Raw genomic sequence first — 57,149 nt, forward strand, 5'->3', positions numbered from 1 at the left:
CAACTCATCCGCCTCTCTCTTAGCTCTCCACCATCCCCGCATTCTCATGCAACAGCATCAAGATATGATCAACCGTCACAGCCTCTGCCTCTCGCGCTTCCGCGAAGCTGCAAAAGAAGCCGAATCACTCCGCCAAGAGAATACTTCTCTACGATCAGTCAACCGCGACCTCAACAAGCAACTCAACGCACTGATCCAAGCCTCTGTTCAGGATCACTTTGCATCCTCTGATTACAACACCGCGCCGTTTGATTTGGTGAACGCGTTGGAAGGACTTTGTTTCGGCGGCGGCGTAGGGGAGGAAGAAGTTTCTGATATGGAAGGTGAAGTGGATGTCGAGAGGGTTAAGTTGCCTAAGAGCATATCGATTAGATCTAACGAATATCAGAAGATGATGAGTAAAGCTGGAGCAGCGAGTCATCGTGGTAAAACTCGGGGACTAGCTCAGACTTCTAATGATTCTCAACAGATCAGAAGAGCTGTGAGTATAATTTTGACTTACTTCTAATTCTTTCCCTTATTCTGTTCGGATAGCAAATTCGTAATTGCCAGTCTATTGTTCTACATTATGTACATATCGCCAGTTTATTTTCATTTTTAGAGTTATATTTATTTGCTTATTTCTAAAGCTATATGTCAGGCAAAGCTGGCATCAGAACAATATTCTCGCAGCCAAACGACGGAACGAGCACCATTAAGCATTAATTACATTTTTTATTACGGTTTTATTTAATGAATACCTTCTCTGACTTGGTAATGAAGCAATACAATAAACTTCATTATTTTAGACGCGACTGAGATGATGATATATATTTAGTTCAAATTTATTCTTGTTAGTGCCTTTTTAGCCTTTTGGGGGAGAAGTGAGGAGCCAGTTCAAGGGACTCTGAAATCATCCTTGTGTTTTATCTGTATAACATGAAAATTTGTTAGTTTAGAGTTAAGACTTTTGAAAGTTAAAACGATGGCGTTAGTAAGATTGTTAACAACCAGAGGTTTGCTTAGACGTGTAAGGTTTTGTTTGTATGGTGAACTGCCTTGTTACCACCAAAAGAATGTGAAATGAGAATATTAGTAATAGATTATTCATTTGTTTCTTGTTCTTAATTAAATTTTATAATAGATAGGGTGAATAATGTCTTTAGGCGAATGTAAAGCAGAAGGTGTACGTGCAAGGAGGGAAGGAGGAGGAAGAGCTACTTGAACTGGAAGTATACAACCAGGGCATGTTAAAGACTGAGCTCTGCAACAAATGGCAAGAGACTGGTGCCTGTCCATATGGTGACCACTGCCAGTTTGCTCACAGTGTCGAAGAGCTCCGCCCTGTAATACGCCACCCTCGATACAAGACTGAGGTCTGCAGGATGGTCCTTACTGGTGATGTCTGTTCCTATGGCCATCGATGCCACTTTCGTCACGCACTTACTGAACAGGAGAAGTCCGTTGGCCACCTAAAGCCCCAAACCAGGTAAACCTATTCGTTCAGGCGATTATCATATTGGTTGGTAGCTGTAGAGATGTTCATATAATTCTGAACCCCAGTTTTTTTTTATATAAATAATGTGCTTAATCCAGTCAGTTTATAGGTATGATGAACATGTATTAAATTTCGAAATTGGAATCATAAAATCAAAGAAAAAGTTACTAAAGATGGAGATTAGTAGAGGCTTTGTGTTCCCCGATGGTGGGAGATTTGTTGAGGTGATATCAGATATGCACTTTTTTCTTTTTACTTCTCTTTAATATGTTTGTTTCGTCAAGTAGCATGAGTACTTACGGGAATGTTTGGTGCGCTTAAGCCAAGCAACAATCCGACAACAACTAAAAAACATAACCATTAATGGTAATTATGTTCTTAGATTCTGGCAAGGTAAGCAACTTCCGTGAAGTCAATATTGATGTCATTAGCCATTTGAAACTCCTCCTGGATGAGCTTTTTGTTGTATACTTAAACTTATGGCATACTCATTGTCGTTTTTAAGTTGTATCTTATTAGTATTATTATAAGTACGGAGTAATGAAAATTTTGAATTAAAAACCTCATCTTATTTTGGTAAATGCTGACTGCTAGCTATATGAAGATAGAAACAGGTTCCTATGTTTTAACACTATACTCTTTAACAAGGAAATATTAAAGATTTTAGGTTTTACATCTGAATATTCTGAACATATAGCAAATTTTAAGTATATCTATGGAACAAAACTGATTACGATTGAAGAAACTAGTTAATATGGTACGAGGGAATCTAATTCTGCTCTTATAAAATTTTACAGCAGAGTGTTAGCTGTTGGCTCCTTCTAAATCCCACACTGAATGAGAGCAAATGTTTGCCGCCTCATCTCCAATATATAGAAAGGCATACATGAATATAAGATTACATTTGATGATATAAGATTTTATTATTTGATTAATAGAATATAAAATTATGTAAAAGTATAACCTATTAAATTGTTTTTTAATATTATTTAATCATGATAACTATTGTTTTTATTATACTTTATATATTAATAAATAATTTTATACATGTACGAACAATTATAATTTATAAATTCTAATTATAATGATAATTAATAAATAAATACTTAGAGTGAATATGATAATTATAATTTTAAAGTTGACATCTACTATTTCACTGTTTAAGAAAAAAGAGATATTTTGTTTTCACTTGGACTTAAATTTTATTAGGAAAAAAAAGAGACGAAATTGATTAAAATTATAAAAATAAATGGTGAATTGATTCAAAATTTAATATTACGCGCATAAGTTAAGATAATCTAAGGAATGAGTGTATTGAGATTGAACCAAATATTTCAAAATCTTGATATTATTTGAGAATGTGAAGTTATAAGGTGATCAAAATATGAAGAATTCAAACAATGTAATCTTATTCCACAATGTGAGATTACGTGTTGTGCTATATTCGGCCAACCAAACACACCATTAATTTAAAATCTAATTTAATTTTATTTTAAAAAAAGTTTTAATTACTAAAAACCCCTTCAAAGATAATTTAACAAAAATTGAATTGAGCCCTTGGATTGTGGTTTTTTGGCGAAGTCCTGTCGAATTGTTAAGTTCTAATGTGGCATGATGGTTGATGTAGAAAAATGATAATGTGGTGATTGACATGACATTTGACGTGAAAAAATGTTGACATGAAAAGTTTAATTGATCTTTTATTATTTATACGGACTTAATTAATTTTTAATTATTTAATTCAAAAATATCAAAATATTATAAATTTTGGAAAAAATAAAAATATTAGGAAAACTATAAATATTATAAAATATAGAATATTATTAATATGTTATGAAAAATATAATAATATATAAATTTAGAAATTATAGAAAACAATTTAAAAATGTAAAAAAATTATAGAAATATATATAAATTTATAAAAATTCTTATGAAAAGTTATAAAAACTTATTAAAAGTACTTAAAAGTTATATAAATTATAAATATATATATAAGAAATATATAGAAAAATTTTGTTATTTGAAATGCTTGGATTTGGTTTTGACGAGTGGTTGAAATATAATGATGTGATTAGACTTGTACGGGGTGTTAAGTAAGGAGTTGATAGACAATAAATTTAATGTTTAATGAGTAATGGTTTTGATTAGCGAGAGATGATACAAGAAAAGATGATAATGATGAATTGAGATATGATGCAAAGTAGTGTGAGAGAGAAACAAAAAATGAATAATATTTTTTATTAATTTTTTAAAAATTATTAAAAATTATTAAAATATTATAAAAGTTATATAAGTTATTAAAATGATTATTCATTTTTAGTATTTTTTTTATCCTTTTTTTAGAATTCTTTTTAGAATTTTTTATAATATCTCAAAACTAATTAAGCACTATTAAAATAATTTAAAAAATCAATCAAACCATAGTGAAATAATTTAAAATGAATTAAACCATTGTACTTTTTCTAAAGTTCTGTGGAGAGTTTCCATCCCTCAACTACAACCCGTCGATGGCTGGTTCTTTCTAGTTTTTTTTTTTTTTTTGGTGGCTCAAGATTAACACCTTTCCCAGGTTCGCTCTTTTGCATCTTCTAATTTGGCAGCATGGATACGCAATTTTTTTATGGAAAATATATGGGGAATAAAAGTCTCTCCAATCTAGGTATAGAATGATGCTTGGAACGATTATATATTCGAAGTTTCTGGAAATCTGCAAAACAATGGATAGTTCAGGGAATTTGACTTGAAATGGCCCCAAATGGAATCCTCCACTCCTTGGATCAATCAAGATAAATATGGATGCAGCTTGTGACAAACAAAGCCAAATAGCAAGATTTGTAGCTATGGCTCATGACTGCAATGAAAGTTGCCTCACCAGTTTTAGAGGAGGCGCTGTTGAGGGTGGTATGAGCAATGGCCACTACAATAATCATTGCAGGTTGGCAATTTTTTTGGAACAAAATTGTTGAGCTGTAATGGCTGTTGATATCTTGATAATTCATTTTTCAACATCATTCCATTTAAAACACCATATTTTGAAGATTAGATCATATCAGATTAAGAAATCTAATCTCCGTAAATAAGAAGATTGGACCGAGATATTTTGAACACTTATCTCTTACATTTCCACATTATCCCGGACTCTATTATTATATTTTATATGTTATTTTAATTGCATTTTTATAGGGGAGATTAGTTATAATTTACCTAGTATGTTAGCAAGATGAAATCATTATATCTTGAAGAGATTTGTATAAGTTTCGACACTTATCTGTTTATTAAAGAACTACTAATTACGAGTGAAAATAAGTGTATTCCTTATTTTTTAGCCTTAAGTTTTCAAGAGAAAAACTTATAGATCTTTAAGTATAAAGGTAAAATTACTAAAACGAGGTGTGTTAAGATATAAATTACTTATTGTATGAATTTGGTAGATGAACTACCTCTTTAAGAAAGACCTTACAGGCATAAAAAAATTAAATTGGGTCAGCTATTTCATTTTTATTTATCGTAGTTACACTCTCGACGTTCACTAGCTGTGCCACTGCTTATATCATTGCTCCCTTGTTCTTGCAATTATCGTTTTATCTCTTTAAAGGCAATGGTAGTTTGATTGGCAACAAGGTTGGAGTGACATTATCACTGAATATGTTAAGTACTCTATCATTATCAATTGTTTCCTGGGAAAGGAAATTGCAGGAGGGGAGTTTGCTATTGTTTCTAAAGAGTCCCTTTCGTTTTTTTAATGAGATTTTTTGGGTGTCTTTTTCATATGTTCTGCGAGCTTGTAAATGGACAGTCGACTGGGTTGCAAGAAAAACAAAGATGTGGGATTATGCCCATGTGATTGGTTTTACATTTTGCCTAGGGATGTAATGTTTCTGTTTTTTCGATGAAATGAAGAACTTTTAACCCAAAAACAAAAATAATTCATCTCAAAACATATAATAATAAATAGGAATAAATATTAAAATTATATATAAATTTTGATCTAATGTGTAATTTAATATATAAATTTTGATTAAATTATGATTTTAATTCAATTATACGTGTTTAAATAAATGAATACATCAATTATTTATGTATGTAATATGTAAATACAAAATAGTATTATATCAATAAAGATATAAATAGTTTATGAAAATTAAATAAAATTAAAATATCATTTAAAAAATTATACAAAATTAAATTTAATGTATAACAATACACACTAAATCAAGATTCATAAATAATTTTGAAATTTAACCCTAACAAATACTACAAATTTTAAAATTTAAAAATATTGAAAATTGTAACTTTAGCCAAATTACTTAAAAACAAAACTCATGCCGCTTTTTTTTTATTATTGAATTGATTTTGAGTGTCAGAAGCTGACTTGGCAAAAAGTGTGTTTCGTGAAGGTGTTTTTAACAATTTAGCTTTTTTTATTTGTTGGTTAAATGCTTGCACTTTTTACTCTTGGGTTCTAAGTTTGAATCTCCTCCCATGTTTGTTTTTTTCTTCTTCTTTTTTTTTAAAATAAATGATTCAAGCTTTTGTTCTTAATGTTAATCAATGTTTTTAATTTATAAATATGTTATTTTTAAATTTTTAATTAAAAATCATGTTTTTAAGTTTTTAATTAAAAACTTCTTTATTTATATAGACAAAATAATAAATGCGTAAGTAAATAATGAAAATAAATTATATAACATTATATTAAATATATTTTATGTTTTAAAAACTTAAAGACATGTTTATTAATTAATAATTTGAGAATAGCATGCTTAATAATTAAAAACATTAATTAAATTTTTTTTTAAATTGTCATTAGAAAAAAAATATGGGAGGAGATTCGAACCTAAAATTTTTTTATGTACGGTTTTTTATCACGTGAGCTTCTAACTCTAAAAACAGTTTATTTTCTTAAATAATGTAAAAGATCCCTAAATCTTTAAATTTTTTAAAAAAGTAGCATTTTTCTCTAATTTTGCCACGCCCATCTGTTACCAATTACAGCCGGTCCCGCACTCGATAGTTTTATGTTTTGAGGGTTATACATAAGAACTAGGGCTTTCGTCAGCGTACAAAGGAAAAGCATAGGCGATTGGTATGAGCACCTATTTATAAGGTAGCTTAAAATGCCTAGGAGGCTCCCTGAAGAAAGGGAAAACAAAGGCTTAGGCCGGTGAAGGTGGAAACGGAGAGAGAGTTTCTGGAAATTTTTGGAAGTGGGGTGCGAGGAAAGATCATTTCTCTTCTCTTTTTTATATGTACACACACACACACACACACACAAAGAGATCAAACCAGATCTTTCCTATGCCCCCCATTCCACTGATTTCTAGTTCTTCTTCTCCATTTTCTTTCTTCTTTCTTTCATTTCATGCCTGCACCTTCGCCTGGTAAGTTCAATCGGCAAATCTTATCTATTCTTCTCGTTCTTCGTTTCTATATGTAAACAGATCTGTTTGTTGCTCTTTCAGCACACACTTGTTATATTTTGTTTTTTTTTTCCTTTCTCTGATCTTTAATGTAAATGTAAGTCATCTTCCATGGATTTCCTGTGAGTCCAGTTGAGAAATCGTTATTGTGACACGGAGATGATATGCAGATGTATTTTATCCTTGATTTCAGATTCACTCTCCCCTTTTGAAGGTCGATTAATTCATGATTTTTGTTAGAAGACGAAATTTTGTCAAGATAGTTGAGTATGGTTTAAGAATCTTTTTGATATCTGAAATTTTAAGCTAATTATAGTAACAAATTTGTCTGGGAACGGTGGAAGCTTTGGATCTGTCGTTGCTACAAAGTATTCCTTTGTTTCACTATTTGACAGAGTGTGCTCTTATATAACTATACCACAAGCTATAATCAAAATTAACAGCTTTCCCTTGTCCCCAAACGAGAAATGGCAGGAGTTGCAACCATAGTTCTTGATAACGAAAGTTACTAGTAAGAATTGAATCTATTGTAGTGGCTGAAGCCTTAGCCAAGGATTTTCTGTTCTGGGCGACCTCTGCTAAAAGGGTTATCTTTTGTTTTATGTGTTGATGCTTCTTTTGTCCACTGATAAAACGAGTGTTGCTGTTGATTGGGTCACTGGATGCACTAGGATAAGATGGATGATGGTTACTTCTAAATCAATGGATTTTTTTTTTTAAAATTTTGATCGGGAAAAACACAGTTTCTGGTAATGTAAATAAACTACTATGGTTTCACTACCTTCGTTTCTTTACTCCACTCCAATATTTTTTTCAATTTAGGGCTACTTGAGACTGCTGACGGGGTTGAGAATGCTTATTGCCGATGGGTTCAAAATACTGAGAAAGCTGTCAAAAGTTAAAATGTTGATTTTAAAAATAAATTTAGAGAATAATTAATTATTCTAATATAATTATATGTAAAATATATTTTTTAAATACTTTTTTTAATAATTAATAAGTTACTTGTAAGTTTAATTGCACATGAAATATTTTAAAATTTAAATACAATAATAAATAATATTTAAATAATTTAATATAATATTACATGAGATATAATTTAATCTAAAATTTTAAATATAATTTAAATAGTTAATACAAATAAAGATATTTTGATAATTTGTACTCCAAACCCAAAAATCAAAAATATTTACGGCACTGTTGGTTCATTGGAATTGAATAGTAATGAAATAGAGTTATAATTAGTAATTTAATTATTTGGTTAAATGGAATGATATAGAAGTATTAAGATTATTCTTGTATTTAGTTGAATGAAATAGATGTTGTAACAGCATAAGGAAAAAAATTGAAATGACCAAAGTACCCTTAATAGAAGATTTTTAAAATAGATGATTATTGTTATTAAATTTTAATAGGATTATTATTGAACATATTTTAATATAATTTAATATAAAAATGGTTATATTAAAATATTTCATATATTTTATTTTTATATATTCTGAGTCTAAGTTTTATAGGATTAATTTGAAAATTAATTTTATTTTGTTATTCAATGTTACATGAAATAGTCATTCTTTAATGATATCAAAGAATAACTATTATGAGAAGATAAATAATTGAGAAATAATGATAATTTTATTGAATAAGTATTATATTTAATTAAATAAAAGAATAATTTACCATTGAATGAAAAGTTGTTAAACTCTAACTTTTGCGTTTAGTTGAAATGTTTTTTTTTTAGCACTTTTAACCTCAAAAAATCACTTTTCCACTACCAAACATATTGCCAAACTGGGCCCTAATAAATGAGTTCAAAATGAATTCTACACATACTTTATATTAATAAATGAGAAAGTAGGTAGACTAAATCTTTATTCAAATTAAATATTAAAATACTTTATACTCTTAATTTATTTTAAATTTAATTTTAATATTATGCATTAAAAGTCTTTATAACAAGTCAATACTTGAATTTAACAAGAATTTTACTAATATTGGTAATTTTTAAAATTTATGTCAACCTTTTATTAGAATAGAATAATGAATTAACTAATCATGTTAGTTTATGACAAATTTAAAGTATGGAGAATAAATTTTAATATAGTGATTAAAATTGAAAATTGATCATTAGTATATAATCTCATAAAAAAGAGAGTAAAAAACTATATATTTAAATGTGTGTGTCAATATTTTAATCAGAATGAAATATTTAAGGTCCTGCATAAAATTTAAAATATTAAATTACGCTAAAAATTAAAATTTAGAGATTAAATTTTAAATTTAAACATAATATAGTAAACCAAACAATCGATTTAAAACCTTTCAAAACTTGAAAAACCAAGAGAAAAATGGAAGAAACATATCTGAAAGGTTCAGAGAAAAGAAACCCCAGGAGCATAAGCATAAATCGGTCTCACATCTCTGCCAAGCAAGACAATGAGATTATCAAGTTTCCATCATGGAATTTTGATGATTGAGATGAGCCATGTCTAAAGCCAAGTGTTGGAGCAAGCATGCAAGCATTACTTCTATTCAATATTTCATCATTTACTGTTTACTTTATTTTATTCGTGCTCATAAATTAATTTTAAATGACAACTTATTTAAAAGAGAAATCTAATTTTACGTTAATGATGTAGTTAGTCTTGAGAAAAACAACCAAATAAGAATCACATTGCACTAAGTAAAAGTTGGACAAACTATTAAACTACTTAGGGCGTTGGGGAAAGTAATAACAATGTCACTGGAACTATTAAATCTAGAGATGTATTCAGAGTCATTAATCCAAGATTATGTTGGTCATAAATTAAAGGACATCCTTACCACTACCATAGTGATTTGGTGTATTTTGTTCAATTGTTATTTGGATATTTACTTGCGTTGATATCTTTATTATTTTATTGTCTTTTTATTTATATTAATAACTTAGTTAATTAGTAAGTTGAGTAAATAGATGAAATCATTTGCATACATTTTTCTATGGGTTTGACCAGTAGAATACTTGTAGTTATCAAGAGGAACTCATCCATTGGATATGTCTTTTTAATGTGGCCTAGCGAGTTGGGTCAATTCGAGACATAAAGAAGTGGTTTTTTAAAGGCAAAACCATGATGATGATTTTCATCTCCAAAAGTGTTTGTTAAAAAATGTTTATTTTTTTTTTAAATCGAGTTGGTTTGTGATATTTAAAGTAATAAATTTTTATTAAAAAGTATTTGTGCTTTATGAGAGATGAATTTGAATTGTTCTTGGATTTCAATCAAAGAGCTTTTTCCATTGTCCTCGTACCTTGAATTGGATCAACTTTGGGCTCGAGCAATATGAATCAAACATAAAACAAGAAGTGAGAAAACAACTTCTCTATAAAACGAAAAAGTTTATTATTCTGAAAAAGTAGAATTTATGTTTAGGAATAAATTCTTCATATTTTTCAACAGAATAACAATATATGAATGAAGTATATTTTCCTTTACCAAATGTATCTATTTAGAGATAAAGATAAGAGAATCTTGGTTAAATAAGAATAACACAAATAATATTCATTTAATAGAAAACACTACCCTAGTTCAACTAAGGAGAGGGGGTGGCACACTCTAGATAGTAACATTAGGGTTGCCGCCCTTCGCATGTAATTGGAGGGGATTTGGGCCTCTCTTTTATTAAATTCAATTATATATGCTTCCTAAGCTATATTTGATTTTTATATTCAATGAATTCATAATGATTGATTAATTTAATTTAATTTTTGAATTCCAATTATGTGATTATAATTAATTAAATAATAATTCAAAAATCTTAAATTAATTCTCAAGTCATTTTCACCAAGTAAGAAAACATAGTCTTTTATTGAATACGAAGAAAACATAGTCTTTTATTAAATACGACTTATTTCTCTAACTTCATTATTTTCATTCATTTGATTCTTCACGCAATTCATTTATGATTTCAATGAGCTAGTGAAGGGACCAACTGAACATATATAATTAAGACACAAATAATTTATAATTAAGTTCATTTTATAATCCATGTTCTAAATTCATAATTGTGGTTTCTAATAATATCATCTCAAAAATTAAAACTCACCTTTATATATTCTCTTTTATCTATAGTATTAGATAATTTGTGATTTAAACCAAATGATTATATAATTATATTTTATTTTTAAGATTACTTTTTTTTTTTTTTAATTTTGTTATTTGTTTGCCTTCAAACGATTTAGAAATACGAGAAAAGGAATCACTTTAATTGCAAGGCGGACCAGTTTGTCTGTTCTAAAACCTCGGGAGTTGTGTAATTTACGTATCTTATTAATATCTTTATTCTAAAAACATTTACGCCATTAATTTGTTGGGTAAACTATAGAATTGATTATCCAATTTTCATAAATTTTTATTTCAACACAAAAATTTTAAAAAATTGTAAAAAGAACATTTCCATTATAAATCATTTTTATTTTGATCGCCTACAATTAATTTGGGGTTAAACAGTATTATTGTATATTCATTTTAATCACTCAATTTTAATAAGTTTTCATAACTTTTATATGAAGTTGAGTTATTCAATTGCAGAGATAAAATCCAAATTTTTCCATATAATTTAATTTCTTGTACAAACATCAATTTCTCATATAAAAACACAAGTTTTTTTTACTGAAAAAACTAAATTATTTTGGAAAAATATAGGAAATTAAAAGATAAAATGTTTTTTTTAAAGGATCAAAAGTTTTTCGTATAAAAACTCAGACAATTTTCTTTTAAACCCCAAAATTAAAAACTTAAAATTAATTTTTAAAAAGGAAAAAGAAAGGAAAATAAACAGATAAAATGAATTTTTTTATATAAAAACTCAAGTTTTTCTTTATAAAAGCGAGGTTATTAAAAGAAATTAAAGAGATAAAATGAATAATAAAAAAATTAAAATTTATTAAAATTGAGTGAGTAAAATAAGTGTATAATAGTATTATCTAACCCCAAATTAACTACGAAAAACCAAAATGAAAATGATTTATAACGGTGGTGCCCTTTTTGCAATTTTTGTTACTTTCAATGTCAAAAATAAAAAAAACTGTGAAAATTAAATGATAATGATTCACTCTAATTTAATATTGTTAAATAAAGGCGAAAAAGAAAAGCAAAGTGGGGTGGTGGGTGAGTTAATGGTCTTTTACGTTGAAAGCTTTTCTCGCATTCAAAACTTAAGCTGCAAACAACCCTGCAGTACCCTTCTTTTTCACTTTCATTTGCTTTTTCCACGTGACTTCAACCCAACGTGGTTTCTACGCAAAAAGAAAGACAACCAATGTCTTTGCTTTTCTCCTCTTCTCGCTCGTTTTCGTCTCTCCCTTTATATATTCAGTGCCAAAGCCCTTGCTCACCAATCCGATGTGAGAGAGAGGGGTAGAGACGTGTGATGGAAGTTTTTGGAGATGGGTGGGTTGGCAAAACGCTCCGTTCCTCTTTCCCATATATTGTATTTGTAATAATATATGCAATGAAGTTGATTTTGCCAGCTCCGCCCATTCCAAACATTTGCGCTGCTTCTCTCTGTCCCTTGTGTCTCTCATCCAATAAATACTTGGGGTTGAGTGAATAAAAAGCAGGAAGAGGGAAAGGGAGACAGTGGTGTTGGGAGTAATAGGTATGGGGGGTATGGGCAGGTTTGTGTTTTTTCAAGGCACAATTCTTCCCAACACCTCCCATACCCTTCATTTCCAACCGTTGCTCCCCTTCCCTACCCTTTTTCAGGTTTGCTTTTCCTTTTACTCTCAATATTTACATCTTTAGTTATTTTGATATATATTTTTTTATCTTTTAAGCTAAATTTGTCCAAAATATTTTCAAAAAAAAAATAAATTGTTTTTCTTATAAAAACTGTTGACTAAACAATTAATTTAATTAATTTTTTATAACGATACTACATAATAATTCATGTATATTTTTATATTGACATAACATATTAACAAATAATCTTAAAAAATATAATAAATTATAAATTATAAAAAAAAAGAGTTTATAAAAATTCAAAAAAATTAGCAAGAATAATTACATGTTGGATTGTCATTTAAGATGCATGTTTAGAAATTTAATATTTTAGTTAATATTTTTATTAAATAAAATAATAATTTAATTCTTTTCTTAAGGTTAATGGTTAAATTTTTTTTAAAAAAATAAGGGTTAAATTTACCCAAAAAATAAACCATATTATTTGCTGAAAGCTTTTTATTTTTGCTCTTTTTTTATATGTAATTTATTTGAGGTGTATTAATTCTTGGACAGAGATGTCTCCATCAATCGCAAGGTATGTAATATTGGGTGTTTATTATTTTGTCACTGTGTTCTCAAAGACCGCTATAGATGCTTTCCATAAATAAATAAAAATAGCTACTGATGCCATATGCGATATGCCGTATGTGATATCTTTGACGATAGGATAGATCATAGAACTAGGATGCTTGTTAGTCAAATAATATCAATGGACATAAATTAGTATTGAGGATGAGTTTTTAAAACTCGAATCGAGTTAAAAATTTTTAAGTTAGTTGAGTTGACAAATTTTATTTTAGTAATTGAACTAATTTAAATTTTTTCGAATCAAGTCAAAAAATTTTTGAGTTGAGTCGAGTTGAATCAACGAATTTTATTATTTATATTTAATGTTCTGTTTACATGGACTGATTATTTTATTAGTAGACAAAATACAAGTTTTTAAATTAAATTTGAGTAAAGGAAAAAATGAGAGTGGGGCAATTTGAAAAAAAAAAAATAAGACTAATGTGTAAACATTTATTAAAATAACGTAGTTTTACCTTTTAACTTTAGAAAAGGTAAACATTTATTAAAACGATGTAGTTTTACATTTTCTTATTTAGGTTTTCGGATAACTTGAATTAGGAGTGAGCGTTCGATCGATTTGAGTGAAACTGTTCGAGTTAAATTAGATAAATTAATAATGTTAAATTAAAATCTTGTACAATATAACTATTTCCATGTTAGAACATATAAATTTGAAACAATATATATTTGAAAAAAAATTTAAAGCAAAATAATAAAAAAATAAGATATTTTAGTATGATAAACTTAAATCATTAATCACTTATTTAAATTTCAAAATTATTATTTTATAAAATTTTTATATATTTTTTAGATTTTTTTAAATACAAATTTTAGAATTTTTATAAATATTTTGAATTTTAAAATTTATTTTTAAAATTTGAAAATTACTTTAATTTTCTTTTTAAATTTTTGTTAAGAGAGACCAATTTACTCATTTTCAAAATTAGTAGGGACCAAAATGGTATTTATACTAATTTGTTATTTGAATTATTCGAGTTATGCGACTTGTAAAAATTCAACTCGACTCGAACTCGAAATCTAAAATTTCTTATTCGAGTTGACTCGAATAATTCGAATAACTATATTCGATTGACTCAAAATTTAATTTTTTTTATTTTTTCTAATCGAATTGAATTTTGCTCACCACTAAATTAGTACTGTTGTAAAATTAATTTTAACAAATTGTGGTAGAAAATGGAAGTGGATTTTTTTTCCATGAATATAAGATTAAATTCAAATTTTAGGGCATTTTTAGATGGAAGAGCGTCTATCTACAGTTAGTGTAAAAATAACGAGTGGTGAGATTAGATATTGTAGTAATAATGTAATGTAAACGCACCGCACTAAAGGTAAACACCTATCTGAAGGGGCCTATCCAAACAGCTCTAAATGATACTATTGTGAGATTGAAAAAATTTAAAGGAAAATAATTGAAATGCAGTCTGATTATTGATAAGAGTGTTTTATTTGAATATCTTCTTCTATTCAAATAAAATTGATTTCAAAATGTAAAATGAATGAGAATATATTTGGTTATAAAAGAAGTTGTTAGATTAATATTTTATTTTGAAAAATTAAGTTTCATTTGGTTTTAAGAAATAAAAGTCATTTTCATTTTTTTTTACAAAATGAAAAATATCGAAAGAAATGTATTTGGTTGAAAAATTTAAAAATAATTTTTGAAATATGAGAATATGTGAAAATTTTAGAAATGTGAAAAATTTGTTTTCACTAAATTACTTGGTTTTGTATTTTAAATACATTGATACTATATCAGACTTTTATAAGTGCAAAAATAAAATTTTCAAACTGTTTTCAAATATTAAATTTGATATTTAGTTTATTTAAAACTTTTTTTTATTTATATTTAACAAATGTGTTTTTCATTTTTTTAAAGGATAAAGTACAAGAATAGTCATTATCTAACTAGTTCGTTCTATTTTGAACCTTCAACTATAATTTTTTTATTTAATTACTTAATTTTTTGAAATTTAATATTTTAGTCACTCTTATTGTTAATTTAGTTGTTCAATATTTACACAATTTATCAATTTGATCTCAAATTTAAAAAATCAAACAAATTTAACTTTCAATGCTTACAAAATTTTATAAAATATATTAAAATAATTTTATATTTGCTTTTAAAAATTTTAAAATTTATATTTGCTTTTTTTTTATAACTTATATTTACTTTTTCTCATAAACAATGCTTATTTTCTCATCAACCAAACATATGAAAAACCTAAAAATTAAAGTTATTTTTTATTTAATCTCTTTTGATTTACTCCCCTTTTTATTTTGTTGTATTATTTGTCTCAAATGTCTAATTAAAACCCAAAAAGATGCTTAAGATTAACAAATTTATAAACCCAAAAAAATGGTTAGGTTGACGACATCAACACTAATGGCCTTACTCTTTGCTACAGATATAGTACCGGTTTAAGACTTTAGTGCTCTCGTGCCTTTATCATTTCTAGCTCAAACATTGGAGAGAGATTGCCAGTCAAGGTTATAGCATTTGATATTTCTAACTTCTTCAATTAAATGAAAGAAAGAACAAAGTGAAAGATAATCTGGAAAGTCATTTTGGGTACAAATCTTAAAAATATTTTTAGATTTACTTTTTAAAAATTTTAAAAATTACATTTATTTTTTTTAAAAAAATTTAAGATTCTTTAAATTTTTTATAATTTTATAATTAGGACTAAAGTGACAAATCTTGTAAACATTAAGAGCTAAATTTGTTGAATTTTTTAGATTTAAGATTAAATTGATTGTATATGAAAATATTAGAGGAAAAATTTATTATTAGGCTAATAAAACAAAGCTCACGTTGGAATTATGTTAGATAACTAATGGAAGAATGACTAAAATATTTAAATTTGAAAAGTTGCGTGACTAAAACAAAATAATAATAATAATAATAATAATAATAATTGAGTGGCCAAAATAGAATGAATTAAATAATTGGATGACTATTCTTATACTTCATCATATGGAGGCGATGGTTGAACTGTCATTTTTGTCACTTCTTATGTCATGGGTGAAGAGGTTGAGACCTTTTATCTTTTCCCTTAGAAGACATCTCCCCATCCCAAACAAGGGCGATGAAAACAATCTTGATTTATTCCCTCACGACCTTATCACCCCTCACAACTATGTAGGTGACCTCAACTTGCACGATAGGATCCTCCACCTTATTTTTACTTGGATAGTGTCTCCTACCAACAAGCACTTCAGATTTCGTAATTCAAATGATTGGATGTGGCATTGATTTCGTACAAACCATCACCTTAACTTTGTCTCAATCATTTTTCTTAACATTGTCGAGATTGTCTGTCTTCCGGTGTTTAGCAACAAAACTCTCCTCTCTCATATTTTCGAGCCCTTAAGTTAAACATTAATGTTAACCTCAGTCGAGCCATTTCTTCCTATCTCGATATGTTAGTAGCTCATAGTTGTGGTTGGATCAATTGTGATGACGAATGAATTTGCAATCCTGAGTGGACTCATCAAGCTCAACAAGTAGTCGCTGGTCATCAGGGGAAAGACATGTAAGAAGAAGATGCTCCTCAACAAATGAATATTCTTGCTTTGGCACCTCTTTCATCCCCTCATATCCTCGTTCTTCTTGATGCGGTACATGAGTTGTCATTGTGTGTTAATGCTTATTTTGATGCATTAACAACCTATGTTAGTAATTGGTACAATATTTTGGATGAGCGCATCTCGATCTTGCCTCTTGATGCCCTTTGCCTCCGGACGCCTAATTTATTTTATTGGCTTAAAACTTTCCTAGTTGTTTGATTGGGATATTTGCTACTTAACTTGCTTTTGTCTTCTTTTATTTCTACTTTGGATGATATTTTCTATGTTTTTATTGTTTGACGCATGATCTTTTGGGTGCCTCTTATTTGCTAATATGCTTTGGTTGTATCATGTGTTTTTACTTCATTTCTTTCTCATTTCCATGTGCTTATTTGCATTATTTTATTATATTTTATATCCTTTTCTCATGGTCTATCTACTCTTTTAAATCTCCCTTACTTTTTCAAATGTATAATTCTTTTTTGTATTACAAAATGGGGAGAAGAAAAAGTAAAATTTACAAGTGAAAATATCTTTATACAAGCTATATGGATTAAAACATAAAATAATAGTTTTTCAACTAATTCTAAAAAATGCTTTCACTATTAGAGTTAAAAATCAATTCATAACTTTTGTAAAATGTCTTCATCAAATATTTTTGAGGAAGCTTAACTTGAAAATAATGTTTGAGTAAGGAGGAGTTAGCAAATTTTTTCAATGATTTTGTTATATTTAAAAATGGAGGATTGTTAGCCGTAGTTTTTCAAAAGTTTTGATATAATAAAGTTATGATAAATTCTCCTTAATCAAATTTGCAATCAATTGTAATAAGCTTTTGTAAAATTATTTTTAAGTTTTTACAAACTCATCAAATGATAAATTTTATAAGATGTTTTTGAAAAATACTGATTCAAGTCAAAATTTACAACTTTGGGACACTTCTACCAATAGAAGTGTATAGAAGTATCAGTAGAACCAAGACAGAGAGCACATCAAGAAATCATTTAGACTTCTATCGATACTTGGGGGCCCTTCTATTGATAAATCCCTAGTTGTATCGATACTTGGGAGGAGTTCTATCGGTAGAAGTAAGTTATAGAGCATTCCAAGCAAAGTCTTAGATTTCTACTGATACTTAGGAGGACTTTTACGGATACAAATAAGTCAGTAAGCAATTTTGAGATTTCCTGACACCTTCTACCAATACAACTATTGATGCAAGTCTAAACGGTTGAAGCCCTCAGACTTTTACTGATACATCAGGCTCCAACAGTCATAATTTTGAAGATTACTACCGGCACAAGTCCACTTGTATCGATACAAGTGGTCTACAATCTGTAATTAATGCTCGAATTAATTGTAACAATAGCTCTAATTGACTCTTAACGTCTCCAAACGTCCCCAAAGTAACAACCCATTTTCAGTAAAATCGGAATAGTGGTTTCAGGACCACAAATCCGAGTTCGTAAGGGAAATTAATTTAATATTATTGCATGGTCTGCATTATGATAGGAATATTGTATAAAAATTTTGTTTAGATAATTTTACCGATTACATGTCTAATTTGATAAAAGGACCAAATTGCATGAAATGCAAAAGTTGAGTTCTAGTAGCTATAAGTATCAAATAGCCATGGAGTCAGAATTGGAGGCCCTTATATAGCAAATAGACCATTAAGAGGAGTTAGTAGATAAGTATGCTTAATCATCCATGGAAAATTAAATAAAGAAAATAACTAAATTGGAAAGTAAAAATAATAATAAATGATAAATGATTAAATAAAGGAGGATCAAATATTTTTACATGGAAACCCTAATCAGAAGAGCTTGAAGGTAGCAAGCTTATTTGGCTCAATTAGGTGAGTATTCAAGTCCCATTTTTAGTAATTTTTATGATTCCGATGTCGTAATAGCTTAATCTAGCTATCTCAGGGATTAATTTGTAAAGTTATCAAAGTACTAGGGTTTTTCCATGGATGAGTATGCATGAGTTATGAAGTTTGATGGTAGAAAATGAAAGGTTGTTGATAGATAAACAACTTTTGTAAAGTGACTTTTAATGAAATTATAATTTAGGGATTAAATTGTAAAGATGCAAAATTCATGGAAAAATTCTAAATTTTATGAAAAACACGGCCTGTTATTGTGACATATGAAATTCAGCTAGGCTTGGAATAATGATTAAATTGCATGAATTTTATTTTCCGAGCCTAAGGATGAAATTGTAATTAATCAAAAATATAGGAAAAATAGTGATTTTGCCTAAGATGCGAATTGGATTGAATTGAATATGAATTTTATTAAATTGAGCTAAATTTACTTGTATAGATCCGGATAGACCAAATACGGAGCTAAATCGAGGTAAATAAAAAATAGCGGATTAGTATGATACAAGTTTACGAACATTGTTGAAGTAAGTTCGTGTAACTAAATTGTGTATATTTATATGCTTGAATTCAATGTTGTGTATGTAACTGTATTGTTGCTATGAATATGAAATTAATATTATATCCCACAATGCTTAACAAATATCAAGTCTTGATTAAATAAATGAAATTCGATGGATACAAGATTTCCCGTATTGGTTGTGGTCCTACATATGTTGTGAACACACCACAGCTCCAAAGAGTGTCCCATTATTAGCCCTCTTAAGCTTCCCGTTATATGGTTCTTACGAGCTTCTCGTTAATAGCTCTTCGGAGCATCCCGATCAGTTGTGATCCTGCATGTGTTATGGACATGTTGCAGCTCTTATGAGCGTCCCGTTATATGGCTCTTCGTGAGCTTCCCAATTAAAGACTATTCGTGAGCTTCTCGATTAAAGGCTTTTTGTGAGCTTCTTGATTAATGGCTCTCCAGAGCTTCCCGATATGGCTCGCTTGAACTTCCCGATACATGGCTATCTGGAGCTTCATGTTTAATGACTCTTCGAAGCTACCCGTTATTGGCTCGCATGAGCTTCCCAATTATGACTCTTATGAGCTTCTTGTTATATAGCCTGGATAAGCTTCCCGTTATATGGCTCACATGAGCTTCTTGTTATATGGCTCGAGAGAGGGCTTCCTGATTATGTGTTTTAATGAGCACTCTCGAATATGAATTGATGGATTATAGATTTATACACTTCTTGTGTATTACTGTGTATTCATTGATATTTTAAATAGTTTAACGAACAAAGTTCTGAAATAAGTTAAGGTAAATTTTGAATGAGATATTACCTGTATACACCTAAAATCATATGGAAATTTGATATTTGATGAGCTTATCCTTGATTCTTGATATTCACATGAAATACATGACTAACATGTTGATGAAGTTTGTGTTTAGGCTATTATCCAAATTGCTTGGATGTATTTTGTATGCTTACCTTAAATGTAAATGAATGGTAAGTTTATTTCCTATTATACGAACTTACTAAGCATTAAATGCTTATTTTGTTTTATTTCCTCTGTTTTATAGTAGATCGAAAGCTCATTAAGGTTGGAAGCTGGTCGGAGACACATCACACTATCCATCGACTCATTTCAGTATAAATAGTAAATTAATTTTTGGTTACAATGGCATGCATAGGATTAAATAGCCAATGTTGGCATATAAATGTTTTAGTTGTAATTGGCCATTGTTATGGCCTATAATGAATGTGTTTTGATCTATATATATATATGAGATAATGTCATGTTTGATATGAGTGTTAAATATGGACAATTGATAGTAAATTTCATAAGTATGTCTAAATGTATTTTTGGTCAAATAGGTAAGTTTGGATATATGGATTTATGAAGTAATATGTCATACTTAAGACTTGATTTTTTTTTTGACTTGGTTTAAAAGATTTTTTTTTGGCTTGGTTTAAATGTCCTAGATTGGCTTGTGTATGTGTTAAAGTGTTTATGTAGGTGGAAAACTAATTGGGCGAGAAAAGTGGCCTTGAAAATGGTCTATTTTCGTCCACACGGGCAGAGACACAGGTGTGTGTCTCAGCGGTGTGTGACACACGGCCTAGCACATAGGCATGTGGTTTGGCCGTGTGTCCACTGTATCTTTAAAATTTAAAATAGAATGCTCAGGATTTTTCACACGGCCTGGCACACGGGTGAGTGGCTTGGACGTGTGACCCCTACACCTACACACAGCCTAGCACACGGGCGTGTGACTTGGCTGTGTAACCCAAGTCAGAGAGTTACACGAGTACAAACGCGGGCTAGGACACAGTTGTGTGCCCCATTTCAAATGCCCACATGGCCTAAGACATGGACATGTCTCTTGGTCGTGTGAGCCACACGGCTTGACCACATGGGCGTGTGTATCCTGTACCTAAGAAAAATTTTGATATTTCGCTACAAATTCTCTGAGTACTCGGTTTAGTCCCGACTTGTTTCTAATGTATGTTTTGGGTCTCGAGGGCTCAAATAAGGGACTTTATGAATAATATCTAACATGGATGTTAAATAATTTGAAATGTCTATTTTTGATTTGTTTATTCTGGTAATGCTCCGTAACCCTGTTCCGGCGGCGGATACGGCTTAGGGGTGTTACACCCAAGGTTGTTAGAAGGCATAAATACAAGTCAATAGCTTCATATGAAGTTAAGAAACAAGCTTGTAATGTCAATTGCACAAAAAATCCAATCCTTTTAATGATGTTCTCCTTGTTCTTCATACACACACTTGAGTGAGCTTAATCATTGTAATATCTTCCTTTGAGAAGAGTCTTTAATTCTTATTATTATTTCTCATTTTCGTAAGGGATTGGTTAAGGTTTTTTGGTAGAAAGTCTTAAGGGAAGTGACTCTATCTCGCCTAGAAGGATAGCGTTTTGTAAAGGTTAAACATTGTCCTTAAAAGGTTTCAAATATAGTGAATTTGGGAAATCCTTAGTTACGCTAAGTTAACGTAGTGAAGGTAGCAATCAGGGTCAAACCATTATAAACTCTTGAGTCTCCTTTGCTTGCCATATTTTTTTAAAAGTTTTTTAAATACCGATTCACCCCTTCTTAGTGATTATCAAACTTAACATTTTCCTTAACCCATACAAAAATAGATTTGTCTTATTGAATCCTTAATCAATTTGTGATTAAAAACATCAACATTTGAATGAGCTCCTTGCGAAACTCTTAGAAGTATTTCTAAAAACATCAATGATGGGGCTTTAAACTTGAAGACTTATAATTCCTTGAAAGACTTACAAGTAACAAACTCTAAAAATAAATAAGAGAGGAATCACTCAACACCTCAAATTAAACTTACTTCACGCAAAGCGAAAATAACACTTCAACTTTATTCAACCTATAAAATATGACTAGTCAAGCTTCCTTTATATAGGTTGTTACATAATAATGTTTTTAAAATATATATATAAATTCTTAATAAAATAATATAAAATGTGACATTAACAATTTAATCTATAATCTAACTCTATTTAATAAATAAACAAAAAATTAAAAATTCTTAAAACTATTTAAATATTTGATTTTACAAATCTTGTGTAATTGAAACCAGATCTTGGGACTAAGTAGAATATCCTCGTAAGTATATACAAAAAGAATCCTCTTATACCCCCGTTCAAGTGGGAGTATGACGCACTGAAATGCCCAACTTTTTTAACAATTCATGAAACCAATCATGCCAAGATTGCATATTGGTTTTGTGAGGAAATGGAGCAAGTAATAAGTTGAATGTGTTGCCAAATAAAATGATAATCTATTTCAATGTGCCACAATCTGAATGGCTATCTGATTGTCACAAAAGAAGGGAACCAAAGAAGTGCATCTTACTTTAAGATCATGTAAGAGCCTTAGGTGCCATATGATCTCACTAGCAGTAGTTGCCATGGCTCGGTATTCAGCTCCACCAAAAGAATGAGAATGTAAAGTTTGGTTCTTGCATTGCCCAGAAATGGGTGAATCACCAAGAAAAATAATATAGCAAATTGTAGATTTCAGTGTTATTGGTCATCCTGCCCAACCTAGATCACCATATGCACACAAAAATGCTGAACCATTTGAGAGAAGCAAGATTCATTGTCCTATGGAAAACTGTGTAGTTAAAACGTAGCTTTGGAGGCTGGAGCTTTGAAGGTTTTTTTGCTTGGATTATAGCTATGGATAGGAAGACCAACTGAGCAATCGAAACAGCTAATGGTTTTTGTCATTCTTAGAATTTCCTACTGTACAGATAGAGACTGATGAGACAAAGAATCAATGTAATGACTGATTTGACTGCCTTCAGTTTGAAATTGGAAGTTTTCATGTTTATACATACAGCAAAAACCAATGGAGCTTTCAGCTTTGGTTGCGCTCATAATTCTTACATTTTAAGTTTTTTAGAGACAGGGCATCTTCCGAGTCCAACCAAGACTGCCGTTATCCAGTCGGTCTTACGAGCAATCGCTTTTAATACCATATATGTTTTCACTGACATTGTATCAAAATAAATACATTCTAATGTCTTGCATGAGGGCTATCAAACTCCTTAAACTAAGGAAGAATTCTTACGCGCTTCTTTCTATTGACGTAGCTATTAGCACTTGTTTTGGAGAATCCGATGGAAGGTTACTTGTATGACCTTGTGGAGAACATGGAACAGGCTCAGGAAGCATTTGTATGTCACCAACATGTTCTGCATTACCAACCGTCTTTCGCGTAGTTAAGCATTTGTGGAGAAGGAAAACAAACACAACCAAGGGAGCTAAGATGAGTCTGACGAGCAATGCCATATCTGCAAAGCCAGAATATTGAACAGAATTTTAGACCATATGCCAAAACAATTGAGATTTCAGCAAGGAACGAGTGGAATTTATACCAATCAGAGAGCGTGAAACAAGATATGCAATGAAAGCCGGTAGTAGGGTTTTGTAATCTGCAAAAAGTACTTAAGGCAATATTAGGATCCGAAAGATAAATAAGCCAATTGAGAGATAGGCATACAATTACAATTACAAACCTTCTTCAAAAACCGTTTCGCACTGAAAGATTCTTGGATCGTTGTTAGACTTGTAGACACAGAAAAGACCAGATGTATGGCAATTCCTACACTCAACTGACCATCTAAGATCAAACCCTGTTGCAAGCAACTTCAAGGTGGTTTCATTGTAAGGGTAATTCAACTCGTTTTCCCAGCTTGTAGGAATCCTTGAAATGACCTTGCAACTCCTTGGAATCTCATAACCAAACAAGTTCCTGTTACTGAAATTGACATAAACATGAGAAGTATCTCCACTCAAACAAGGTACTTTGCTATCTCTCAGCTCAGGAATTGTGTTGGAACAGTTCACAAAATTGGCTTGCCAGAACGTAATTAATGAAGGGAATCGACCATCTTCGGTGGCTTCACTCATTGAAAGAGACTTGTAAGGAAGACCGCAGGTTCCATGGGCTAAGTTAACATCAACAACACGGACGGTACGCTTATCGTAAGAGATTCCTTTAACGTAGTACTTTCCTCCTCGAAAATTCAGGATGGCGGTGTTGTTCTGGCAAGATAGTTGAAATCAACATCACCACAACCAGCGGGATCTCCCTGGAGACGAAAAGGGGAGCTGATATTTGTCAAATCTCCGCATGAAGAAGAGCATTGTTGCAGATTTCTTGAGTGGAAACCTGGAATAAAGAAGAGGAAGATGAATAGAGGAAACAGAGGTCTTGAACTTGTGAAAGCTGCTGAAGCTTCTATTCTCATATCTTGTTCTAGTACGAGAGAATTGTGTGGATAAGATAAGACGAATTGAGCTTGTATTTTAAAGATAAAATGGTAATGGACGAAAGCCTATGATTATATAGGTCATAACTCAATAAGCCGCGTGCTGAAAAATTCAACGTAGAAGGGGCCAAGGCAAGGGGGAGACGCCTCGTCCGTTTCATAAAAAGTGAGTCCAGGAAGGTACGTGGGAGTGGAGTAGTGGGAGTTCCAAAGTTGATTATACTATTTATTATTTAAGCCACTTGTACTGCCATGGGCAAACCCAGCTTTCTCGGTAGTCATTCTCTTTTGTATTTGTAAAGACCAAAATATGGTCAGAGTTTTTGGCTACTAATAAATTTTTGGTCGAATTTGACTTCTAAGAGTTACTTTAGTGGGTAAGGAAATATTAGTGATACGTTTGCATCATGCTTGTTGGCACCGATATATCCCCGACTACATGTTAAATTGATATATACTGGTTGGAAAATTTTAGGGAAAGTTCACATTAGGCTTCTCATAAGTTACTTTGTAATTACAAGTGGGTTATGTTTATTTCTAGTTCAAATCAACTTAATTATGAATTGAGTTATTTGTTTAAGTTTAAAGGTGTATTCGAAAAGTGAGAGAATTTGGATAAAAATATAGATCATTTTTCTAAATGAGCCAAGCCTCGCCTCGATAGATTTTTTGCTAGGGTCTAGCTTGGCCCGAATGAATTGTTTTACTGTTGTTTTGATGTCATTTTGCTATTAAATTATTATTATTTTGTTATTATTATTTAGATACTATATAGCTCTTGTTTTATTGTTAATTTTGCTTCTATTTTAGAAACATTTGCTTGCTAAGTTATAATTATCTTAGTTTTATTTAAGTATAAAGACTTTTTTAATTTATTTTCAATTTATTGAGAAACATTTATTTTAATTTTTTAGTGTATTTGAGGTATTATATTTTTAAATTAACTTCTTATATAAAAAAATCTAAAAAAATAATGTGAGTAGGCTGGTTCAAGCCCGAATTTAGTATTTTTAATCTGAGCTAAGCTTGGGGCAGAATTTTATGCCCATTTTAGGATCGAGCTGAGTCTGGACTTGGAAAACAGGCCTAAAACTTTACACTGACTCAGTCCAACTCATGGTCAAATTTACCCCTAGGCCAACTAAAATAAAACAATCCCTTCATTTAATTTTCACATATTTTAATCTTTGGATTTACATTATTTATCAAATTAGTTTAAAACAATAACAAATTCTATTAAGTTCATTGATATTACATCATATGGTTATATATCATTAGCAATAAATTGCTTTTTTTTAAAATATAAAAAATAATCCACTCTAAGTTATTAAAATGTTTATGTAATCAAAATAATGCTTTACCCAATCAAAGTTAAATGAAATTAAAAAGAAAAATAATAAATTAAACTGCAAAGGGAAAATTACACCAGCAATCACTAAATTTTGATTAAAATGATATTTCAGTTATTAAATTTACGAAAAGTGATAAATTGGTCACTAACGTTTATGAAAAATAACAAATCAGTCATCCGAGCCCATTTTCTATAACAGACCTATCGGATAGCTGACATGGCTTGTTAAGGTGTCATATTCGACATGACCGAACGTCCGTTTAATGGATAATCAATTTCCACCGTGTGATCTAAAAAAAGATAACTTAATGTACTAAAAAAAACACAATTAAAACATGAGAAGAAACTCAAGAGAGGAAAACAAGTTGGATTATGCTTATATTTGGAAACAACTTGACCCTCTTAGCATATACTACAAGTCATATAGGATGATATTGTTTTTTGTAAACAGTTTGACCTTAATTAATAAATGAATTACAGTGTTTTATGCTTATATTTCATCTTTATAAAGTATCTTTGCTATTTTTAATCCATCCCACAAAGTAAAATTAAAGATTCCATAAATTAAACTTTCTAACATCTATTACATAAAACAAATTATAGATAACATACTTTTAACTCATATCATAATTAAACCCTTCTTACATTTAACATTGCCTCCACCAATGTCCCTCATACCATTGATTAAAAAAAAACCATAAGTTGGTTTTTCATTTCAACAACCACCACAAAATTACAAATAACAGTACCATCAACTATATTTTTCTCTCCCTCTTTCTTGGATCCTCCATTGTCCTTACTTCTTTCAAAGCACCCAACAGCACTATTCGTGAATGGGGTTGTCATTGGACACAACAACATCAATGGTGGATCAAATCAGGTGAAAATATAATATGCATTTTGAAAGCTAATCCCATACTTCTTAGACTAAAAAACCACCTAACTGGATTATCATTGAACCAAAAAATCCTTAAATTAGCTGAGTTCCAAAGTAGCACAACGAAATCACAATGGGTGTAACGCCCCGTACCCGAGACCGTTTCCGGATTCGAACACAAGGTGTTAACGGACTTAATTCATTACTTAAACAGCTCATACAATTCATTTTAAAATTTCCAGTCAAGCTAGCAATCTGCGTCACAGTCGCTTAAAAATTCATATCTCGAGTTCTGAAATGCAAAATCCAATTCCGTAAATTTTTCCTAAAACTAGACTCATATATCTATTTACTAATTTTTTTCTAGAATTTTTTGGTTGGGCCAATTAGTACAGTTTTTTAGTTAAAGTCTCCCCTATTTCAGGGTTCGACTACTCTGACCTCTATGTGTTACGAATCAGATATCTTCCTGTACATAGCTTCAATGACTATGCCGTTTGTCTCTAATAAAACTAGACTAATAAGGAATCTGTACATATAAAGCATGACTTCTAATTATCTTTGTAAAATTTATGGTGAATTTCCAAATTCAGAACAGGGGATCCAGAAATTGCTCTGGCCCTGTTTCACAAAAATTTAAACATCTCATAAAATATAGCTCATATACCTGTTTCTCTTCTTCCATATGAAAATAGACTCATCAAGCTTCGATTCCATAACTTATTCATTATTTAATTCCATTTATACTATTTTTAGTGATTTTTCAAATTCACGTCACTACTGCTGTCTGAATCTATTTTATGGTAAATTTTACCTATTTCATGGTTTCCATGGATTAGCTAGCAATTTGACATACATAACACCAAATATGATCATGATTAGCCATTCCAATGGCTAATCATTACCAAGCATTTCCATACCACTCAATAACCATATCATAAGACCATATATACAAAATTATTATAATGCTATACATGCCATACTCAAAATATACAAGCCATTATGCCAAGATGGTATACAGATAGTGTGAGCGAGCCTCCGACCATTCCCGATTTCTGAGCTGGCTTGTCAAAACTACAAGGAATGAAAAGGAGGGAGTAAGCATAAATGATTAATAAGTTCACATGCAAATAGCAAGTAACATAACCATATAAGCAAACATAAAACATCATTTGCATAATCATCACCAAGACATTCATATCACATTTTCATTTATCATCTTACCATATTGTTGTTATATCGATTTTTCAACCCGAGGGTTAAGTACATACCTGCTCAAAGTACCCATTTCACAACACTTACCAATACGTCCCTTTCATCTTGAGTATTCCTCCATTTCAGTAGAACTTTACCCGTTGAACACATCAGAATATAATTCGGATACATGGAAAGTTTGCACATAAGTGCCACATATGTAGCCAAGCTACCATGTAACCCGCCCATAAGTGAACTTGGACTCAACTCAAAGAGCTCGGACGTTCGCATCCATAAGTGAACTCGGACTCAACTCAACGAGCTCGGATGCCTAGTTACATCTCACGAACTCGGACTCAACTCAACGAGTTCGGACATTCGCATCCATAAGTGAACTCGGACTCAACTCAAAGAGTTCGGATGCCCAAATATCCCAGTGACATGTCACTTGTATCCTAATCCATTCTTAAGGTTCAACGGGACCTTTTTCCCAATCATGTGTCTCAACCATCTTCTACGGAATGCCGATACCGATACTCTGTAGTATTTCACATTTTCCAAGTATATCACATAATTTGACATATTATCAAACAATTATCACAAGTATAATATTTCATAATAATTATCATATCATTTAAATAACATTAAAACATTTAAAATAATAACTATGTTACCAACATTAACATATGAAATTACCTCGTATGCGAAAATGGCTATTTTTACCATTTCGTCCACAACTTGGTATTTTCTCCATTTTAGCCCGAATTTCAGTTTTCCTTGCTCTATCATTTAAAATATAGTCTAATTAGGACTCACATTATTCAAATTGACCCAAAATCATATTTTGGAAAAATTACAATTTTGCCCCTAAACTTTTGCATATTTACACTTTTGCCCCAAAGCTCGTAAATTAAACTTCAGCCTATTTTCTTATGTTTTATGACATGCTGATTATTTTTCCCTTCTATGTAACAACATCAAATTCTCACTCTAACATGTACTTATGACTATTAGGTATTTTTACCGATTAAGCCCTTTTGCTCGTTTTCACTTAAAACCGAGTAGCACAAGTTGTCTAACATAATTTAAAACCTCATATTCTATCATAAAACACCAAAATACACAAATTTAACCTATGGGTATTTTTCCAAGTATAAACCCTAGGTTAAATTATTGCTAGCATAAGCTTAATCGAGCTACCGGGACTCCAAAAACGTAAAAATCATTAAAAACGAGGCTAGAACGGACTTACAATCGAGCTTGGAAGCTTGAAAAACCCTAGCCATGGTTTCTCCTTGCTATATTCGGCCATGGGGTTGAAGATGAGCAAAATTGGCTTTTAATTTTGTATTTTAATTCATTTTACCCCTAAATGACCAAAATGCCATTACTACTAAACTTTCCAAAAATTCCATCCATGTCCAATTTTTGTCCATTAGACTTAGAAATTGGTAAAATTGCTATTTAAGACCTCCTAATTAATATTTCAAAACAATTTCATACTATAAACTTCTAGAATGCAAGTTTTACAAATTATTCGATTTAGTCCCTAATTTCAATTTAAGCACTTTATGCATAAAATTTCTTCACGAAATTTTCACACAATCATGCAATCATATCATAGACCTCAAAATAATCATAAAATAATTATTTCTATCTCGAATTTTGTAGTTATGAAACCGCTATTCCGACTAGGCCCAAAATCAGGATATTACAATGGGTATCTCTATTTTTTTTATCTTTTTTTCTTCTTTCTTTTTTTAGGGCTCTTCTATTTAGCCAATAATCTTTATAAATTGATAGAATGATCTGATATGGACATTCGATCATATCCAATGTGGCACCCTAATAAGCAAAAATTTATTCAGATGATTAATTTGTTACTTTTTAGTATATTTTTAAAAATTTATTTATTTAAATATTATTTTAATCAAAATTTAGTCACAGCGGGGAAATTGTCTTCACTTGTCTTGGTGTGAGATTCACTCAGGGGAGAAGTATTAGGCAAGATGGAAAGTACCCTTTCGGAGATCTCAAGGGTCTGACCCTTCGATGTTTCCGAAGCTGTCTTAACCTCTCTGTTTCTTTTCTTCCTCAAGCACCCTACTCCTCCCCTTTCTCCTTTTACATAAATTCTCATTCTTTCGCTGTCGTTTTGGTTTTCCTTGATTCAACAGAGGAAAGAGCTTTTAACTTTTTAATAGAGAGATGGCAGCCTTTTCCGCAACGCATTGCCGTTCATATTCATACTCTCATTCTTCATCGATAAATGGAGGACAAAATCAACGCTTTTCTTTCTATTCTTTTTCGAGATTGTCTGTTCCAGCTAAAGCTATAAGAAATTCCCATCAAACTGTTGTTCTCATGCAAGATGGTTAGTTTTTATTTGTTTATTTATTATTTCTAATTTCTCAGTTCTTTTAGTTTCAGTACATTTTCAGTTTGTTGTTTTTTTCTTGTTGCAAGGGAATACAAGCAAAGATATTGGAGAAAAGATTTTTCAGTCTGGGAAATCTTTATTCTGTTTGGAATTGGGAAAAATCCTTGACTATCAATTTGCTTAATACAAATACATAGTTGATATATAAACATATTTATAATTTATGAATGGTTTTTGATGCATAGGTGTAGTGGCCACAAAAGTGACCCCTGTGGAAAAAGAAACACCTAAGGAGAAATTGAAAGATGAGTTGTTATCAGTTACATCTACAAACGAATGGGATGAGAAAGCAGGCTCTGATAGCAGCGAAAATGAGTCAACTGTCAGTATCACAGTGGTCGGAGCTTCTGGGGACCTTGCCAAAAAGAAGATATTTCCTGCACTTTTTGCACTTTATTATGAAGATTGTCTTCCTAAGGTTTAGATTTTTCTTTGAAAGTTTCACTTTATGTCTTCCTAAGGTTTAGATTTTTCTTTGAAAGTTTCACTTTACCATTGCCTTCTAAACTGCTTGCAACCCTAATTTGGTTAATCATTAATGTCTGAGTGTGCGTTTATATTTGTTTTAGCACTTTTCTATCTATGGTTATGCGAGGAGTAAGATGACTGATGCAGAACTAAGGAATATGGTAAGCAAGACCCTTACCTGCAGAATTGATAAAAGGTGAACTATTTTTTTTATCTTCTGTTTGTCATTTGAAGCTTGAATGCAACCACAAGTGGATTGGATTGTGGCTTTTAATTGCTTCAACTTAAGGGTGTGTGATATGTAAATCCAGGGAGAACTGCAGTGAAAAAATGGACCAATTTCTTAAAAGATGTTTCTACCACTCTGGCCAGTATGATTCCGAGGAAAATTTTGCTCAGATAGACAAGAAGCTTAAGAAGCATGAGGTAATGAGTTTGTGATTTGTGATCCATTGTATTAGAATTTCCTACCATTTTTTGGGGTGGCTAGGGTGGGGCTGGTTAGTGATTTGTGGCTGCTTGTTTATGATCTTTGCTCAGCTGAATGTGTTGCTGAGATATTGCAAGTTTTGACCAAAATTTTTTATGCATTGGAGATTGGACACAATCTTCACCTATTTCTCCATATTTATACAGACGAGTTGGATTTGTGGCAAAGCAATCAACACTTTCTCAAATTTAAGTTTATTTTGTGAATTGAATGATTTAAGAATTGTATGTTTACATAAGTCGGTATCCATATTTGATTAATAACTATTCATGACCTATCACTAATCTTTATCTGGGAATCAATAACCGGAGAATCATTATCTTATCTAGGCTTGTGAAAATGGTGTCATTGTAAGATTATCACCGAGACTATTTAGTTAACGCACTCCAAGCATGGAGTCACTTAAACCCTTTTACATGTTTCATTTATTTATTTTTGTCTTCTTTAAGATCTTGTAGTGTGGAAGGATCTTCTTGTACCTTAGTGTATTTTTACTTTTGGTGGATAGAATTCCCTTAACTGTTCTCATAAATTGAGAATTCATTTGTGTTTGATGGTGGATAGAATTCCCTTAACTTTTCTCATAAATTGAGAATTCACTTGTGTTTGATGATATGAAATTGCTCATGCAGGGTGGGAGGGTTTCTAATCGCCTCTTTTATCTGTCTATCCCTCCAAATATTTTTATCGAGGCTGTCAAATGTGCCAGCTCATCAGCTTCATCTGGTAATGGCTGGACCAGGGTCATTGTTGAGAAACCTTTTGGTCGAGATTCAGAATCTTCGGCTGTGCTGACAAAATCTCTGAAGCAGTACCTAACTGAGGATCAAATATTCAGGTGGAGTTTTGCCGCTTATGTTGGTACTTGTGTTTGTGAACTGCAATCTGATTAGATGATATTCTTTCTACAGGATAGATCACTATCTAGGAAAGGAACTTGTGGAAAATCTTTCTGTTCTTCGGTTTGCCAATCTTATTTTTGAACCCTTGTGGTCAAGACGGTATATTAGAAATGTACAGATAATATTCTCTGAAGATTTTGGAACTGAAGGACGTGGAGGGTAATATTCCTTCTTTTATGGTTTGTACTATTTAGCTAAAACTCTGTGTAACACTTACAACTTTTTGCTTCTGTTTTTTGATTATCTAGGTATTTTGACAATTATGGAATAATTAGAGATATAATGCAGAATCATCTACTTCAAATACTTGCTCTCTTTGCTATGGAAACACCTGTAAGTTTGGATGCCGAGGATATAAGAAATGAGAAGGTAAAGTGGTAAACTGATGTTGGCTATTTTAGGATGATTTAGTATGATCTTGTATATGTGCTTGTATAGATTAAACTGCTTTCTGTGTGCCAGGTTAAAGTATTGCGGTCAATGAGGCCATTGCGACTTGAAGATGTAGTTATAGGACAGTACAAGAGCCACAGTAAAGGAGGGGTTACTTACCCCTCCTACACTGATGACAAGACTGTGCCCAAAGATAGCTTGACCCCAACTTTTGCAGCTGCTGCTTTGTTCATAGACAATGCAAGATGGGATGGGGTGCCTTTTCTAATGAAAGCAGGAAAAGCATTACATAATAAGGGGTAAATGAAATCCATAAAGAAATTTGAATTCATATAGCAGATTTATATAGCGTTGGCTATAATCTCTTTCACTTTTCCAGGGCAGAGATAAGGGTGCAGTTCAGGCACGTGCCTGGCAATTTATATAACCGAAATTTTGGGACTGATCTTGATCGTGCTACAAATGAGCTTGTCATTCGAGTGCAGCCAGATGAAGCTATTTTTTTGAAGATCAATAACAAGGTTCCTGGATTGGGTATGAGGTTGGACCGCAGCAATCTAAACCTTCATTATGCCGCTAGGTAAACTTTAAAATTAACCATGTTTTCACTGTTTCTGAAGTTGCTCTTTACTGTTTAAAGATGTTTGTACATTTCTTATTATTTAATTTGACAACACAATTTTAGCAAAACCAGACTGTCCTTACATCAATAAATTTAGTGATTAATAGATTTAGTTCCAAACTGAACTTAATGGGATGTTGGTTGTAGATATTCAAAAGAGATCCCAGATGCATATGAGAGGCTACTGCTGGATGCGATCGAGGGTGAGAGGAGACTGTTTATCCGAAGTGACGAGCTGGATGCGGCGTGGGCACTCTTCACTCCAGTATTGAAGGAGCTGGAAGAGAAAAAAATAATACCCGAAAGCTACCCTTATGGAAGCCGTGGCCCTGTCGGTGCTCATTATCTTGCAGCGAGATACAATGTTCGGTGGGGTGACCTTGATATAGAGCAGTAAAGGTTTTACAACTCTAACGTTGCTATTTCCATGCAAGAGTGCTGACCAATTTTGGATCTTTACGAGGCATATTTATTGTATCAAATAGGGTGGCTGAATTAGCATTGCTGTTTGTATGGAAATCAAATGTAATCAAGAGATGGATTTTGGGTGTGAAGAGCTGTGAGAAGCATTCGAGTTAAGCCATAGGTTTACTAAATAATTACTTTTGAAGTTCAAAATAGCTTTATGTTTATAGTTACCTATTTCTTGTCTTCTCCTTATAGGTAGAATGTGAAATAAGAATAAGAATGTTTCGTTTTATACATTTTATTTTTAGTTTTGATTATAAATTAACAAAATGCCCTATATTATGAGTGTCTCCAAATTTAATTTGATTACAATTTTTATTAAGAATTATTTTTAGAAAAATAAAGATCAAATCATGTCAATAGGTGTATATTTTGGTATAGTATTTACTATAATTATTTTTTGGAAATAACAAATTATAAATTAACCTTCATAACTTTATATAATATGTACCATTCTGTAATTGTTAGTATATATATCCTTTTCACTCATCAGACTTGAAATTCAATAATCCTCTGATAAAGTCCATCACACAAGAGAAAAAAAAATATGAATCACAATTCTATTTTGATACCTTTTATTTTTTAATTTTAAAATTTTTTATAGCACAATAAAATGTAAATATTTTAAAGCATGTATATAAATAACATTTAAAATGCATTTGTAGCAAGTAATTTATAGAGAAAAGAATTATTGTAAATTTAATTTTTTATAGTTAACAAAAATAATTATCTTAATTTTTTATTATAAGAGACTATCTTAGTGTTAGTATTAATATTATTACACCTCAAAATAATAAAAATTTAGAATTTAAAGGAATTTAATTTTAAATTATTTTTTATTTTATATAAAATTAAAAAAAAGTTAAAACCTGCCATAAGGGGCTGTAATTTTCATATATTTAAAATTTAGTGATTCTACTTTTATTTTTAAAAATTTAATTTGTCTACTTTTCATATTTAAATTTAACTGTTATCAATGTAAAGATATATTATTAAATTTAGATTTATTACAACATTATTTTTTAACTACAAGTAAAATTTTCTTTTATTTTAAAATTTCAGAAAAAGAATAATATTAATAATTATGCCTAAATTTTAAATTTTAAAAATAAAAACTAACTTTCTAAAAATAAAAATATAAAAATTAAATTCCAAGATTACAAGTAAATATCACATATTTTTTGGTGGGCTTTATTCTGGTTATTTAGAGTAGTCAACCCATTATCTTTTAATTTAGTGATGGCATTGCCAGTGAGGTCAGTAATATCAGGTTCCATCTTCTTAGGTGATTGCTGCCACGCTCGACTATACTCCTTCGCTGCCCCCTCTGTCCTATACAGGAGAACACAATACAAAGCTACTGCAACAAAAATGGCGTCAGCTAATGCCCAAGGCAGACCCAAGACTATCGATTCACATTTGCACATATGGGCATCCCCGCAAGAGGTAAAATCCCCTCTTCCTTGCACCAATGTTTCTTGCAAAACCAAGTTTAGAGGATGGGATTGGACAAACGGTAACACAAATCACGCCTTTTCCTTTTTGTGTTTGGGTGTACAGGCTGCTGATAAATATCCTTACTTTCCTGGCCAAGAACCTACTTTGCCTGGACACTTGGATTTCTTGCTCCAGGTAAGATGTAGCCTCAGAGAGAGATGGAGAGAGACTATGCTTTTGCTTGTTTATTCTCTGATAAACTATTCTTGATTTTTTTTTCTCCCCGCAGTGTATGGAAGAAGCAAGTGTAGAAGGTGCACTCATTGTCCAGCCCATCAATCACAAGTTTGATCATTCATTGGTGACCAGGTCTGCTTCGAGTTTGAGGATAAATTACAAACATTTGCCAATTTCTTATCATTTCTTTAACTATCATTTTGTGAATTAAGCTATAAAGCCATATGAAAGTATTGGTGTGAAATGGATAAATCATTCAGGGAGTTGACTAGTATTATGGTTAAGAAGTTACCATTTTGGTTATATATACATAAAACTATAAATTCTCTCAGATAGAGGGTTGAAGCCGATGATTGAGAAATTTTAGCATTTAATTACACTTTTTAGCTGAGTTCCTTCTAAGAACTGGCCCTCATATCATGGTAGAAATGAATGGATGATCCAATTGCTATCGATGGTTCATGTACTTGCAATGTTTCTGTACTACCTAATTTCTTGAACAAATCAGGAAAGCATTGCATGCTGAATACTAATATTTTGAATGATTGATAGTGTCCTAAAGAAACACCCCACCAAATTTGTTGGTTGCTGTCTTGCAAATCCTGCAGAAAATGGAACTGGAGTTAAGCAGCTTGAAGATCTCATTTTGAAGGTTTTTGATTTATTTTCTTTTATTAGATAACTCTATTTTTGTTCTATTTATTGTGAGAACCATGCTTACGATATGATTTTTCATGCTAGGATGGTTATCGAGCTGTTCGCTTTAATCCTTATCTATGGCCTTCTGGCCAACAGGTATCAATCTCAAAATCTTTTTCAGCTATTAGGCCACATGATGTCTCTTCTATTTGAATTATTAAAATCTAAGCTGTGTTCATTACAAATTCAATCCATATATGTGGTTTAAATTGGAGTAACTGTTCTGTCCGTAAAATAAAGCCAGGTAAACAAATGATTGAAGAAATAGAGCTTTCACCGAATTAGCTGAGAAAATTCTTTACATCAAACCTTTCTTAAAGTATTTATTGAAAATGTTAGGAAAGGTTTGTTAAGATATGTAAATAGAATAATATAGTTGATTATTAGGGATTTGATTTTATTTACTTTCCTTAGAGAGTAGACTCATACTTGTATATATATATATATGTATTGTTTGATGATGAATGATATATAGAATTTCATTCTCTCTCTTCTTTTGCCTCGTTAATTATTCTTTAAGTATTTGTTCATAAATGGTAGCGACACTTCAAGGGGAATTATCTTAGGTGGACTGTCCATATGAACTAAATATCTTATCATAAATAGACATGTAAACTTCAGACATGAATCATATATTCCTATAAAGCGGTGGGTTTTTACTTCATTTTTTCTTTGATGTGAATCAAATATTCCTAATATTTACCCTTCTTATGTTGACACTTCTATTATTCTTAATGATACCCAGATGACAAATGAAGTTGGAAAGGCAATGTTTTCTAGGGCAGGAGAGCTTGGAGTACCAGTGGGTTTCATGTGCATGAAGGTATTGCAGTTCCCCTAGGCTCTCAAACAGAAATGAAGAAGCTCTTTTAGTTTTTATTTTATCTGAATAGGGGTATATGGTCTTTCTTTCTAAAGGAAGGATTGTTCTTCTCTGGAACTGAAAATTATACTAGATAATTTCCATAATCTATTTTGTTCCAGTGGCGAAGTGCTATTCTGAAGTCTTTGAGTCTATATTTGGTTGATAAGGATGACATCATCTTCATGAAATTGGACTTTTTCAGGGTCTCAATCTTCATATTTCAGAGATTACGGAACTATGCACAGAATTTCCTTCAACAGCAGTTTTGCTTGATCATTTGGCTTTCTGCAAACCACCATTGTAGCCTTTGTGACTAGCTTCTCTAGGGAGAAATATTTCAATCATTAGCTGGGTAATACCATGTTTATTATTTAATATTATTTTCAATTTAACTTGCAGAAATGATGAGGAAAAGCTTGCCTTCTCTGAGCTCTTAAAGCTTTCCAGATTCCCTCAGGTATAAAGAGCTATGCATAACATAACCATCAATCTTTACTCAATTCATAATGATATTCCTTTTCCTTTTTAGCAATTCTGGCATCATGAAGATGCAATGGCTATTGCAAAGATTTTTGAGTCTAAACAATGGTGGAGAGAGCATCAGATTTCCTCAATTTCCAAAAATATGACCTTGCTGTTTTTCAGCTCCTTTACCCTTGTTTCAAAAGTTTTTTTAATCATCTGCACTTGTATGGTGGATGATTGTTCCTTTTGGTATTTGAGATTTCTAGGAATTGAACAATGGTCACTACAACTAAAAGCCCTACATTCTTCAATAGATCACAAGGTTGTTAGCCACCCCAATTTAAAGTATGATTTACTATGATTTATTCAGATGTAATTTTAAATGTACAGGTATATGTCAAATTCAGTGCATTGTTCAGGGTTTCAAGAATGTCATCCCCGTACCTGGATTTAGTTCCACTTCTAGCTGAAGTTGTCTCAAACTTTGGAGCAAATCGTGTCATGTGGGGAAGGTAACTGTCAATCTATCACTGTTTTTATTTCATACTTCCAAGTTTCAGCCTAAAATTTAAACATTCAAAGGGTTCATCTTTGACACATTCTCACTAGAAGTGGAGTTTTGTAACTCTGCAAGAATGGTTAAAAGAGTGGCAGAGGATGGTTTGTTGATTGGAATGGGGTATAGATAAAGGAGATTTTGAATGTATGATTGCAGCGATTTCCCATATGTTGTTCCCGAAAGCGGTTATAAAGGAGCAAAAGAAGCCGCATGTCTTATTGCCAGTCGGGCATCTTTGTCATCTTCTGAGGTAGAATGGATCATGGGGAAGACAGTAATGCAACTCTTTCAAGGTCAATGGCTTCCTTAGGCAGGTTATGCTCATCTCTAGTAATGAGTCTTTTTATCTTGCTACATTACCACTTCTTCTTTTTCCTTTTTTTTTTTTTTTTTGGTACTATTAATCTATTATATGTTTAGGATCTGAACTTAAGCCACTGAAGTGAGAGAACACAGTACAATCCACTATATATTAGCCTACTTTCAAAAGCGTACATGCTGTTGTAAAATAAGAGCTTAATAGCAAATAAGAGCTTTTGTGAATACAATTATCCTACAATAGATTTAAATTCTTTCCTCAAGTGTTATGATCTTTTAGGCAAAATTGTAATAAAATACAGTTTATGATTTCACAAGGCTTATTTGTCATCGCACAACTTCATTTTCAATACAAATGCAAACTATATGATTTCGAACCTTTGTACTGTATACAAACTATATCATTCAAAACCCTTCTAAAAATTCTCTGGTACTGTATACAACACCTTCCCCAGGGCTTGATGCCTTCCAGTCGTCTCTCAGTTTTGCATGTATTCAATATATACCATATCAGTGCTCCTGACATGTTAAACGTTCAAATTCCCAAATCCCATGATCACATTGCCACAAAAATCAAACATCTAGGATATAGGATAGCAAATCCAAGTGTTATGCCTTTTTACTTGATTATTTTCCTTAATGGCAGCATGTGCAGGTATTATTTTCTGGTTGTTTTCACTTATGTTCAAAGAGGATCTGCTTGTTCAATCCGTTGTGCTTGTCAAATACATGTTACTAAGAGGAATATGGCAATGTAGAAAGCGTTTTCCTCCATCTGGTCCTTCCTCGAACTATCTCTTCATTTTTACTATCCCCTTTGATTTGGAGGAGATGAGTATATCCGTATGACTTCACATCCAGGGGGCCTAGGTATCCATTTCCTTCCATGATTCTAGGAGTCAAAACCATATTTTTAAGTAGACTTTGTTCCACTCCATTTGTTAAAGTTTCATCTTCATCTGGTTGGCAAAGCGATTGAACTCTATCTGAACTCCCACATTCCCTTCTATATTCTAGTACAATACCAGATAGCTGATGAGACTCCAAAAATTTGTCAGGGATTGTCTGCAGGAAAAAAGAAGTGGTGATGATTTTAAGGTTGATATGGAATTTGAGAGAGTTAATATAGATTGATGGCAGAGCTTTGTCTATCACCTCGAGCATCCATCTTACATACTTGACATTGTTCACATGGTGGTTCATATCCAAATCACTCCTCTTTGGCTACAAGGTAAATCGGAGATTAGTTAGTCTGTGCTGTTTCAGCCATTAATTCCATTATCTAGCTGTTATAACATAGTACCTTCAAGTCAGAGTTGACATATCTTGCGTTATCGTCCAACTTGACGATCTTTTCGGGAACATCTTCATTGATTGCTCGTTTGTCTATAAACCAAGGAGAAATCTCATCTCTCACTTCCTCCGGCATCTTTGACAGTCGCCTTGTTTTTTCATTCATCATTACCCAAGTGCTGTTTCATGCATGATTCATTAACTGAGAAATATATGATACAAACTTAAACAGAAGGGATGGTATTCATAATACCATACCTAGTTGCACGCGCGTAAGTGATGCCTGTGGCTTGGCTCCGGATTAGCCAGTCTCGTCTCATCCCATTCTTCCCTGATGCTCCAACCCATGTGTCGATTTCCAGTACCTCGCCCCTGCAATCAGCTGCAACTCATGTCATGTATGTGTAGACTGTAGACTGAGGAGTGTAGGCTAAGGGCCTAAGACGTAATGACACTTGGATTCTCCAATATGTTTATCAGATCATTAAGATGCTTAGAGATACTATGCAATTGAAAAAACCTTGAAGCGGATGGCTATTTGATTGTTAAAATTGTCTGATGATAAACTAATAGGCTTTATATTTGAAGAGATCGAGACTGACCATATGGGGTAGTGATCCACTTGGACTTGCATTCTTGAGACGACCCATATGAGATTGTTCCTCACCATTCCATGTGTGGCTCCAAATCCATTGCTTAAAAGTCCTGACATCCATACATGATTTAATGCTGTTTCCTACATAGTCATGAGTAGTTCAACATTACAAACTTATCTGCATATATATGACAAACTAATTATTCCCAAGAATTACACTGAAAGAGGCTAAGCTTTATAACCTGGAAAAGATTAAGGAGGCTTTCCAGGGTTGCTGTTTTATAAGGGCCAACTTCATAGGAGCGGACCACAACCGTCTGTCTATAGCCAACTCCCCTCTCGATGATGAGACCTTGACGGTAAGGATCAACTAGCTGCTTTTTCGTGGGGATCCTCTGACGAATCTGCTCTTGGCTTAAGTGGTTGATTTCAGTGGAAGTAGCAAGTGAAGAGGAACCTTTTCCAGCTCCAGCAATTTCATTCAACGTCTTTACCTTAGTAGAACTAGTGGCATTGATTTTGATCTTGATTCTGCCATGATATCGATTTCCATTATAAGAAAATGTAGAGGGAAAAAAGACTGGACAGGAGAAAGCAGCTGCCATTGCTCTCTCTAGTCTAGTCTAGTCTAGTCTAGTCTAGTCTAGTCTAGTCTATTCTAGTCTAGTGTGGGTCTGGAAATTTTGGAACAGAGTAAGTATCATTGGTATTTTTTATAGCGATTTCATGGCGGACCTGTCCAAGACAGTTAATTCCTTGCAGTGGACAATATCGAGGAAGCTTTGTTATAGTGACTTTCATTACAAACCAACCTTTGTCTCTCTCTGTTGATCACATGGGGCGGTTTAGGTACAACAAAATTATATAACCAATGCATCCTAGAATGGCTCGATAGGAGAAAATGTTGGGAGTTGTTTTTTGGAGTGATACACACTATACTTGGCATGCCATTCTATGCTCTTATGCTACTAATTAAAAAAAAAAAGAGGCTGTACCGGTGTTTTCGAGTACGCCTAGTATTGTGGTTCTGGTTTGTGACGAGGGAGCAAATAATGCCAAGCAACACTCTGATGCCATTATTGCTAAGTAGACAATAAACAACAAATGAGGGGAACTTTCGACTATGAGACCAATGATACTCGTTCTCAGCAATTATCAACAGCACCAAATGTTTGACATTTTCTATGCAACTTGTGAGGGACTTGTTACTTATTGGTATAACTATTTGGCTTTCATTAATAGGTGGGTATTCCAAAATTATTTCTATCAATTCTAGGAATATAATCGGAGAATATTTTGATTATCCATTGATTTGGTTATACAGTTTAAAAATAACAAATTTAATTGAATTCCTCAATATTCCTAATTATATTTTTCAATCAGTAATTCAATTACTCCATATATAACTAGAAATGGAATACTGATACCATAAGTAGGTGAAAATAAAAAAAAAATATATATTTATTAAAAACACTTAGAAAAGGAAAAAGCTATAGCTAGTGGTTAACAAGGTAAGTGGTTAAGGTATAGGTAGTTTTTATTTAAAGAATTATTTTCAATTTTCTTTCTAAAATGTAACTTCTTTGAGTCTCTTTTCAACTGATTGATCCCTCTTCACTTGTAACATCAAACTTAATTAATATTTAAATAAGATTATTAAAAATTATACATTATGATATATACTCACTTATATTAGACATTTGAATATCTAATTTGTTAAATAATTATACTTTATTTGAATTATAAAAAAATTAAGAAAAAAAATCTTAATTTACTCATAAGAAAACAACTGAACTTTGGGCAATCAATCCAAATATTTTTATCCTTTAAGATTTTCTTATAACAGCTAAGGCCGGTTAATGGGGGAAAAATAGAACAATTGAGCGAGGATAAATTGAAAATCCAAAACACATTCAATTTACATTGTACAAAGGCTTCGTTGAGAGTTACTGATCTCCCTCAATGATACACTTGGGTGAGGAAGAGCGAAACGTGAGCAACCTTGCAAGCAATTTACGGTGCATGTGGCTCCAACGAAAAAAAGTTTGTTCTAACGGAGTGGCAAATCCCTTTGCTACGGTCCTTCAAAGAGGATAAACTAGAACTGAACGCAGCAACAATCCACAAATTGTACGGTGCGGGTGAAAGGGGATAGCAGATATGGATTGGCTTCCTGTATAAACAACGGTGACAATGAATGCTTGTGCTCCTACACTAACTCGGAAACTGATGACAGCGACCTAGCTTTGCTGCCTCCACTTGCTGATAAGGGAAAATGATAACTAGGTTCTAAAATGATTCAGTTAAAAAGAAGGGGAGGAGAGAAGGGATGGTTAGTAGATCTTCTAAGTTCCACTACAAGCAACTTGTAAAAGCAAAGGGCAATGCCAAGACTCCACGTTGTTCTTTAAAGAAAGAAAGGTAGACTTTTTTCTGGAATTAATAATTTCTCTAATCACATATAGCAACAGCTTTTACAGAACTGCATAAAGGGGGAAACTTAGCAACTATCCTGCCATTTTTCCAGTTAATCTGTATATGGATCCTATATCCATGACTCCTCCCTTCACCAGCATAAACATCACCACAAAGCCTAGTATAGATGTATATCTTTCATAATCTCAAACTTCAACGCTGCATGAATCTAGTAGATGGATTTGGCAGTCCATTCTACTGCAAGAATGGAATCTGCGTCAAATCCAAATATCAAAACTATCATAACATTGGTGAATGGGGACAGATTTTCTGCTGCCGTCACCATTCAGAAGGTGGTCCCATTATTGACAATGCTAGTATATTAGATACATACAATTGAAGCTACTGTAACTGTGCTCTGCTCTTGTAAAGATTAGGAAATGGCGAGGTCAACGAATAAAATGCTGCTTTTAGAGCCACCACCGACGCATATGAGCTGAGAACATCTTCTAAAAATATGGTTTGACTGTAATGCTAGGAGGTTTCCATTACAAGGCTTCTCATATGATCAATTTTATGATATCAGAGCTAGGGATGTCTTTATTTATTTTTACATATGATATTGGCCTAACAATGAGAGACCAGCTTCCACCATTCCATAAATCTGAGTTTCGTATGATGAATCAGACTGTAGATCAACATGATTAAGTCTTTCAGCTCTAACTATTAATGCTGTTAATGACGGAAGGTGCACTTATATGCTAAAGTAAGATGCAACGTGTCTACCCTTATCTTGCGTGTCTATACATAAAAAAAAAAAAGAAAAGAAAAGAAAAAGAAAGCTTAAGATATATAACTATGATAATAAACTTAAAGATCGATCCAATTTAAACATGCAAACCTTTTCCTTGAATTTCAATCAAACAACCTTGTTTTGCAGCTTTCACCTTAAGGATAACACACTTACGCACCCAAAGCTGTGCCTAATCAAATACAACTCAGCCCAAAGAAAGAAAGAAAAAAACTGAAGCGCTTTTGATGTCTTGCACTAGGCACATGCATTGACAATACTTCTAATTAATACGTTACCCTTCTAGGTCTGGATCTTGTGATAGATGGCTAGAAATATGGTAGGAAATATAAACTAAATTTGAAACAAAACAACACAAACTAACAGTTAGTATCGAAGATTCCTGTTGAATAAAAACACATTAAATTAACAAAGATGAAAGTCAAACCAATTTATTTCCATGCAACCTATTAACAGAAACTCGTAAGGGTTTCCTAGAATACTATTGTAAATTGTCATTCCATTTAAATTGGAATGCAATGCTAGTCAGACTCAGCATATCATGACTGGATGCCAGAATTCAGAACATGGTATACCTTGGTGGCCTCAGCGGAGATGCTCCAGATTGAACATGAACAGGGCTCCACTAGGGACTCTCGGTAATCAATCAATGCAAACAGAAGCGAGACACACTACATGGATGGTTACACAGGTGGAAAGTGGAAACAGGTTTGCATAAATATTGCTGTCATCATTACTTTCTTGTTATTTATTTTACAACAATTTTGATTATTTTTAGTATCTGTTCCTCAACCCGACCCTGTTCATCCCGCTTTTACCTATCAAACAATGGAAGTTGTATAATATAAAAGCTATGTAGAAACTTCTTATTAATGATTCATAACCGTAGAAAATTTGGGGCAAAAAGGTGACAACTAAAATTTGACCCGAACTTATATAATAACCATCACAATATTACAGAAAAAAGAGCCCCCCACCCCAAATTTCCAATCACACTTTTCTCCTATCTCAAAAATGTTGAAAGAATGAATAAATACATTTAGTCAGAGATTTTATTTGAAACAACTTGATACAGTACCGAATTTCATCTTTATACCTGTTGTTGACTCTGTGTAATATTAGATCCAAAGACTGGTCCAAGCATTCGCAAGAAGAGGATAGCAAGGAGATCTGTATACTCAGCTGACTGACAAGACATAGCTCTGCTCCATAATCCACCTATAAACATAAGTAAAATTGTAAAATTAATAATAACTCAGCAAATGTCCATGGCATATCATATGCTGACAACCAACCCCCCCCCCAACAAACAAAAAAAAAAATCACAACAATTATAATAATGAGAGAGAAGCAAATGAAGCTTACTGTCCAATGGTATTTAGATTATGATCATCGGAGTCGCTTTTAATTTGAATGTGACGATTCTCCAAAACCAAGTATGTGTCAATCTCACTATCTACATGGGAAATCCAAAACTCCCTTGAAGGCTATATCAAGTCTCAGCACCGCAAGATTCTTTACATTCTAGAATTAAAGTCTCTAGCTGACGAACTGCATTCAAATTACAGTCCTTGTTAAGTTGCTTCAAGAGTGCATTGTGTGTACAAGAATCAGGCAGAATTTCTCTATCTAGCATTTCTTGGTACAATCTCAAGGACTCTTCCCAATTCCCCACGTCGCTGTTCTCATTTATTAAAATGGTGTAGCTATACTTATTAGGTAGTATTCCTTTTGCTTCCATCTCAGCAAAAAACTTGTAAGCTTGACATATTCTCCTCACTTTGCAAAGACCATTTATCATAGCATTGTAGGTAATAACATTTGGCTGAACACCTTTCTCCTGCATCTCTGAGAAATACATAAATGCCAATGATAGAAACCCCTTAGCTGCATGTCCATGAATTAATATAGTGTAAGTTACCACTGATGGGGATAAGCCTTTGCTCAGCATCTCGTGGAACATTTCTCTAGCTTTCCTCAGATGTCCATTTTCCAGGTAAGCATGAATGATGGTGGTGTACGTTACATGATCTGGAATAAGACCAATGCTAATCATCTTGTGCAACAAATTACATGCTTCTTTGAAATCACGCAATTTAGAATGCCAATGAACAAAAACATTATAGATGATCAAATCAGGAGGTAATTCCTTTGCTACCATTTGTTCTTCCATACTAAATGCTCTTGCAGGATCACCATGCTTCAATTCACCTACTACTTGAGTTGTATATGCAAAACGATCAGGCTCCAAACCATTATGCAACATCTCATTGAAAAGATCCCTTGCTGCAGATAGATTGCCCAGCTTGTAGGATCCATTTACCAAAATCGTATAGGTATAAACATCAGGGAAAATACCCTGAGTGATCATGGTATCCTTAAGATACCGAGCAAGGTCCAGGTCCCCCACTCTGCATAGACCATCAATGAGAGTACTATACGTGACAACAGTAGGAACAAGGCGTCGACATCTTAACTCATCAAACAAGAGAAAAGCCTCCCAAATGTTCCCTATCCTACAATACCAATATATTAGAGTATTATACGAAACAACATCTGGCATCATATTCCTCTTCAGCATATCATTAAACTGCTGTCTGGCATCATCCAATCTCCCCCACCTGCAAAGGCCATACATGAATGTATTATATGTTGCCACCGTATGAACAACTCCATTATTTACCATCTGTTCCCCAAGGTTTAAGGCCTCAACAAGCAACCCTTTCTTGAAATACCCACAAATCAAAGGATTATATGTGTATGCAGAAACTTTAATCCCCAATTTCAACATCTCCCTAATAAGTCCCTCGGCTTGATCTAATTTGCAATTCTTTGTTAAACCATTAATTAAAACATTATAGGTCACGTCATTTGGAAAACAGCGCATTTCCGATAAGAGTTCAATAGCTTGTTGTACTTCCCCTTCCTTGCAAAAGGAATCCAACATGGTATTATAGGTAACAATAGTTGGCTTAATCCCAAATTCCTTCATCATCCTATACACTTGGCTTGCTTTAGCTACAAGAGATTTATCCCTAAGCATAGTAAGAATCCTATTACAGTTCTTCACATCCGGCAACAACCCCGTCCGGATCATTTTATCAAATATCCACAAACAATGATCAACCATCAATTTCTTAGAACAAACCAACAATAAAAGATCAAGTAACTTAACTGAAACCTCAAATTTCAGGTAGCCACAAATCAACACATCGACAATACCATGCATATGAAACGTAATGACCCTTTCCATGACCCAATAAGCTGATCTCAGCAAATTGTTCTCAACCAAAATATCGAGCATAACGGAAAACACAAGCTCGGATCTTTTAACACCAGGTTGCATCTCAACCCACCTAAAAAACCTCAAAGCAATTCTGGGTCTTTCTCTCATCAAATTAAGAACTTTGATAAACAAATGAGGATCAACAATGATAGCATGGAATTTATTGGAAACCCACTTGGTGTTACAAAAGGCCCAGGGCTTTTCATCAATGGTGTTAAAGATGAGTTGTTTGTAATGGGTTTCGGAGGAGGAGGAGGAGGAGGAAGAAGAAGAGTCGGGTTCAGGGGGAGAGGAAGGGGAAGGTAAACTGTGGAGAAGAGAGAAAGAGAAAGGAAAGAGGAAGCGTACCTTGCAAGTGAGAGAGAGAGGGGCGATGGTGGCCAAAGATTTTGAAGCTCTTTTTATGCAAAGGGTCATCGAGGATACATAAGGTGATTGTTGTACCGCAAGACTACCAATCCTCTCTCTCTCTCTCAATCTCTCTGTGTCTTTCAATCTAAGAAGTGGTTGACAGCAATAGAAGTAAAGGAAGCGGTGGTGTTATTGATACAGCGAAGCGGAAGACGGAAAGGGGAAATGGGTTTTGGGTTTAGACAAATTGCCATTGGCGGCGTAGGCTAGGTTGGTTCTCACCTCTCGCTCTTGGGTTGGTTGGCTAATCTAAGGCCTCACGTGAAGCTTTTTTTTTTTTTTCCTCCTCTTTCATTTTAGAGATTACGCATGAGTTGAACCTATTGGATCCGGCTAGTTTTAAGATTTGAATGAATTCAAATTTTATTATTTAAGGAAAAAAAATCAAAATTCTATTTTATATAAATATTTATATGGGTTTTTATTTAAATTATAAATAAATTAGTTCTTAAGAATTATTTATCAAAATAATACGAAATAAATAGTGTGATTGAATGTCTAACACAAAAATTACCATTGCAAATGAAGTTTTTTTTTTCTCGAAAAGAGAACTAATTTCTTTAAAGGAAATTGAAGCATGGTTCGATACATAAATTTCTCCTAGGCATCATCCAACAACATGGGGTTTTAAACAACTAGAAAGATGTAGCACAAATATAAAAGTAAGTCTTAAAAATTACTAACATCCGAGGGAGGAAGAGATTAAAAATTGCTCCTAATCATGCTAAAGCATCAGCCTATTTGTTTCCTTCCTAAAAAATATGCTGCAACGATCTAAAACTCATGCGCTTGTCAATCAAAGGAGATAAAATGTGATTAGTGCTGGACGTGCATGGTTCATAGGGTTGTTCTCACGTTTCATATTTTTGTTGCCAACCACTTCCATGTTGTTTGTGTGATAGTGGTGCATGAATTGGTGATTTTTTTCATGGGGAACCACCATTGTAAATATCCCCAAGTATAAGATCTTTAATTAAGCATCAAAAACAAATTCTGAAAACAATTCTATCTAATGAGATTTTCGAGTGCTTAGAAGACTTGGTGATTTTTTTTTGTTTTTCGTGTTTTTGTATAGCTAAACACGACATCCTCATCAGTTCTTCGACATGCTCGGTCAATGGTGTTACAATGTCAAGATTTTGACATTTGGTTTAGGCAATGATCGAAGGTATTTATGTTTGATCTTTTTCATTGCACATTAACGTTTAAACCTTTATTTTTGCTATCAATTAGAAGTATTAACATTAAACATAACATGGATAAAAATGGTAGCACCAAGTACTTCAATCTCAAGGTTCTCTATGTTTAAATCTCTAGCCACCAAAAATTCGTCCCTAGGAGCCCATACCTCAATTTCCATACTAGTTGCTCTCGTGATGTGTTAGAAGGCTCCAACTATCCAATTCCAATATGACCTTGGATGAAAGCTCCTACTCTCACTTTCCTTGAATTACCCATAGACTATCCATCCATATTGAGCTTAAACCAATCTCTCATGGCTGGTTTCCATGCTACAGGGACAAATGAAATAAGAGTTCTCCCTTTTACAAAGGGGAAAGAGTAACAAGTTCTCTTGTAGCTGAGAGAACTCTTTTTACAAACTTCTCCTTTAGCCGAACCTTACCAAATATCAATGAGTTTTGACATAGTCATGTCTCTCATAAAGTAAAATAAAAAAAACACACCAAGGTAGTTTGGGACTATTAGATTGAAGTTTATAAGAGAGATTTGAGAAAACCTACTCTTCCTAACTAATAAAAGCCCAATAACATACACTAAGATATGAAGTGCATACTACCCTAGAAATGTTTCATGAATTAGCATTCCTAAAAAAAAATGTTGAATATCTTTTTCTAGGAGTTAGAACAAAATAGGTACATGTTCTGTAACATCTAGGGCCTAAACGGAACAGTGGTTGCGAAACCATAAATCCGAGATAGAAAAATTTATTTTATTATCATTTTAAGGTCTATGGCATGATTGCATGATTGTGTGAAAATTTCATTTAGAAATTTTATCGATAGAGGGTCCAATTTGATATTTAGGACTATATTGAAAAAGTTGTAAAATGTGTGTTCTAGTTCACAAAGGTATTAAGTACTTGTGAGTAATGGGTTTTTAAAGTGAAGGTCCTTGGATAGTAATTAGACCATTATACTACTTTGGACAAAAATACCTAAAGGAAAATAAAACACCATAGTTTTTAATTAAGGGAATTTTGGTCATTTAATTATTAAAATGAATTAAAAATAAAATTAAAAGCCAATTTTTGTCCATCTTCTTCATTAGGCCGAAATTTCAAGGTTTCTCCATAGCTAGGGTTTGTTCCAAGCTTCCAAGATCCATAGTAAGTGATTCCAAGCCCCGTTTTTAATGTTATTTACGTTTTTGGAGTCCCGGTAACTTGATTAAGCTTATTCTAGCAATAATTCAACCTAGGGTTTATATTTGGAAAAATACCCATAGGTGAAATTTGTGTATTTTGGTGTTTTATGATAGAATATGAGATTTTAAATTATGTTAGACAACTTGTGCTACTCGGTTTTAAGTGAAAACAAGTAAAAGGGCTTAATCGGTAAAAATACCTAATAATCATAAGTACATGTTAGAGTGAGAATTTAATGTTGTCATAGAAGGGAAAAATGATCAGCATGTCATAAAACATAAGAAAATAGGATGAAGTTTAATTTCCGAGCCTTGGGGAAAAAGTGTAAATATGTAAAATTTTAGGGGCAAAAATGTAATTTTGCCAAAGTTTGGGTCAATGACTGTTTTAATAAATGTGAGTATTAAATAAGTTAATTTTTTTTTATTATAGATCAAGAAGAACAAAATCCGGAGTTAGACCGGGGAAACAAAAAGATAGTGGACTAAATCGATATAGGTGATCGTATTTTGTTTCGAGGTAAGTTTGCGGTAAATAAATGCAATATTCTATTATTTTATGTTAATTTTGTTAATTTCCAGCATGTTTATATTTATTTTATGAAATTATTCAAAGAAGACTCAAGCATGAATTGACGGAGAAGTAATTTCAGAAAGTCCCGATTGAACCTTAGGAATGTGTAGAATACAAATGTCATGACATTAGGGTTTAAAGATACCATGTAAGACCATGCCAAGGCATGGCAATTGGTAAGGTTTCTAAGGCAAGGAAATCATGTAAGACCATGTCAAGACATGGCATTGATAAGTTACTATAAGGCAAAGGTCCCATGTAAGACCATGCCAAGGCATGGCATTGGTGAGTTCATAAGGCAAGGATACTATGTAAGACCATGTCAAGACATGGCAATGGTAAGTTTCAAAAGGATACCACGTAAGACCATGACAAGTCATGGCAATGGTAAGGTACCCGCGTATCCTTAGTATTCCAAGTGGTTCAACGGAAAAATTTAAAGAGAATATCAAGGTAAGGTAAGGTAAGACGAGTTATACTAAAAAGGTAAGACAAGTTCATGCTAGAAGAGCAAAGGTAAGTACATAATGTTCATGTATGCTTGATAAGGAAAAAGGTAAGTAAAATGTATTAATAAATTTGATTAAGTAAGTAAGTATTTAAGTAAGTGAGTAAGTGAAGAAGTTTAAAATATGTTATGACAATTAATGAAGTTGCATTAAGTAGTATCATGCCAAGTAGTAAGATAATTCTTATGAATGTTGTTCTTTATTTGCATGCAAACTTACTAAGATTAATGCTTACCCCCTTTATTTTCCTTCTTTTTATAGTTTTGTCAAGCTAACTCGGGGATCGTAAAGTACGTCGGAGGTCCGGGCACACTATCACAAGGATTATTTTGGTATAGCTAGACGTTTCATTTTGAGTATGGCATGTATAGCATCGTAGCCATTTTGTGTGTATGATCTTATGATATGGCTGATGAATGGTATGTAAATGCTTGATAATGATTAGCTTTTGGAATGGCTAATCAAGGACATGTTTGGTGTTATGTATGCCTAAATGCTAGTTATTCCATAGAAATCATGAAAAAGGTGAAATTAGCTTTAAAACAATATCGGATAGCAATAATGATGTGAATTTGGAAAATCACTAAAAATAGTAGAAATGGATTTATATAGTGAATGAGATATAGAATTAAAGCTTGATGAGTCTATTTTCATATGGATGGAACAAAACAGGTATATGAGTTATATTTTATGAGATATTTAAATTTTTGTGAAATAGGGCCAGAGCGATTTCTGGATCCCCTATTCTGATTTTGGAAATTCACCAAAAATTGTACAAAGATAATTAGAAGTCATTCTTTACATGTAAAGATTCCTTATTGAGTCTAGTTTTATGAGAAATAAACGGCATAATAATTGAAATTCTGTACAGAGAGATATTTAATTCGTAATACACAGGGGTCAGAGTAGTCGAACCCTCAAACAGGGGAGACTTTAACTAATAAACTGTACTAGTTGGCCCGACCAAAAATTCTATAAAAAATTTAGTTGATAGATATATGAGTCTAGTTTCAGAGAAAATTTATAGAATTGGATTTCGAGTTTTTTAACTCGAGATATGAATTTTTAAGCGACTATGACACAGTTAGCCAGCTTGTCTGGAAGTTCTAAAATAAATTGTTTGAGCTGTTTAATTAATGAATTAAGTCCGTTAACACCTCGTGCTCGAATCTGGCGATGGTCTCGGATTCGGGGCGTTACACGTCCACCACATTTAGTCATTTGTTCCTTAAAAGATAACTCGTAAGGAAGGCCTTTGTTCTTTATTGGGACATGTGTTGGAAAAATTTAGTTTAGAAAATAGTTTTGTTGCATAATGGAAAGTCAAAACATTAAAACAAACAAACAAATGATTGTGATATTTATAAGAATAAACTTTTTACAAAATTTGTACCTGTGTTTTGGAATGGGCGGTCTAACTCATTTCTTGACTTTTTACCAACATAATCTTCTTTGCTATTCTTGAACCTCAGCTCGCTTAGAGTGTGAGTTCTAATTTAGAAATCAATGAAAACTTGATTGATATTCCATTGGGGAAAATTAATATCTTTCTTTGCTAGAAACCGAAAAGAAATCTTTCAAAAGTTAGAATTTATTTGAAGAATAAATTTCACCAAATTTTGACATAGTGTCAACGCTCAGTGTTGTCTGTATTTGACCTAGCCTATGGTCTCTATTTATAGAAAAAATCACAAGAATCTTGATTGAACAAGAAAAAGTCAAAAATAATATTTTTATAGAAAAAATACACATAATTCCCTATTGGAAATATGTATGGGCAACGACACCCTTTATCTGCGAGCTATAGTTGCCAGGGGTTCTCAAGTCTGTCTCATGTATTGGGTACAACTATACTATAAAACATAACACAACTTGACTCCGATACCAATTGTTGGAGAAAAAAAACTAATTTGAAAATGGTTTTCTTATATAGCGAAAAATTAAAATTTTAAAAATCGAGTTGGTTTGTGATATTTATAGTAATAATTTTATTCCCGAAATCGCACTTGCATTTTGGGCTAGACAGATCCTAGACATTCCCAACTTTCAACTGAACTACCTTCTCCTCTATTCTCGTACCATGAATTGTTTCAAGCGTGGACTCGAACACTTTCAAATCAAACACAAAATCAGAAATTATTATTATTATTATTATTATTTTACTTTTAGTGGGAAAGTAAAACTTTCTTTAAAATAGAAACAGGTAGAATTGTGTTCTCTCTTTTTTGAGATGTGTTTTGAAATCTATCTGTGTCATCTATTTATAGTGAGAGTTGTCGGGAGAATCCTGATTAAACTCGTAGAACCCAAATAATATTTATTTAATAGAAAAAACTCTAACTCCCTAATATTTAGGAGAGAGGGGCAGCAACTCTAGGTAAAAATACTAGGGTTTGTCATCCCCTTATTTTCATCAAGAGGGAATTGTGCCTCTCCCTTACTAGGTCCAATTATACGTGTTTATTGAACTTTTAACCCAACACTTTATAATTTAATCCAACCCGAGTACATGGATTTTCTATTTCCTTAAATAAATATTATTTTTGCAATTAAATAATTTTCTCAGCCCAATTCTAGTTCTATTAAAATCATGAAACCTTTACCGTAAAAGAATTTATGAGAAAATATATTTAATTTTTCTACATTTAACAGATTCAAAATGACCAATTAATTTAAATTAATTTTCAAAATTTAATTAATTAATTAATTAATAATTTAAAAAACCATAAATTAATTCTCAAGTCATTTTTATACTTAGTGAGAAAAATAACATTCATTTTCGAATGTAACCCAAATGTGGTGCTCCCAAACCTGACTAAGATGGTCCGACCCGAATCTAAAACGTCACATTAGCCACTTACCGACCATCAAAACACAGCACAAAATCCACAATTCATGCCATATAGGTACATGCTTAATCATCAACCAACAATTGAAATTAAACAATCAAGCCCTAGAATCATGCTCTTCTAGCAAAATCATCAAAATAACATTCAAGGGTAAAAATGTCATTTTACATACGATACTCGAAACATTAAAAAGATAAATTTAAACATGCATACATGCTATGACATACTATTTAAAACATTAATTGGAAGAAAATACTAGAACCGATAAGTAAAACTCATTTAATTTTAAAAAAGAAGGTTAAGGACTAAATCATAATTTTAGAAAAATATCTGAAAAATATCTTTTTATAAAATTGACAGTAAAATTATGAAATTAACCTTATAAAACTTGGCCATGCAAATTTTCAAAACATTTTATGATTTTTAAGGCTTTAATTACATAGTATAAAAGTCAGGACTAAGTCGGCATGACCACAAATCATGCCAAATTTCCTTAATCTAACATATTATATAAAATACATATAACACACAAAACATGCTTACAATCATTAAAATATACAACAACACGATTCAACACTTCATTCAATTATCTATACTAGCATGCATTTACAAGTCCACAACCATTTTACCTAGCATACCATCCACTAACATGCATACTCGTTCAAGCATTTTAAGCGACATTCTAAAACAACCCAAAGTCCCAATAACTAATTAAACAATCCATAATGTCCAATTACAATTCAAACAAAACAAAGTCTAATTCCCTCTATGGATGAGTCCCACATTGCCTCTATTGTTTGCAAAATCAAACCAAGTCACCTACTCAAAAGATTGCTTTGCTTTGGATCACCACTTGCACACATTCCCCTCCTTACAAGCTATTTTTTTCCAAAATAAACATAAAAGAGTGTTAGCTTTTTCAAACTCAGTGGGTGCACAAGGAATTGCCACAATTAAACATAAAATTCATAGTTGAAAGAAAACATACTAAATCATGCAACCATGGCATAACATCAAACATATCACAAGGCAAACACAATGATATATTGGTATAATGTGACATGGAAACATAAACATAATCAGCAATGCATTGGATAAGCGGATCTTCAAACACTTCAAATGACTCAAAGAGTCCTGCGCTATCTTCATATAAGTGTAGCATGAATGATAACACTTTCCAAACACTCCACGCTATTTTCAATGAATGGAGTTATGCTTTACATTCCCTTATCCCTCCATCGCTATCTTCGATCCAAAACGCCCCATCATAAACAATAAAGTTGAGTACTTACTATCCTATGGTATTCCAATGATATTCAATGATTCCAACCATTCACAATGCCAACATATCCACTTAAACACACATTTACATATTATTTTATGCACATATTCACTTGTTAAAAACACTTTTACAACTCATTATATGCACTCTCAAGTGCTAACACGCTTGTTTAAAAGAGCCATAATCACTCTAAAACATAATGTGCATAGATTTAGTAGTTCACTTAAAAAACACTGTCATATTCACATATCACTCACTTAAACATTTCACATGATTTTTCACAACCTCACATACAAGCATCATATGTAATAGGATATAGTTATAATTACTTACTCTCAGACTTAGGTTAGGTGTTTAGACCAACCTAATCCCCCATTCAACCTTAGGAATCATGCTTAAGAGCTACAATTCCAACCACTCACCTAGTCGATGCATTTCGTACAACGATTTCAAATGAGCTTTTTTTTCCTTTTTGCTTTGCTCGTAGAAGCTCCCGACGACTGGAATATTGCGTACACATTAAATAAAATGTAACATTTATTAACAGCTTTAAAGTCAAACAAACATCAACAAAATCACCACTCTAAGCTCACTTTTCTCATACTGAAAATCAACTCGTTTTGCCAAAAGATAAGGTTTTCACACTCGATTTTTGCTCCTAAACCTTAATTAAATTTCTAAACATCCTATTTAACCTATTATTACAAATATAAGCCTTTAATTTTACCTAATCTCACGAATTTAAAATTTTTGAAAAATTAAGCTTGTATGAAGACAAAAAATGGGGAAACTCAAAATTCATTAAAATTGGATAGCGATCTATCAAATTGGGTTCAAATACCTTCTATTTAGTTCAAAATAGGTTGGAAACCAATAAAATAATAGATTACTCATTATTTCAGATTTCAACATTGGAACCAAAATTTGATTAAAAAGCTTAAAAGCTTTCAACACACTCGATTAAATTTTGAATTAGAAAAACAACAACCTTACTCTAGCCATAATAAGTTAAGATATTACCTCAATTTGAAGAAAACAACAAGTTCTGAAGCCAGTTCAAAGATGAACGTGAGAAGGTATTTGACGAATTTGATAAAGAAATCATATTCTTTCTTTGAAATTGGAGTTTATTTTGGTGTTTAAGAGGTTAATAGATGTAGAAGGATGAGTTAATTTTGAGAGTATTTATCATATTTGGGTTTGGGAAGTTTTTGAATGTGAAGTTAGGATGAGAGGGAAGGGGACTATTAGGGGTTTAAATAGCCAACCACATTTTAAAAATTGGGCTATTGCCCCTTTGACCGATTCTTATTTCTTCCTTTTTCCAAATCAACCTTAATTCAATTTAAAACCCATTATTTTCAAATTTCACCTCGTATTTAAATTTCGTTTTAAATTAATTAAAAACCAAACCTTAAATTTTAATTTCCCTACTTAATTTATATTTAAAAAATCCAAACCATTATTATTTTAATATTTTAATTAATTATTTACGACCTTAACTTCTAGATTTGACTCAAACTATTAGCTTGATAACTTGATTCTCCTAACCTGATTTTTGAGATGTTACAAATTCTCCCCCTCTATCATGTAATGCTAGTGAGAGGATATCATTTATCCATATCTTGAGCTATGAATTACAATATTTTGAACAGTGTTAGATACTGCAGAAGTCGTATACTCAACGTACTAACTTTTGGTTCCTTATCTATTTGAATTGAGGCTTTTACTTACATCAAAGTATATAAGTCACACATATATAGTTCACCATCCACTCTGGATTAAGGTATACGACACTATAAATGTCACAAGTGAATAAATTCATAAACGGATTCAGTATTTATTTTGCTTAGGTCTAGTCGATGTACTGTTAGTCTAATCAGTCACATTTATGTCTTTATCTTCTGGGAGTCATTCGTTCCGATGCCCAAGGCAAAACATCTCCCCAATTGGACTTCATAGACGGTATATTAATCTTTCAATCGATTTGTTCATTTCTAATTAGACTAAGGACATGTTTAGGTTTGTCTACTAATATAAGTTGTCTTTTCATATTACGATCCGCCGTAATACCGCTTAGTATTAGTTAAACATTAGACAACTAGTGAGCTAATATTTGCTTCTACTTTGCTTTACATGCAAAAACCTCTTGAGGACATTATACAAAGGATATTAATGTAATTCATGAATACTTTTATTAACCAAATTGTTCGAAAAAATTATCTTGTTCAATAAAACTACAAAATGAATAATTAATTTAATTTCTAATTCAAAATTCAATTATTTAATTACAATCAATTAAATAATAACCCAAAGAAATTAATTTAATCTCTAAGTCATCTCTTTCTCATAACTAGAAAACGTTTTCATTGCAAATAATGATGCATGCGATCTATTTCTCTAATTCATTGTTTTCATGTATTTACTTCATCGATTCAAAT

General features: G+C 32.1%; 6 protein-coding genes and 1 long non-coding RNA gene across 14 annotated transcripts in view; 4 read left to right on the plus strand and 3 right to left on the minus strand.

Annotated features, from left to right (window-relative positions):
- The window catches only part of LOC121220757 (zinc finger CCCH domain-containing protein 15), a 1,990-nt gene extending 258 nt beyond the window's left edge, over positions 1 to 1,732 (plus strand). The window contains exons 1-2 of one of the 2 annotated variants that reach the window (XM_041100206.1): positions 1 to 481; positions 1,146 to 1,732. The exon at positions 1 to 481 is cut by the window's left edge and continues 258 nt beyond it. In XM_041100206.1, the coding sequence (XP_040956140.1) occupies positions 1 to 481; positions 1,146 to 1,472 (808 nt within the window). In that variant the 3' untranslated portion in view covers positions 1,473 to 1,732. The remainder of the gene's footprint in view (positions 482 to 1,145) is intronic. The other variant, XM_041100209.1, reaches the window with a different exon arrangement.
- A 10,134-nt stretch (positions 1,733 to 11,866) lies between these two features.
- Positions 11,867 to 20,499, plus strand: LOC121220760 (uncharacterized). The gene is made up of 2 exons (XR_005917939.1): positions 11,867 to 12,641; positions 13,173 to 20,499. It is a non-coding gene; the product is annotated as an uncharacterized lncRNA (long non-coding RNA).
- Positions 20,500 to 23,012: 2,513 nt separating this feature from the next.
- Positions 23,013 to 24,722, minus strand: LOC107886720 (uncharacterized). The gene is made up of 3 exons (XM_016810769.2): positions 23,758 to 24,722; positions 23,617 to 23,673; positions 23,013 to 23,532 (listed from the first exon to the last, which is right to left on the minus strand). The coding sequence occupies exons 1-3, from the start codon at positions 24,149 to 24,151 to the stop codon at positions 23,306 to 23,308; spliced, it is 678 nt and encodes a 225-aa protein (XP_016666258.1). The 5' UTR covers positions 24,152 to 24,722; the 3' UTR covers positions 23,013 to 23,305.
- Positions 24,723 to 29,878: 5,156 nt separating this feature from the next.
- Positions 29,879 to 33,950, plus strand: LOC107886719 (glucose-6-phosphate 1-dehydrogenase, chloroplastic). The gene is made up of 10 exons (XM_016810767.2): positions 29,879 to 30,309; positions 30,561 to 30,793; positions 30,945 to 31,039; positions 31,155 to 31,269; positions 31,966 to 32,171; positions 32,245 to 32,394; positions 32,484 to 32,604; positions 32,698 to 32,927; positions 33,008 to 33,208; positions 33,398 to 33,950. Exons 1-10 carry the CDS (start codon positions 30,144 to 30,146, stop codon positions 33,645 to 33,647), a joined length of 1,767 nt encoding a protein of 588 aa, XP_016666256.1. The 5' UTR covers positions 29,879 to 30,143; the 3' UTR covers positions 33,648 to 33,950.
- A 956-nt stretch (positions 33,951 to 34,906) lies between these two features.
- Positions 34,907 to 39,733, plus strand: LOC107886718 (4-sulfomuconolactone hydrolase). 6 transcript variants are annotated; one of them, XR_005917940.1, is made up of 12 exons: positions 34,928 to 35,164; positions 35,279 to 35,350; positions 35,445 to 35,524; positions 35,945 to 36,044; positions 36,134 to 36,187; positions 36,837 to 36,914; positions 37,159 to 37,256; positions 37,356 to 37,413; positions 37,812 to 37,933; positions 38,137 to 38,294; positions 38,945 to 39,168; positions 39,357 to 39,494. XR_005917940.1 is itself a non-coding variant. In XM_041100223.1 (11 exons), the coding sequence occupies exons 1-10, from the start codon at positions 34,958 to 34,960 to the stop codon at positions 38,288 to 38,290; spliced, it is 1,023 nt and encodes a 340-aa protein (XP_040956157.1). In that variant the 5' UTR covers positions 34,928 to 34,957; the 3' UTR covers positions 38,291 to 38,294; positions 39,357 to 39,733. The 6 variants fall into 6 exon arrangements, 4 of the variants coding, with proteins under 4 accessions (XP_016666254.2, XP_040956157.1, XP_040956165.1 ...); XR_005917941.1 differs by having other exon boundaries at positions 38,954 to 39,168; XM_041100223.1 differs by lacking the exon at positions 38,945 to 39,168 and having other exon boundaries at positions 39,357 to 39,733.
- Positions 38,642 to 41,516, minus strand: LOC107886717 (palmitoyl-acyl carrier protein thioesterase, chloroplastic-like). Of its 2 annotated transcripts, XM_016810764.2 has the most exons (6): positions 40,429 to 41,510; positions 40,194 to 40,327; positions 39,850 to 39,963; positions 39,602 to 39,770; positions 39,454 to 39,522; positions 38,642 to 39,363 (listed from the first exon to the last, which is right to left on the minus strand). In XM_016810764.2, exons 1-6 carry the CDS (start codon positions 40,789 to 40,791, stop codon positions 39,034 to 39,036), a joined length of 1,179 nt encoding a protein of 392 aa, XP_016666253.1. In that variant the 5' UTR covers positions 40,792 to 41,510; the 3' UTR covers positions 38,642 to 39,033. The 2 variants fall into 2 exon arrangements, with proteins under 2 accessions (XP_016666253.1, XP_016666252.1); XM_016810763.2 differs by having other exon boundaries at positions 38,642 to 39,522; positions 40,429 to 41,516.
- A 2,750-nt stretch (positions 41,517 to 44,266) lies between these two features.
- LOC107886716 (pentatricopeptide repeat-containing protein At1g22960, mitochondrial) lies at positions 44,267 to 47,416 on the minus strand. Its single transcript, XM_016810762.2, has 2 exons — positions 44,778 to 47,416; positions 44,267 to 44,630 (listed from the first exon to the last, which is right to left on the minus strand). Exon 1 carries the CDS (start codon positions 47,113 to 47,115, stop codon positions 44,905 to 44,907), a length of 2,211 nt encoding a protein of 736 aa, XP_016666251.1. The 5' UTR covers positions 47,116 to 47,416; the 3' UTR covers positions 44,267 to 44,630; positions 44,778 to 44,904.
- Between the last annotated feature and the right edge of the window lie 9,733 nt (positions 47,417 to 57,149).

This window comes from Gossypium hirsutum, chromosome A03 (genome assembly GCF_007990345.1).
Source record: "Gossypium hirsutum isolate 1008001.06 chromosome A03, Gossypium_hirsutum_v2.1, whole genome shotgun sequence".
In the NCBI taxonomy this organism is placed as follows: Eukaryota; Viridiplantae; Streptophyta; class Magnoliopsida; order Malvales; family Malvaceae; genus Gossypium; species Gossypium hirsutum.

Bases quoted from the DNA above. Each gene is read 5' to 3' on its own strand.
- LOC107886720 (XM_016810769.2), bottom strand. From the start codon at position 24,151: ATGAGTGAAGCCACCGAAGATGGTCGATTCCCTTCATTAATTACGTTC. The intron at 23,674-23,757 runs GTTTGTAATTGT...TACTTTTTGCAG, and splicing joins CGAAACGGTTTTTGAAGAAG to ATTACAAAACCCTACTACCG. The intron at 23,533-23,616 runs GTATAAATTCCA...CTGGCTTTGCAG, and splicing joins TGTTTCACGCTCTCTGATTG to ATATGGCATTGCTCGTCAGA.
- LOC107886719 (XM_016810767.2), top strand. From the start codon at position 30,144: ATGGCAGCCTTTTCCGCAACGCATTGCCGTTCATATTCATACTCTCAT. The intron at 32,172-32,244 runs GTGGAGTTTTGC...TTCTTTCTACAG, and splicing joins ACTGAGGATCAAATATTCAG to GATAGATCACTATCTAGGAA. The intron at 32,928-33,007 runs GTAAATGAAATC...TCACTTTTCCAG, and splicing joins AAAGCATTACATAATAAGGG to GGCAGAGATAAGGGTGCAGT.
- LOC107886718 (XM_016810765.2), top strand. From the start codon at position 34,958: ATGGCATTGCCAGTGAGGTCAGTAATATCAGGTTCCATCTTCTTAGGT. The intron at 36,188-36,836 runs GTATCAATCTCA...AATGATACCCAG, and splicing joins TATGGCCTTCTGGCCAACAG to ATGACAAATGAAGTTGGAAA. The intron at 37,934-38,136 runs GTAACTGTCAAT...GTATGATTGCAG, and splicing joins AATCGTGTCATGTGGGGAAG to CGATTTCCCATATGTTGTTC.
- LOC107886717 (XM_016810763.2), bottom strand. From the start codon at position 40,791: ATGGCAGCTGCTTTCTCCTGTCCAGTCTTTTTTCCCTCTACATTTTCT. The intron at 40,328-40,428 runs GTTATAAAGCTT...ATGACTATGTAG, and splicing joins GCCTCCTTAATCTTTTCCAG to GAAACAGCATTAAATCATGT. The intron at 39,523-39,601 runs GTACTATGTTAT...TTTACCTTGTAG, and splicing joins ATGTCAACTCTGACTTGAAG to CCAAAGAGGAGTGATTTGGA.
- LOC107886716 (XM_016810762.2), bottom strand. From the start codon at position 47,115: ATGACCCTTTGCATAAAAAGAGCTTCAAAATCTTTGGCCACCATCGCC.